The sequence below is a fragment of the Bos javanicus genome, chromosome 16 (assembly GCF_032452875.1).
Source record: "Bos javanicus breed banteng chromosome 16, ARS-OSU_banteng_1.0, whole genome shotgun sequence".
NCBI classification, from domain to species: Eukaryota; Metazoa; Chordata; class Mammalia; order Artiodactyla; family Bovidae; genus Bos; species Bos javanicus.
The window spans coordinates 25,932,017-26,004,105 of NC_083883.1; the positions used below are offsets into that span (position 1 = coordinate 25,932,017).

The following is a 72,089-nucleotide window of genomic DNA, read 5'->3' on the forward strand; positions in this document are numbered from 1 at the left end:
ACTCAGACTGAATTACTGGTTGTCCTGGTTTTTCAGTTTGCAGACTGGGGCGGTGGTGGTGGTGGGGATGGCTTTGGCACCTCCATAACTAAATGAGCCAACTCAAGTAACAAATCTCCTCTTATATGTTTCTATACACATCTTATTGGTTCTGTTTTTCTGTAGAACCCTAACACTGTCTCATTCCACTAAGTGTTTGCAGTAGCTGGTTGGGTCATTGTCACATTACAGATGGTAGAGTAACTTTGGCTCCTGATGTCATTCAAACTTATTGAGTACATTTCCCAAAACCATTCTTTGCACATAAGAACTAGTCAATAAATAGCCATTGAAATCAAACTACTCCTGAAACAGACAGTGCAAGTGTCCTCATAAAAAGCTCCTCATTTGCAGAAAACAATAGTAGCCAGTGGAAGCAACTTACCCAGTAATACACTTTCAATAGTAGTTCTAGAAAAGAATATGTTGGCCCTTGATGTATGGCAGAAACCCATAAATATTACAAAGCAATTATCCTCTAATTAAAAATAAATAACTTTTTAAAAAAGAATACACTGATCCTATTTGCTAGGCACTTGTGGGAAAAGAAAGAATTTGTGGAAAAGCAGTCAGAGAAATGAGGGAAGATCAGGAGAAAGAGGAGCTTAGAAAGGAATTTCAAAAAAAGAGGATAACGATGTGTCTGACGCTGTAGGGAATTTTAGTAGGTTGAGGTCAGAGAAGACACTTGGGCATGGGAACTAGGAGCGAGTGGCAGAGACATCGGGAAGAAGAAGCCTGGTGACAGTGGAGGTGACAGTGTCAAAGACTTCCTCTTCAAGAAGTGCTGTGATTAAGGAAAGGGATGAGATAAAAAGCTAGATGGAGGAAGCAGAAGCATCAGGGAACTCTGTTTCAGAAAGCAGGGGTTGGGTGTTTTGGTGGCTGAGCTTAGTTGCTGCTTGAAATGAGATGCAGAAGGTACAAGAGAGGAAGAGAGCAGTTGTCATAAAGAAGCCCTGGAGGCGGGACGATAGAGGAATGGGTCAGCAGGATGGGGACAATCGTTAGCCAGGGGATCCTTTCCTCCAGAAATGAAAAGGAAATGTGAGTAAACTTTCCATTAAGCATTGAGGGCAGACAGGAATTGTTTAAGAAGTGAAGTAGGAAGCAGGACAAAGAAGGAGGTGAGGAGGGGATGATGTGCTGGCATTTTACCTGTGCATCCAGCCCAGACTCTTCTGACCCAGGCTTTTCAAAGTATGGTCCATGGACCAGTGCAGGACCACAGGCTGCTTGTTGCTGGTCTCAATTCAGAGAAGCAGCTTATGTCAGATGCAAAAAAAAGAAAAGAATTACTAAGCACACTATTCCATGCAGCTGAAATTTTCCCCTCTTTGAAAGTGGCAGAGTATTCATTGACCTTCTGGCTGGGTTCCCTTTCTCATCTTGGTGTACAGAGCAGGGAGTTTTGGGTAACGTCTCCTACTGACAGTTCTGCCTTAATATCCCATAGACCTCTCACCATCACCTACCTCCTAAACCAACTTTTGCTCCTTGACTGTCTCCTGCAGGGAGCTGATGCCTCCATGCACCAGGTCTCCAAGACAGAAACATGGGGGAAGGCAGTTTATTCTAGAACTCCAGCACCCTCCTTGATCAGTCATTCACCAGACTCCTCATTACTCTTGCTACTTAGCTCTCAGATCCACCCTCTTCTCTCCAGTCTCAAGATTGCCAATCTAGTCCAGAGTACCAAGACTGGGCTTGGATATTACCACAAACCTTGGGCAAGCCACCCATCAACACTGCTACCCCAATGAGCTGTCCACACCCAAATCTAAACACCTCACTTCCTGGGCTAATCCGTCAATGGTCCCTCCTCATCTATAGGAACACCCTGGAATGGTCCTAGACCCTGCCTCACAAGCTGGGCATTTTGAACTACTGGCGTCTGCCCTTTATCTGACCTCTGAGTATTCAAGCACACTGCTCCCTTCAAGTGTGATTTTTGGTTTCCTGTGTCTGTCACTGCAATGCCTTACCCCTAGGAATAGAATCTGCCACACCAACACCCAGAACAGTGTCTGGGAAAGTGTAGGCTCCCAGTGCTTGTTTGTTGAATGATTAAATGAAGTCAAGACAGAAAGGGACAACGTTGTTGGCCTCATACTGAGCAAAGGTGATGAAAGTGGGGTCATGAAATGCCACGTGGCTATGGTCAAAGTGGGCATTGAGCCTGGACTCCACAGAAATTTGGTCACAGAGATGGCAGGGTAGGAAAGCGGGAAGTCATGTGAACCAGGGCTTAACATGCTTCCACTGGCTGTGACTTCTCTGTCTGTATCTGATACATTCACTACAGCTCTCCTGCCTCACATCAGAAGCATCCATGGCTGAGATCACCTTGCAAAATGAGAGTCCTACCATCTGCACATTTTGTGTCTTCTCTTCATGTCTGTCTGTCTCTGGTTTCTCTCTCTTCCAACCCAAATACCACTACACTCCCAAGCCCTGCCCCGCCCCCAGCAATTCCACTACTATTTTGGCCTCTGCCCTTGATTTTGACCCTATTTACTTACGATGTCATTTTTCACATTCCTTTAAGATATGACTGGCAGAATCTGGCCCCAGATTCCAACATAAGCAATAGATGCTAAGAGAGATCCAATTCTAATATTCTACCCTGGTCTTTAGGACTCCATTTGTTATTATTGTCACTTTATGCTAAAGAATGTCAGATAGGGCAGGGAAGGGAGTTTGGGGGTGGGGTAGGGGCAGAGGAAAACTAGCACAACCTTTTGGAGCCAAATAATAGATTATGGCTGGAAACTCCCGTCTTGATTTGCCTCGAGGGCCACAGTTATATTTGGCTGGCCCCCGATTGACATAATTATTATTGCCAGAAAGTAATTTTAGAAAGAACTTAAAAGGAGGACATGGGTGATTAAAGTTCTAATAATAACATTTCTAAAAAGTCTGGGTTAATGAATCTATAACTCAGGTAAAAGAAAAGAGGCTTCAGGTGTTCAGGGATTAGTGCCTGGAACTGAGTTTGGAAAGAAATATTCTGTGGGGAAGTCAAGTAGGGCAGAGACAGATCACATGCCCCTAAGAAATCTTGGGGAAATAAAAAGAGAGAGAGAGAGAGATGTAGAGAGATGTAGTTCTTTTTTTTCTTTCTTTCTTTTTTTTTTTTTAACGAGGAATGTTCCTCTAAAATTTTTGCAAGTAGAGTTATACAAAGTAGATAAAAAGCAGCAAAGCAGCTTGGTTCATTCACTGAGCATCTCTTACGTGTAAGGTACTGTACTAGTTCTGGAAGATTCCCATGGGTTAGAGCAGGGCTGATCTAAGGGCAGACTTAGTCACTCTGGCTGTTTATAACCAGCATCTGCTTTGATTAGGCCAGGGTCCAACCTGATTGGCTGACACCCTGCCAGTTGTTAAATATTTTGCATGTTACCCTTGGATATAAGGCAAACGTTCTGTCCTAAAATAAATTACAGTTTAGAGGATGAGATGGGCCCACAAATAATAGTGCAATGCTGTGTCGTAAGAATTGAATTTCACATTGTCCTTTACAAAGTGTTTTCACTTTCTCTATCACATCTGAACTTAACAACAGTTCCCTGGTGGGCGTTCCTAGTCTCATGTTGCAGATAACAGAGCATAAAGTTCAAGAGGCAGTGATGTTTTCACATTTCATAGAGCAAGATCCTCCTCTAATTGGCCTCCATCTGAATTTCCCACAATGCCCATTGCCTCCCTATTTAAAACAGGAGATTCATGAAAGCAAACCATTGTTTATTTCATGAATTGATTCTTGATTTCTAAATACAGATTTTCATACTTGAATAACTGATGGAGAGCAATCAATGATAGCTCTGTCACTCTGGTCAGATCAGATCAGTCACTCAGTCGTGTCCAACTCTTTGCGACCCCATGGATCACAGCATGCCAGACCTCCCTGTCCATCACCAACTCCCGGAGTTCACCGAGACTCACGTCCATCGAGTCAGTGATGCCATCCAGCCATCTCATCCTCTGTCGTCCCCTTCTCCTCTTGCCCCCAATCCCTCCCAGCATCAGAGTCTTTTCCAATGAGTCAACGCTTCACATGAGGTGGCCAAAGTACTGGAGTTTCAGCTTTAGCATCATTCCTTCCAAAGAAATCCCAGGGCTCATCTCCTTCAGAATGGACTGGTTGGATCTCCTTGCAGTCCAAGGGACTCTCAAGAGTCTTCTCCAACACCACAGTTCAAAAGCATCAATTCTTTGGCGCTCAGCCTTCTTCACAGTCCAACTCTCACATCCATACATGACCACAGGAAAACCCATAGCCTTGACTAGACGAACCTTTGTTGGCGAAGTAATGTCTCTGCTTTTGAATATGCTATCTACGTTGGTCATAACTTTCCTTCCAAGGAGTAAGCGTCTTTTAATTTCATGGCTGCAGTCACCATCTGCAGTGGTTTTGGAGCCCAGAAAAATAAAGTCTGACACAGTTTCCACTGTTTCCCCATCTATTTCCCATGAAGTGATGGGACCAGTTGCCATGATCTTTGTTTTCTGAATGTTGAGCTTTAAGCCAACTTTTTCACTCTCCTCTTTCACTTTCATCAAGAGGCTTTTTAGTTCCTCTTCACTTTCTGCCATAAGGGTGGTGTCATCTGCATATCTGAGGTGATTGATATTTCTCCCGGCAATCTTGATGCCAGCTTGTGCTTCTTCCAGTCCAGCATTTCTCATGATGTACTCTGCATATAAGTTAAATAAGCAGGGTGACAATATACAGCCTTGACATACTCCTTTTCCTATTTGGAACCAGTCTGTTGTTCCATGTCCAGTTCTAACTGTTGCTTCCTGACCTGCATGCAAATTTCTCAAGAGGCAGATCAGGTGGTCTGGTATTCCCATCTCTTGAAGAATTTTCCACAGTTTATTGTGATCCACCCAGTCAAAGGCTTTGGCATAGTCAATAAAGCAGAAATAGATTTTTCTGGAACTCTCTTGCTTTTTCCATGATCCAGCAAATGTTGGCAATTTGATCTCTGGTTCCTCTGCATTTTCTAAAACCAGCTTGAACCTATGGAAGTTCACGGTTCACATATTGCTGAAGCCTGGCTTGGAGAATTTTGAGCATTACTTTACTAGCGTGTGAGATGAGTGCAATTGTGTGGTAGTTTGAGCATTCTTTGGCATTGCCTTTCTTTGGGATTGGAATGAAAACTGACTTTTTCCAGTCCCGTGGCCACTGCTGAGTTTTCCAAATGTGCTGGCATATTGAGTGCAGCACTTTCACAGCATCATCTTTCAGGATTTGGAATAGCTCAACTGGAATTCCATCACCTCCACTAGCTTTGTTCCTAGTGATGCTTTCTAAGGCCCACTTGACTTTACATTCCAGGATGTCTGGCTCTAGGTCTGTGATCACACCATCGTGATTATCTGGGTCGTGAAGATCTTTTTTGTACATCCTGATAGAAAGTTATAAAAGCCTCATTCTGAGAAAGGAGCCATCAGGAAGCTCAGATGAACTACACAGGGGAAGCATGGATCTCCTTCACGCCCTCTGCTAGGTAGTTCTGTGTAAAACAGACACATGCAAATCAAAACAAAAAGCAAGGACAAGGACAGAGTGGACTGCAGAGAGAGTGAAAATAAACAAAGACGCAAGGAAACAAACAAAAGCTTTAAAGATGAAGAGCACCCGGTTATCCAGAGTCAGAACTTTATTCCTAAACAAGCCACAGCCTATTAGGTAACACAGAATAACAGTACGTGTTCTTCACACCAGCCCTGAGGAAAATAGGTTAAACCTAGTGAAAGTAGTGTTGATAGCTGCAGAAATATACTTGGGATGTATCTGGGAATTCACTCATGCAAAGCACCTCATTCTCCCAAGAGCTGCCTACACATGCAACTACTCTTAAAGACCCTCCAGTCTTGATCTACATGATCACAACTTGTCCCTTAGGCCACAGAGAGGAAAACAAAATCTCTCCTGAGTGTGTGATACTCGCAGTCTGTATCATCATCTGTGCAATCCTCCTGATACAGGAGGATGCCTAGATCCAGGGTCTCAGAGCTGGGACCCTCGGCTGATGTATGTCTATTCTTCTTCCGCACTTGGTAGGCATCTTAGCCCAGCTCCATTCATGCAAATCCCCTAGTGATTTTCTTCATGGAACCTTGCAGAAATGCTACGTCAGGATGGGAAGGGAACTTAGGAATTGTTTAATGCACTCTCTCTTTTACTAGGAAAGAAGCCCGGGGTTTACAAAGGTGAAATGATTTGTTCAAGGTCACAAGAGAGGTTAGTTGCACAATTAATATTAGAGACTCTAATTTTTGGTCCTTGCCATAGGCATTTGTTCATTTAAATGTTTGGAATAGCTTTACTATCACACACCTTACAAAACTAGTAATTTCAACTGGTGTTATAGCATCAGTCACAGAAATTAGGCCACCTTATTAGGACCTGCTCACTGGGACATCCTGACCTGTCTGAGGCGAATTTCGGAAAAGTTGATCATAAATACACTTTTGATTAGATTCTGTTTTGCATGTACTGAGAGAATTTTCTCTAGTATGTATTTGAAAGGGTTTCAGAGTAAACTCTTTCAAGCAAAGACGTTTGCAACAATAAATATTTGTTGCCTGATTGTTCTTTTATTTTTTAAACAAAAACAAAAATTTCACAGACGCTGCCAGGCTTGAATTCCCCTGGGCCAGGACTAGAGTCCTCCCTCCAGCTCTCAGCTCCAGGACACCCGGGACAGAGTCCCTGGCCCTTTGGCCAGGCTTCTCCACTAGCTGGGAGGCCCAAGGAAAAGGGATCATTGACCCTGACTCGGGGCACAAGCCCAGATAGTCATAAGCTAAAGAAGCTGCACCATCCCAGTCAAAGCTTGTCATGAGCCCAGTTCAACAGAAGAAACACATTTCCTCCATCAGCTGCAAATTCTTTGCAGAACTTCTAGGAGTTTCCAGCACCCCCTGCAGCCTCCCAACTGCTGTCCCTGTCCTCCTCCACACCCCCTGCCAGACCCCCATCCAGGATGATTCATTCTTCTGACAGCTCTAACTGTATGTCTTCAGGCCTGGCACACTCTTCTCACTGTCGTCCTCCAGCGAATTTTGGTCACTTTGCTACAAGAGTGGCACCAATTAAATCTCCGTTGAGCAGAGGCATTGATCAATTCTGTTCAATCATGAACACCCAGTCCTGAGTCTCAGGCCAGGGACACAGGAGGTGCACAAGTATTTGATGACTAAATAGATGGATTGATTTTCCAAAAGGGAGTCATTGGCCCTGACTCACCTCTGTCATAGCATAGCACCTTCATAGATGCCCCTCCTGCCTGAGGCTGCTTTCCTGTTGCCCTGACACCTAAGATGGCCTGGCTTTGCCACATCTTTTTCCTGGATCTACTTCCTGTGTTCCATACCAGCTCCTGAGACCATCTGCCAGGTTTCTTTGGAGGGTTTTCTTTTTCCTGTTGAGAGCCATCCACTCAGGCCCATCCTAACAGATGAGGGCACTCTCTTCATCCTCCATCTCGGGGAGAACACCTCCATCTAATGCTGAGTCCAAATGCCACTTCCACAGTGGATGGCAGGTCCCCTGACCCCATTCTGCCCTCCAGGAAACAGAGCTGCCCTCTCTATGAGCAGGTACAACTTGGTTTCCCATGACCCCTGTTACCTTGAACACGCCTCCATCCTTGTGGGAAGGTCATCCAGAGGTTACAGGTTTTATCATCGTCACTTGGAGGCAGGATGGTATAATAGTTAAGAATGTGGCATTGGGGATTGAGCAACACGAGGTCAAGTCTGGCAACTTCTACTTCCTATAGGCAATTTGCTTCATTTCACTACCCCTCAGTTTTCTTATTTGTAAAATCTGGAAAATACCAGGACCTAGCTCATAGGGTAGAAGTGAAACTTAAATGAGAAAAAGTTACTCAATTCATAGTACATATTATACATGCTCACTAAGTGTTTATGTGTCTGAGAGTGGAAAAAAAAATGATGAGTTATTTTCAGAGGAGGGCCATGCAAATTGGAGAAGTTGAGAAAGTGTCAGATATGTCATGGGGGAAGCAAAGAGGCTCTGGGTAAAGATGAGGAGGTTGTTGGAGATTAGGCAAGTTTGGAGTGGAGACAATGAAGAATTAGAGAAAGAGGAGGAGATGACAGAAGAGTAAGAGGGAGTTACATGCTAAGCTTCTCAGGTAAGAGGATCTAGGGGAAGAGTCTGGATGTTTTAAGCAAATTTCCTGACCAGCTCTATTCATCCCCCAGACAAAGGTATGGTCTGCAGACTATGCGAACTCACGGCCTTTCTCTTATTTTATAGCTTTATCATTTCCACCACAGTGACAGATACTACTCTGACACTGGGTGGATCCCAGGTGTCTGGCAGATCCCCTCAGCCGTCCTCAGGCCAACTGCTGCCTGCCCACATACAAAGCTGGAGCCCCTCCTAGCCTGTCATGAAGCTTGAACTTCAAATGACTGACTAAAATACGATTATTGAAGAGGTTCAAGGAGTTAGTTCCTTCTTGCTATGAACACAAGAACAGCAAAGTAAATAAAAGTTCAGTTTATTCTCCTGACCTCACTTTGAGAGATAGCCTCCTGTTCATTTGTTCACTCGATACTGTGTCTGGCTCGCTGATGAAAGTCAGGGCTGAGACAAACCCTGACCTGGAACACCAGAAATTTCCACCATTCTTCTGCCTCCTAGGTGGTCTGTGTCTCAGCAGAGGACTCCATGGGCACACTAAGGGCAGGCTGAGGGGCCAGCTTCTCAACCCACCCCAACTTTGAGCTGAGGCTGCTGCTGCTGCTGCTAAGTCACTTCAGTCGTGTCCGACTCTGTGCGACCCCATAGACGGCAGCCCAACAGGCTCCCTGGTCCCTGGGATTCTCCAGGCAAGAACACTGGAGTGGGTTGCCATTTCCTTCTCCAAAAATGAAAGTGAAAAGTGAAAGTGAAGCCGCTCAGTCGTGTCCAACTCTTAGCGACCCCGTGGACTGCAGCCTACCAGGCTCCTCCATCCATGGGATTTTCCAGGCAAGAGTACTGGAGTGGGGTGCCATTGCCTTCTCTGGAGCTGAGGCTAAGAGAGGTTAAATAGCTTACCCAAGGCTACCTGGTCTGGAAATGGTGAAACCAGCTCTCCACCCAGATAATTGGTCTCCCAGCTTCCTTTATGACCTCCCCTCCCAATCTATTCCCCTTACAGAACTCTCCTTTAAAAGAAGAGTTTCCTCTTCTTTAAAAGAGGAAAGTCTCAAACAGTCACTCTCTTGTTAAAAATATTGGGTTGGCCAAAAATTTCCTTTGGGTTTTTCCATAAGACACAGTGAAAAGATCTGAAAGAACTTTTTGGCCAACCCAATACTTCAGCACTTTCTCTTCCATTTGAATACAACTCATTCTTTCCTTGTGGCTTAGCTGGTAAAGAATCCACCTGCAGTGCAGGAGACCTGGAATCAATCCCTGGGTTGGAAAGATCTCCTGGAGAAGGGAAAGACTACCCACTCCAGTATTCTGGCCTAGAGAATTCCATGGACTGTATAGTCCATGGGGTCCATGGGGTGGCAAAGAATCAGACAGGACTGAGTGACTTTCACTTCCACTTTCATTCTTCTCTAGGCCTGCAGAGAATGCCCTGTAGGGTCTGGCTCCCATTTCACTGCACTGCCTCAATAATGTCCCTTTTCTTTCTCTCACTAAACTCCAGCCCGTCAGATCCGGAAGGAGGCTGATCTCTTTCCAGCCTGAGTGTATGTCTGTGAGCCATTTCCTTCCCAGAAGGCTCGTCCCCAGCTCTTTGCATACTGGACTCCTTTTCTTCCTTCTAGTTTGAGCTTAGATATCACCTCACTTGCAGTTTTTAAAAAAATTAGTTCCTACTCTTATTCTACATCATAGCCCCCTGTTTATTTTCTTCATGGAAAATAAAATTTTGAAATTACTTGTCAATAATCTGTACTGTTTCTTTCTACTGAAACAGGTTTCTGACGGCATGAGGTCAGGGGTTTTGTCTCATTTTTCACTGAACACACTCCCCTTTACTTGTGAGGTGATCATTAAATGCTTGTTGAATAAATGAATGAAAGGTTTGACTCAGAGGTAAATTTACATGAAGCCAATAAATTTAATCCTCAGGGCCCCTCATTTTCTAAGGAATGTAGGCTCATGTCCACATGGTAGTATTTTTGAAAAACTTGCAGCAACAAAGATATTTGAGCTGCAATTATTTAAACCTGCAGAAGTGTTTTACATGGGTCTAAACACTTCCAGGTATAGTTACGTCACTACTGGCTATTCCAAAGCAAGCCTGGTGTCCAGGAATACTGCTACTGTCCTCTGGGAGGGCTCACTTGATCTTGGGACACAAGGGTGTGGGCCTGTGGCATCAGAAGTATGTGGATTCGGAGGAGAAACAAAGCCTGGAGTGCACGGCCCCGGCTGGTAGTCTGTGGAAAGTTCTCCCAAATCTTACAGCTTGTTCGTGAAACCTCAGTAGAGTTTTACCAACTTTGGTCACAATCCTAAAAATGTATGTGACATCCCTAAGACTAAGTTACACATCTGAAAGGAACTTTTCCAAATTATTATTTGCTGTTCTTGTTGTTCAGTCTTTAAGTCATAGCTGATTCTTTTGTGACCCCATAGACTGTAGCCTGCCAGGCTCCTGTCCATAGGATTTCCCATGCAGGAATACTGGAGTGGGTTGCCGTTTCCTCCTCTGGGGGATCTCTCCAGGGGCCAAACCCACGTCTCCTGTACTGAAGGTGGATTCTTTACCACTGAGCCACCTGGGAAGCCTGGTAAACACTTATGCAGTTCAGTTCAGTTCAGTCGCTCAGTCGTGTCCGACTCCTTGCGACCCCATGAATTGCAGCACACCAGGCCTCCCTGTCCATCACCAACTCCCAGAGTTCACTCAAACTCATGTCCATCAAGTCGGTGATGCCATCCAGCCATCTCATCCTCTGTTGTCCCCTTCTCTTCCTGCTCCCAATCCCTCCCAGCATCAGAGCCTTTTCCAGTGAGTCAACTCTTCTCATGAGGTGGCCAAAGTATTGGAGTTTCAGCTTTAGTATCAGTCCTTCCAAAGAACACCCAGGACTGATCTCCTTTGGAATGGACTGGTTGGATCTTCTTGCAGACCAAGGGACTCTCAAGAGTCTTCTCCAACACCACAGTTCAAATGCATCTTATAAGGAAAAAACAAATTTCCTACAATTATGGATCCCAGATACTAGTCATTTTGCATCACAAAAGGTGAACTATTTCTTAAAACCTTTTATTGGAAAATTAGTTGATTTAAAATGTTGTGTTAGTTTCAGGTATACAGCAAAGTGGATCAGTTATTCATATACATATATTCACTCTTTTCTTTCTTTTAGATTCTTGTCCTATATAGGCCAAAAGAGAGCACTGAATAGAGTTTCCTGTGCTATACAGCAGGTTCTTATTAGTTAACTAGCTTATATATAGTAGCGTATACATGTCAATCCCAATCTCCCAATTTATCCTTCTCCCGACCCTGCCTTATCCCCCATTAACTACAAGTTTGTTACAGGCCTGGCACATAATAAGTACTATATAAGGGTAGGCAATTGGTAGTTGATTGAAGATGTGGAGTATTCACTGAGGGTGAACTTCACACAAATTAAAAAATATAGTTTAAGAGGTCAGGAGATCTTAGGATGGAATGCAGAATGTGACAAAATAGCCTAACTGGTAGTGTTGGAGAAGACTCTTGAGAGTCCCTTGGACTACAAGGAGATCCAACCAGTCCATTCTGAAGGAGATCAGTCCTGGGATTTTTTGGAAGGAATGATGCTAAAGCTGAAACTCCAGTACTCTGACCACCTCATGCGAAGAGTTGACTCATTGGAAAAGACTCTGATGCTGGGAGGGATTGGGGGCAGGAGGAGAAGGGGACGACAGAGGATGAGATGGCTAGATGGCATCACTGACTCAATGGACGTGAGTCTGGGTGAACTCCAGGAGTTGGTGATAGACAGGGAGGCCTGGCGTGCTGCGATTCATGGGGTCGCAAAGAGTCAGACATGACTGAACGACTGATCTGATCTGATTACTAATGTGTGAAACAACCTTACTGAAAGGGATGGGGGTGGGGAAGGAGTGCTGACCTAAGTCACTTTGCAAATTAGTAGAATCTGTAAGACTTAAGGCTAAAGAAACTGTGTGTAAGTACTGTACTCTAGCTGATAAAGCTGAGTCTCACAGGAGGAAGAGTTAACAATTCTGATATTGCTGCACAACTGTACTGGAATTGAACAATTAAAAGAGGGTGGATGGTGGAAGCAGGCTTCTCACTGTTGAAGTGGGAGGTTAGCAATATTAAGGAAAAGGGTCTGGAATGATACATGAAGTAATAGTTGAGAGAGGCAGACCTTTGTACTAACTGATGTTTAGCTTAATATAGATAAGGATGGTTACATATAGAAATATACATAGATATGTATATTTACACAGGTTAGTATATACATTCAGATCAGATTAGTCGCTCAGTCGTGTCTGACTGTTTGCGACCCCGTGAATCGCAGCACACCAGGCCTCCCTGTCCATCACCAACTCCTGGAGTTCACCCAGACTCACGTCCATCGAGTCAGTGATGCCATCTAGCCATCTCATCCTCTGTCGTCCCCTTCTCCTCCTGCCCCCAATCCCTCCCAGCATCAGAGTCTTTTCCAATGAGTCAACTCTTCGCATGAGGTGGCCAAAGTACTGGAGTTTCAGCTTTAGCATCATTCCTTCCAAAGAAATCCCAGGGCTCATCTCCTTCAGAACGGACTGGTTGGATCTCCTTGCAGTCCAAGGGACTCTCAAGAGTCTTCTCCAACATCACAGTTCAAAAGCATCAATTTTTCAGCGCTAAGCCTTCTTCACAGTCCAACTCTTACATCCATACATGGCCACGGGAAAAACCATAGCCTTGACTAGACAAACCTTTGTTGGCAAAGTAATGTCTCTGCTTTTGAACATGCTATCTAGGTTGGTCATAACTTTCCTTCCAAGGAGTAAGCGTCTTTTAATTTCATGGCTGCAGTCACCATCTGCAGTGATTTTGGAGCCCAGAAAAATAAAGTCTGACACTGTTTCCATATTTTGTCAGCTGTAAGGTCCTTGAAGCAACTAAATTTTAGTATTAATGAATGTACTTAATATTTAGATCTTGTTTTGTAATACCAGTCTCCATTAGAAGGAACCAGAGTTCCTTGGAGGAATGGTTGATTTTATGACTGAGGAAGGAAATATACAAGATGATCCTGGAATATCTCCAGTGTCAGAAAGTAAAGTGTTAAAAAAAAAATAGCAACATAAGGACAGGGTATTTCAAAGGTGGCATTGGAGCCAAGTAAAACAGCCCCCAATGGTTAAAGTTGGGAATAATTTGAGCAATAGAGCAAGTAAAATAGTATTGGATTATAACCCAAAGTATGAAATAAACATCCATGTACCTATAATAATTAAATAAATGATTGAATACATAAATAAGTGAGAAGAGATAAATCTCCCATGCTGAAAATTTCAAATTAATTTATGTAAATACTCTGTCTCAAGGAGGTGGAGCATGACTCCCTACTCCTTAAATGTGGCCCAGACTTAGAGCTGTCCTTTCAAAGGGGACAGATTGAAAGGAGGGAGGGAGCATGAGGAGTGATATGTGCCTTTGATAAGGTGTAATGAAAGTGACAGTTTATCTCTGTGGTTTTCCTCCCTGAAACCTGCAACCTCAGTCTAATCATGAGAATAACATCAGATAAATCCCAACTGAAGGGCATAGTACAAAATCCCTGGTTGGTAGCCTTCCAAAGTCACAGTGAGGTGAAGGTATTAGTCGCTCAGTCCTATCCAACCTTTGCGACCCCATGGATTGTAGCCCACCAGGTTCCTCTGTCCTTGGAATTCTCCAGGCAAGAATATTGATAGCTTTCCAAACCAGGTCTCAAGACCAAGGGAAGGAAGAAAATGCCACAGTTAAGAGGAGCCTAAAGAGACCTGACAATCAAGTGTCGTGTGGAGTCTGGATGGGGTGCTGAAACAGAAAAGGGACATTTACTTAAAAATGAAGAAAACCTGAACAATGCATTTGTTGCAGGAAGGAGGACCCCTTCCAGGGCCCGAAACTGGGCTCTTGTCTAACACTCAGAAATGACTTGTCCGAGGAGACACGTGTGCTGACAAAGCAAGAGATTTTATTGGGAAAGGGCGCCCGGGCTTAGAGCAGGAGGGTAAGGGAACCCAGGAGAACTGCTCTGCTGCGTGGCTCACAGTCTCAGGTTTTATGGTGATAGGATTAGTTTCCAGGTTGTCTTTGGCCAATCATTCTAATTCAGAGTCTTTCCTGGTGGTGCACGCCTTGTTCAGCCAAGATGGATGCCAGAGAGAAGGATTCTGGGAGGTGGTTGGACAGGTAGTGTTGCCTTTTGACCTTTCCCGAACTCTTCTGGTTGGTGGAGGCTTATTAGTTCCCTGTTCCTCACCAGGACCTCCTGTCATAGAACAACTCATGCAAATGGTAACTATGGTGCCTGGCCAGGGTGGGCGTTTTCAATCAGTGTGCTTCCCCTAACACATTGACTAGTTAAAGGTAATGTATTACTAGCCCTTCATTAATGGCAGCTAATGTACCATGCAAATGGAAAAGACCAGTAATGGGGGAAACCAGTGTGAGGTGTATGGGAACTCTGTTCTATCTTCACAATTTTTCTGTAAATCAAAAGTTATTTCAAAAATGTGTTTATTTTTAAAAATTCAATCAGACATGTCAGAGGAGGGACTGAATCATCTTTCTAGGGTAGAAAATAATTATAATATCATTGTAATAGGAAAAGGACGTTAAAGAATATTCAATCAAAACACAAGGAGAAAGTATTTTAAAGATGTGTCACACACATAGAGGTCAGAGCATTGAGTCAGGAATATCAGTTGTGAAATTACATTGTATTTCTGTGTTCTGTAAAATTTGTGAACTACCAGCTTTTCCAAATATGTAATGTGCTGTGGTTTCTCATTCTAAATGAAGTCACTTTTGTATCTTTCTTTGTATATGTTGCTTTGTACTGTTTTTCTTAAATTGAACCACCAAACTGTATAAACTTCGAGTCCCACAAAACTTGAAGGAAACACTTTCTGACTCCAGGGCCATTATAGTTCCTGACATTCTTCGAGGTCAAGGTCTGGGTCTGTCTGCGGCCCCACCCATGGGTTTGGGGACTTTCCCAAACTCCTTATTTGAAGCAGCCTCCCCGCCTTCCAGAACCTCTGCAACCTCAACTGCTGGCATCTTTAACTCACTGTCATTGAGCAGTTGTCTATTCCTGTTCCCACATTTTGCATACTGCTTGGGCACTCTTCCTTTATATCAGAGAGTCTCATTCCTTATTCTTTTAATCTTTTTTTTTCTTTCTTCCCTTACGTTTCTTTCCTTCCTTCCTTCTTTCTTTCTTTCTTCCCTTCCCCCTCTCCTTCTCCCCTGTCTCTCCCTCCTTTCTCCCCCCTCCTCTCTCAGGCTCCATCTTTCTTTCCACTGTATTAAGGTACATGTAAAAAGCTGTACATATTTAATATATAAAATATGTAAATGTGGGCACATGTATACATCCATCAAACAATCACCACCATCAAAATCATGGATGATGATGATGATATGATCTGTGTGTGTGTTAAGAACATAAGACTTACCTTTTAGAGAATTTTAAGGATACAATATAGTATCATTAGCTGTAAGCACTATGCTGTATGGTAAACCTTTTATTTAATCTTGCTTAAAATCCTGCAGCAATGTTAGTTCCCTTGTTCCTACATGGCTCCCATGGGCTTCTCTCCAGGCAGACCCATCTGATCGCTCCACATGATTACGATCCCTTTACAGGTAACTGGTCATCCCATGTCATCAGTGTGCAGGTTGTGTCTCTAAACAATATCTTGCACATATTGTGTCCTGTGACATCTGGATTCTACTGTGATGTCAGAAGTCAAGTTCCCACCCTGGTGATTTTCCTCTTAGATTCTCTGATAATAAAAATCATAACTGTCTTTTCTTTGAACGTCCAAACTGACTTCCAAAGTTCTAGAATTGGTACATGGTTAGCTTTTCTCAGAGTTTTCTTCATACTTCCTTATAATTTGTTCGGTGCATTTACATTGAAAGAAGTTATTGATACCATTGACTTTATCCTACCATCCTGCTATTTGTTTCCCTTTTATTCCCTTCCATTTTTTTGTTCCTCTGTTTCTCTGATTTTTTTTTGTTTTATGTTTTTTTAACATTCTATTTTATTTCTTTTATTAACTGCTTAGTATTTGTCTCAGCTTTTGCTTATTTAAAAGGTATTCATTTTATCTTCAATTTTGAAAGGTATTTTTCTTTAGGATCTGGAAACCTTGGTTGACAGACTTTAAAAGCATTGTTGCAGTGCCTCTGGCCACCACTGTTTGTGACAAGAAGTAGTCTTAATTGCTCATCATTTCCTCCTGTTTATAATTTTTATAAATTATTTAATTGATTATAACTTTTAATTTTTAGTAGTTTTAGTTCCCATATACCCTCTTTCCCCGGCTCACAGTTTTTGCTATTATTAACATCTTGTATTAGCATAACACATTTATTAAAATTGATGAACCAATATTGATGCATTATTTTGACCAAAGTCCATAGTTAACATTAGGAGCATTAATGCTCATTAGGGGTCACTCTTTGTGTTGTACATTCTATGGGTTTTGACAGATACACAATGTCAAGTACCCACCATTATAGTATTTTATAGAGTCATTCCACTGCCTTAAAAATCCCCTGGGTTCCAAAGATTTATCCTTCTCCTCTCTCCCCAAACTCTTGGCAATTGCTAATCTTTTTAACTATCTCTATAACTTTGCCTTTTCAGAATGTTATACAGTTGGAATCACATAGTATGTAGCATTTTCAGACAAGTTTTTCTAAATTATATGCATTTATGTTTCTGCTGTGTGTTTTTATGGCTTGATACCACTGATCGTTTCTTCTGTTTTCCTTTCTCTTCTTCCTCTTTTTTTAGTTTTGGCTTGTAAGTGTGACTATGATGTATCTGGGTGTGGTTTTCTATATATTAATTTTGCCTAAGGTTTCTCAAACTTCTTAACTTTGTAAGTGATCTTTTTCTTCAAATTTGGGACTTTTACAGTGACTATTTCTTGAAATAACTTATTTCCTGCTCTGTACTTTCTCTTTTCTTCTGCAACTGCAATTACATGACTGCTGTATTACTATTTAATATTGCTCTGCAGTTTTCTAGGATAATTTATATCTATATTTATCCAAGTTGGTCCACTGTCCCTTTATTCTGCTGTCTCTAATTTCCTGTTAAGGCCTTCAGGTAAAATTTTAATCTCAATTATTTAAATTTTCAGTCCTTAAATACACATTTGGTTCTGTCTTATAGTTTTTTCTCTGCTTTTAATATGTTTTACATTTACTCATTAAGAACATATTTTCTTCTAATTCACGGCCATGTATTAAGTAAATTCTTTAAAGTAATTGTCTGCAAAACTGAATATCTGGGCCACCCCGAGGTCAGTTTCTATTGACTTCTTTTGCTGATGAGAGATCACATTTTCCTGTTTCCTTCCATGTTTAATAATTTTGATTGCATACTAGGTATTGTTAATTATATCTTGTAGAGACTGTGGATTCTGTTATCATTCTCTGAAACATTGAGCTTTATTCTAGCAGGCATTTCCACCACTGGTTAATCACTTTGAATTTGTTTAGGTTTTAGTTTAAGCTTTATTAGGGAAGATAATGGAGTGGGATAATGGAGTGGGTAGCCTATCCCTTCTCCAGTGGATCTTCCTGTCCCAGGAATCGAACTGGAGTCTCCTGCATTGCAGGTGGATTCTTTACCAGCTGAGCTACCAGGGAAGCCCTTTATTAGGGAAAATCTATAAAAAGATCAAGATGTTTTCCAGGCTTTTATCTTGGTGGGTCTCAAACTACTAACCTTGTCCTCCATGCAGACCTACTCAAGGCTTGGTTTTAAGATTTTTTTATAGAATAGGTTTTATTGTAGGGCATTTTCTTTACATCTTATATGTATTTTTCCTAGGATTTCAGCTGGTTAAGCTGATAGTTAGGAAAGCCTAGGATGTTGGTATCCAACATCTGTCAGTAGGACTGGACTACAAGTGCCTCTGTTCTGCTTACAACCCTATAGTAGCTATTATTTAAGTCTCTGTGTGTCTCCTTCTGTGCAAGTTCAGCCCATTCCTCACCTGAGAACTCATAGGGAACCTCCAAATAGAGTTATAATCTTCTCTTCACACCTTCCTTCTCTCCTGTGTCCTGCCCCACTGATTTCAGGCCCTTGAAAAGCTTCAAGTGCTGACCTTTAGCCAAGAGACTCCTCTGTAATCTGCTTTTACTCTGTCTCTCTGTGCTGTACCGCAAGGAGAGAGCTGGGGCCAGAGTGACTTTCACCTTGTGAGTTTGTCTTTTCTCAGGGATCAGACTCTGGTACTTCCATTGTATTGATCGATGACTGAAAAAAGCCCTCATATATTTTGTCCTGTTTTATATATTTTACGGAAGTAAGTCTAATTCAGTAATAGTTACTTCATCATGACCGAGCTTGATGTCTTAATTAAGCCAGAATTTAAATCCTTGCCATCTGAATCCAGAATTAGTCATCTCAACCACTATGCTATCTTGTTTTGGTCTTAAAAAAAAAAAAAAAGAAGTTGAAACCTCTAAAGAAATTGTGGGGCAAGGCAAAGTGAATGATTAAAATCTTGATCAGGGAAGCTGACCAAGGAATTTTCACTTTCAAACAGGATGCGATGGAAAAAGCTGTTTATTTGAATAACAGTAATAACACCACCTTATGGACTTTCAGTATCTTCAAAACGTTTTTCTGCCCATTATTTTATTCCCACAAGAAATCTTGTTATATTCTGATATATTAGATGCTATCACTCTTGTGAGACAAAAAACTCAGAGACCAGGAACAGTGGAGTAACCTGACTGAGATCACACAGCTAGTTAATGAGGTGGTAGGGCCAAGATCTTGGTCTCCAAATCCAAACATTTACTATTCGGACTCCCCACTCTCCCCCAAAATTAAGGGCATTCTCACAGAAAAGAAGGAGTCTAGGAAGTGGTTGTAGCCTTACGTCCAGAGAGAACACTTTGGTCCAAGCTATGGCTAATTGATAAGGAAACTGGCTGTAATGCAGGAGACTCGAGTTTGATCCTTGGGTTGAGAAAATCCCCTGGAAAAGGAAACGTCAACCCACTCCAGTATTCTTGCCTGGAAAATCCTATGGACAGAGGAGCCTGGCAGGCCACAGTCCATGGGGCTGCAAAAGGGTCAGACTTGGCTTAATGAATAAATGATAATAGCAACATGCAGTTAAAACTTAGAAGACAGCAAAGTCATCTTTCTAAGCTTTCTAAACAGCCCTGACTTCATTCTCTGCTCTCACTTATCAAGGAGAATACTGTTCTATGTAGAGTAAGAACCGTGTAATAAATAACTGCAAGTCCCTTTGCAAATATCTAATACTAGAGAAGTAATTATTAGTTTATCTCTTCATCCTGAGTGTAGATTTATAGCCTATGAGACCTGGGAATAATTTACATAGCACATATATTTGCAGGTATATTATGCCTACTTGTCTCACCTTCTGGAGAAGAGAATTTATATAGTAAGTTTGGGGTGGGATTAATTAAGGTTGAGTTTTTTAAAAAATATCTTCTCAACAGCAGCCTTGCTGGAAATGCTCACTAACTTTTATCAGTTGAGGTTCATACTGGCTCAGTCAATATTTTATCAATCGTATTTAAAAGTGGTATTTTTACTGTCAAGAGTTTGTCCAGTTTCTGGTTTGTTATTTGGTTGGAGATAACAGGAATTAGAATATCTGCATTGATTAGCTTTAAAAGCTCAAAAATTGGGGCTGATTAGTGGTCCCTGCTCTCAGGTGGCTCAGTGATAAAGAATCCAACCTGCCAACACAGGAGACAAAAGATGTGGGTTTGATCTCTGGGTCGGGAAGATGCCCTGGAGAAGGAAATTGCAACCCATGGCAGTATTCTTGCCTGGAGAATCCCATGGACAGAGGACCCTGGAGGGATGCAGTCCATGGAGTCACAAAGAGTCAGACATGACTGAATGACTAAGCACAGACACACGTGTACTGCTTAGGAAGGTGGTGGTGGAGGACCTGCAGTAGATTCAGACTCCCAGGCAATAAGGATGATGAAAAAGAGCTGACGGTTAACCAAACAGAGTTATCATGGTGTTTTCAAACTTTTATTTTCCCAGCTGGTGGGAAATAAGGACTCAGACTCAAAAATCCAGGGAAGAAAAAAATGAGCTGCAGACAATTTTCTCATATGGAAGATAAGCTATAGGGCCCCAAATAGAAATTCTGCCTGCTATTGGGTGGGAATTTTATCTAGCAGAGAGAATTTCAAAATGCAATACCTTTATTTTAGAGCTGCAGAAACAGAGTCCCAGAAAATTAAGTCCCCTTATCAGACTTAAGTCCCCTGATCACAGTCACATTGTGCAGTCATTAGGAAAACCCCACATTCACTTGGCTCATCAAGAATCACCCCGAAACAGCTCTGAGACAGTGTCTGGATGATAGGTGAGCCTTGCTAGATCTGAGGGGAGGAGAGGGACAGGTGAGCCTGGTGTATGTGGGGGAAGAAAAAGCCTGGCATGCTTTCCAGCACATGAAGCTCTTCTCTATATTTTAGCCCATTTCTTCCTTGCTTCATACCTGTGAAGAAGTTAATATAATCATCTTGATATTAGAGCTGAAATCAAAGCCCAGCAGGTATACAGAGCCAGGCTGTCGGCCATCTAAAGCCTTGGCAGAAATGGAATTTCAACCTGAAATTTTTTTTCGTACCACATCCACAGCACTTCTAAGGTTTGGAACCCAGTCAGTTTTCCTTTATTAAAATCTGCAGAGCCTGGAGCCTAGGATTCCAGCCGGCCTGAGGACAATGAAGGGCTGCTTTTAAGCAGGGTTCCATGAGCTTAATGCTACCACTGCCTTTTCCCTTGTTCATCTTTAGCAAAGCCTATGTAAATGCAAGTGTTATTTGGGTTAAGAGGATGTCCAGGATTCTTGAGCAACATCAGCAAAATCTGGAGAGAAGACGAAGTAAACCAGTCACACAGTGACAGCAGTCACAAAGCATGCTCCCTGCCTCAAATGTGGCTTTCCTCCCTGTTCCTTTCTTGCTTTTCTTGGTAAGCTTGTCTTTCTCCCCACCAGGAACCAGGCCCCTCTAGAAGCACAGAGAGTGTCTTCTGATCTTAAATACCTGCCATTCTGCTGGATAGCCATAGCAGGTAGCATATTGCAGCCATGTTAGCAGTGCGTGGGCGCAGGCTAAGTTGCATCAGTCCTGTCCGACTCTTGGCAACTCTTTGAGTAAGTAAAACATCTGAAAGAAACTTTTCTAAACTATTATTTGATGTTCTTGCTGTTCAGTCTTTAAGTCATGTCTGATGCTTTTGTGACCCTATAGACTGTAGCCCACCAGGCTCCTCTGTCCATAAAATTCTCCAGGCAAGAATGCTGGAGTGGGTTTCCATTTCCTCCTCTAGGGGATCTTCCAGACCAAGGGATCAAATCCATGTCTTCTGTATCTCCTGAATTGCAGGATTCTCTATTGCTGAGCCACCGGGGAAGCCGCCATGTTAACAGAGACTTATTAAATAAAAATGAATCTGCGTACATAATTCTACCACAACCCATTGAAAAGTTCATAATCCTTTTTTTTTTTTCTTTTCCTTCTAAGGAGCTTTTCTAAGCCTTTTTTGGTGTTTTAAAGATAGAAATGGGTCTTGTAATTTTAAAATGTAGACTCATAATTAAAGAGGCATAACTTAGGACAATGTGGGGTTTTCCCTACCACATAGAAACAGATAGCTAATTTGATTAGTTCAAAGAGAAAATATTCAAATGTTTTGGTAGGTGTTTTCCACAAAGATGAATGTGTTCTGAATGGTTAGTAGTCTTTTGTATAAGGTCGTCACAACTGGATGGAGAGTAGAAAAAGATTCTGATATTTGATTCAATTGCACAGGTTGATGTTTTGGAATCAAAGGCTGCATCTTTATGTGGCAAAGTTAGCAGTTGAAAAGTAAACATTTCCACTACCTGGTTATGTGGTTGACACCCTTGCTTCCGAAAGCATGATCTCCAGCATCAGCCTCAGCATCACTTGGAAGCTTGCTAGAAGTGCAGCATGTCAGCTGCGTCCTGGAACTGCTGGATCAGAATCTGCATTTTATCAAGATCGCCAGGTAAGCTGAATGTACATTCCTGTGTGAGACACAGAGAAGTTATTTCTAGCTGTTTGTATTTGGGACTATGGAGGTGCCTGATTTCACCCCCGCAACTTGAAGCAGGTAAAGAGTTGGGGGAATTTCTCACCATGAGAGAAGACCAGAATAGCCAGGAGCTTTGGAGCCCTGAAAGGACCCATGGGAAGAGGAAGTTACAATTGCTTTTAATAACAATCTATTGAGATATAGTTTGCACACTGTGCGATTCACCCTTTTAAAGTATCCAATTCAATAAATTTTGTATATTCAAATCACCACCACGACCAATTTTAAGACACTTTCATCATTCTTAAAAGAAGTCCATACCAACTAGAGGACACCTGCCAATGGCCCTTCCAGTCCCCAGTCCTAGAACAAACACTGATCTACTTCTCCTCTTTATGAATTTGCCTACTCTGAACTTTCATATAAGGGCATCACACAATATGTGGCCTTTTGTGACGGGTTTCTTGCACTTGGTATAATTTTTTCAGGGTTTATCCATTTTGAGCATGAATTGAAGTATTTCATACCTTTTGATGGCCAAATAGTATTTGACCCTATGGATGTATCTCATATCTATTCATCTGTTGGTGGACATTTGGGTTGTTTTCTGATTTTGGTTTTAAAGATGCTGCCGTTGTGCTGTTCAGTTGTTCAGTCATGTCTGACCGAACTCTTTGTGACCCCATGGGCTGAAGCCCACCAGTCTCCTCTGTTTGTGGAATTTTCCAGGCAACAATACTGGATCGGGTTGCTATTTCCTACTATGAACACTCATTTACAGGTTTTCCTGTGAACATATACTTTCACTTAGAGCCATTTTTGACCCCTAAATTAAGTGACTGATGTAGCTTCCAATAAGAAAGGCAAGTAGGCAGGGCTCCTTGGAAGAACATCAACTTACTGAGGAATAAATCCTGGTGCCTGATCCAATTCTGTCATTCACTATATGTGCACCTTTAGCAAACCATGTAACATCTGAGAAACGCCTCTGCAAAATGATAAAATACCACATCAACTCTAGGGACTTTTTGTGAGCGCCACATGAAATGATGAACACAACCCATATTTAAATGCAAAATAATCACAAACATAAAACGGTCTCAACAGTCTGACAGTCCTTATATCATTCTCAACACGCATTTGGCAATCCTTGACATTGTCAGGCTTCCCTGGTAGCTCAGTTGGTAAAGAATCCACCTGCAATGCAGAGCTCTCAGTTCGATTCCTGGGTGGGGAAGATCCACTGAAGAATGGACAGGCTACCCACTCCAGTCTCCTTGGACTTCCGTGGTGGCTCAGCTGGTAAAGATGCAATGTGGGTGACCTGGGTTCGATTCCTGGGTTGGGAAGATCCCCTGCAGAAGGGAAAGGCTACTGACTCCAGTATTCTGGCCTGGAGAATTCCATGCAATGTATAGTCCATGGGGTTGCAAAGAGTGGACACGACTGAGCTACTTTCACTTTCACTGATATTGTCAGGAGCTGGTGAGCTAAAGACCTCTTTTTTCTGAGCCTGGAAAGGAGGACCACATTGCAGACTTCCCTGTCTGGTGCCTAAAAAGATTACTTGTTCAGCAGACATGCTAGTGCACTGTGACTCTCTGAAGATGTGCTTAAGCATTCAAGTCAACAGGCAACCTCATGTAGGGCAAAGAAGCATCTTATTCACAATGGCTTGCTACAGAAAAAAACAATAGACTTTAAAAACTAATTAGTGACTTTTCAATGTTTATAATGTGCTCACGCGCTTCTGGAGGGTGGTAGAATGGAAGTGAACAGAGAAGTACAAGAGAAGATCTTGAAACATTACATTGTTTTCAGGGAAACCAGTGGGGCCTCCTCACCTTTCTTATCAATAATCAGAAACATATTGTATTTCTGGTAAGGAATACACCCTAGAATTGGCATACAGGGGCCTTTTTGGAAAGTGTGGTCCAGGAAGACCACAATTCTCTAAAGAAGAAGGAGAAACAACAGAGAAAGAGAAGGGAAAATCAAGCAGTTACGGCTTCTGCTGCCATTAAGGAAACAGCAGAGCCCACATATAGTCCAGGAGCGTTTCAAGCTGAGTATGAGCCCTGTGGGCTCCCCCATGCCCTGTTTGACCCCCAGAAGCAGAGAGGAGTGCACAGCCTGAAACTCTAACTTCATAAAAGGGTGGAGAGCACTGGGTGTGTGGGCAGAAGGGGATTTATCTGCTTCCGGCGCCAGACCCTTTTGCTAAATCAAAATGCTGTGGTTTTACTGGTTATACTTGTTAATACAATCCCTGCCCTTTCAGGATATGTGTGTGGTAACAGCACCATCTGGGTTAGTGAAATAGATACTCTCAGGTACAACAGACTAAACACAGCAGGATGTTCATAAAACTCTTGATCCAGGAGCCCTTTGGGCCACCAAGGGGAGGCACAGAGGTTATATAAGCAAATTACTAAGTCAGGTTGAAACCAGACCTACAGACATTTTTATAATTTAAAAAAATTTGCCCACACCACAAGAGGCTGACTCTCAGACTCCTCCCCGAGACGTGCTAGACCACCCTGAGGTGCCAGCAGCGCCTTAAGCAAACACGGGCCCTTCTTGCTGCCTGGCCACCACCTCTAGGAAACCCACCCCTCTCCTAGCCCTGGGTATCAGGGCGACTTGGCAGGACAAAATCATCTTTCTAGAACATTCTATTGCTACATTGTTGTATTAACTTCTACAAGGGGAAAACCATTTCATTGGAAGACTTCATATCTCCTTCCCAGGGTGATAACGTGGACGGAGAAACTATGAACAAAGGAGCCATGAAGCTTACATTCAAACCCCAGCTCTAGAAACTGGTGAGTGGTGGGATCCTGAGGAAATGATTTTGCCTCCAGGAGACTATGTCTCTTCATCTGTTCATGTTACTAGGAGAGCCTGCCCCACAGAAGTGTTCTGCAAGGCACACAAGCTTGACATCTGGATGGAGTAGGCATTCCAAGAAGGCTAGGAAGGACTGATGTTGAAGCTGAAACTCCAATACTTTGGCCACCTGATGCGAAGAGCTGACTCATTGGAAAAGACCCTGATGCTGGGAAAGATTGAAGGCGGGAGAAGGGGATGACAGCAGATGAGATGGTTGGATGGCATCTGAGTGACTGAACTGAACTGAGATGTTTCCTATCACCCCAGTACATGATTTCCCCTACAACCAAGAAGCCAGGGAGCCTAAGATTACCACATGGAGAGGAAGCACCAGAGAATTATCACTCTCCATCCCCCATGCAGGAGTGGGGAGGGGGGCAGTCCAACCCGACAGCACTCACCTCTTCTGTTTACTTACAAACCTTACTTTCACAAAGAAGGCAGACATTGCTTGCTTGGCAAGGTTCCCTTGAAATGGATGCACTCCTACAAACATGTCTGCCTTCACTGAACACTAACCAGAGTACTTGCTGCGCTGATGACCTGGTTCATTCATCATCTAAGGCTGGAAAATACCTTGGCTCATAAGACACCTACCATGCGTGAGTGCTCAGTTGCTCAGTCATGTCTGACTGTTTGCAATTCTTTGGACTGTAGCCTGAAAGACTCTCTGTCCATGGGATTTTCCAGGCAAGAATACTGCAGTGGGTTACCATTTCCTCCTCCAGGGGATCTTCCTGACCCAGGGATTGAAACTGAATCTCCTGCATCTCCTGCATTTCAGGTAAATTCTTTACCACCGAGGGAAGGCCTCAAGACACCTAAGGCCCAGTGAATTTCCCACTCTGCCTTTGTGACTGCTGGAAAGGTCAAGTGCAGATGATAGGCAAGTAAGTTGATCGTATGGAATCATCAACTTAGGAAACTTAAAGGAAACCTACTAGAGAGATTTGTCGTGTTCAAAACCAGGAGCAGAGTGAGCTTGTATCTAGGATTCATACCAAGAGGATGCTGATGTACATCTTTAAAAGAAAATTATAAAAATGTGTACCAGCAGGGTTGGGAGTCCCATGGCTTGTTGCAGGTGTTGGGGTCATTCCTCATTGTTTGGGGGTCCCAGATTCATCCTTTTACCCAGGAATCTGTGGTATACATTTCATCTGTGGGGTTGCTCTGCTGATGCCATGTTCAGGGGTGCATGGACCAAGGTCAGAGCATTAACCTCAGCCAGGTGAGTTTGGTCACAGCTTCTTGTCTCTGGTTTCCTCTGTTTTCTCATATCTTTAGTGATGTCAGTGATGGCAACTCCCCTTGAGCTTTGACTTGTGCTTTGAGTACCCTGACTATTCCATTGGAAGTACTTATGCTGAAGCTGAAGCTCCAGTACTGTGGTCACCCAATGTGAAGAGGTGACTCACTAGAAAAGACCCTGATGCTGGGAAAGGTTGAGGGGAAGAGGAGAAGGGGGTATCAGAGGATGAGATGGTTGGATGGCATCACCGACTCAATGGACATGACTTTGAGCAAACTCTGAGAGATGATGAAGGACAGGGAAGCCTGGCATGCTTCAGCCCAAGGGATAGCAAAGATTCAGACATGACTGAGTGACTGAAAAACCACAGCTTAGGACCAAAGGAGGTAATGTTGAAAGGACTTTGGAAAGTTGAGATTTGGGTAGAAATGCTGTTGTTGTTCATTTGCTAAGTCATGTCTGACTGACTCTTTGCAACCCCATGGACTGTAGCACACCAGGCCTTCCTGTCCATCACCAACTCTCAGAGCTTGCTCAAACTCATGTTCATTGAGTTGGTGATGCCATCCAACCATGTCATCCTCTGTCATCCCCTTCTCCTCCTGCCTTCAATCTTTCCCAGAATCAGGATTTTTTTCCAATAAGTCAGCTTTTCACATCAGGTGGCCAAAGTTGGGACTTTCAACTTCAGCATCAGTCCTTCCAATAAATATTCATGATTGATTTACTTTAGGATTGACTGGTTTGATCTTCTTGCAGTCCAAGGGACTCTCAAGAGTCTTCTCCAACACCATGGTTCAAAGGCATCAGTTCTTTGGTACTCAGCCTTCTTTGTGATCCAACTCCCACATCCATACATGACTACTGGAAAAACCATAGCTTTGACTAGACAGACCTTTGTCAGTAAAGTAATGTCTCTGCTTTTTAATATGCTAAGTTGGTCATAGCTTTTCTTCCAAGGAGCAAGCATCTTCTAATTTTATGATTTCAGTCACCATCTGCAATGCTTTGGGAGCCCAAGAAAATAAAGTCTGTCACTGTTTCCATTGTTTCCCCATATATTTGCCATGAAGTGATGTGATGTTGAGTTTTAAGCCAGCTTTTTCGCTCTCCTCTTTCAACTTAATCAAGAGGCTCTTTAGTTCCTCTTGGCTTTCTGCCATTAGGGTGGTGTCATCTGCATGGTTAGAAATGTAAGGGGGACTATTTTGTGACTAATCGCATGTGCTGAGGGGGAGAAGCACATAAAAAGGTCCATTGGGTTGCTGGGTCCATGTTTGCTTTCAAACCTTCTGAGCTCTCTCTCTCTCACAGGGTCTGTTCACACAGTTGAAAACTAAAGCTAGTCACAGGAAATCCTGTCCTTCCTCGGGTCACAAGGCATAGCTCAGTGCCCAGCCACTGGACAGATAGCACCAGTATCTCTGCCACCTCCCAGCCTCTGTGTTCACCATTCTCCCGGCACAGTTGTCCATTCTGCTTCCAAGACCCATCCTGACTTGAGGAGGGAGGCTCTTGGGCAGTTTCCGCCTCCCCCAGGGGGCTCTGCCTCCAGTCCTCCTAGACAAGCCAGGTCCAGAGATGAACGAAGGACTCTGTCTGGTTCACATATCCCCTCACAGGTAGCCTAACCTGGGTCCAGCCAGTCCTGCGACCTGAGTTAGCCCCTCGTTTACAGCCTCCCTATGGAAATGTGTCTGCTCTGCATGGAGTCATACTAAGCATTCCAGTCTGAACTGGCTGGCCTGAGGCTTGGGCTCTGGTCCCCAAGTTCCTGTTCTGATATCTGTCTGCTCCTCTCTGTCCTTCCCCCTCCACACCCGTTTTCAAGTCCAGTTTAGTTGACTTTCCAAATAGCACTTCCCCCAACTGGGGTAGCCAGCTTCCAAGATGGTCCCCATGGATGCTCCCTCCCTCCCTGCCCTTCACACCCTCATGAGTTTTCCCCCTGTGAGTCAGGAATGACCACAGACTAAAGCTGAAGTAAGAGTGGGTGTGACTTCTGAGACTCTTGTCGTTTATTCTGAGATCTAGCACTAAGCTGGGAAGCTAACTGCTTTGCCCAGAATGCACTCAAGAGTACCCTTTGCAAGGGGCCACATGGAGGGAAACCAGAGCTTTCCACCAAGAGCCAGCACCAGTTTGTGGCCAGTGAGCAGAGTATCTTGGAAGCAGGGCTCAGAGGTCTGGACAAGCATTTATATGACAGCTTTGGTAATGACCTTGCCCTCATGACAGACCTTTAGCCAGAACTACCAGCCAAGCTGCTCTTGAATCTCCTGATCAACAGGAACCATGAAAGAGAATAGGTGATAATTTTGTTTTAAACCTAAGTCTGGGGGTTACTTGCTACTCAGCAGTCAAAAACAAATACACCAGCTCGTCTAATTTCCCTGAAGCGGTGCCCCATCCACCCACTGAACCCCCGTCACTTCATGAAAGATCCACACCCCACCCCTCTCCCCCTCCCTGTCATGTGCTGGTGATCAATTCATTGCAAATTCTACCCATCTCTGTCACTTTGTCTTGCTGTGAGTAAACGAGCCAGGCTTTTTGTGTGAGTTCTGAAAAAGACTATAACTAGGCAGGCTCCCCACTGCCGAATCCAAACCGGCCCAAAGATGATACTCATGAGGGTGGAATTTCCAAGACTCATGCAATCCGATAGCCTGAGTTTGTTCTAAACTTTAGCCACTTTGCAGATTCACTCTCTAGGTAGAAAGACTAATGCTGTTTCCAGATGTTCCTGTGTCCATTTTACAGATGAGGGAACAGAGTCTGGCATGGGAGCTCCTGCTGGCCTTGGTTTATAGGAGGGCTCAGACTTTTGGCTGATGGCCTGTGATGGGGTCTCAGTCCTGCCCATGGGTCATCCTTTCCATTTCAAGGGCCTCAGCCTAGGACTGAGCCACCCATGGCCTTTCTGCTTCGATACTCTTGACCCACTTCCTTCTGGGGAAACAGTGGATGAAACTGGGTGATGTCATCTAACCGCTGCCCAGCTGCAGACTGCTCGTCATCCATCATCATGGTTGCTGAGTCTCAGAGGGGTGGTCACCTGACACAGGCGGGAGCCCCTGGGACAGAGGAGGAGCTGGGGGTATAGGTCAGTGAGGCAGAGGCCTCAAAACCAGAGCCAAGTACTGACTGGAGCAGAGTGTGAGCCCCAACACAGGCCCCGCCGTCAGCTGTCACATGGCAATAGATAAATATGATAAATGGTCTCCTCAGCCGTCTTGTGAAAGGGCTTCAGCAATGCACTATCATCCTGTTTCCTCGCTGGTGTTCTCATAGATACAGTTGAGAATGTCAACCTGAAATTGAAGCTCCAAACCCCTAAAGATGCAGAGAAATAGATTTTGTCTCAAGACATTTTCTCATTCGGGTTCCTTTTCTTCCCTCTGCCTTGAGATGATTCTCATCTCTAGTTAAAGAAATGCAGAGCAAGAGGTGAGTCAAAGCAGTGAAAGATCTGGATTCAGATATACGTTGTAAAAAGAGGGCAAGTCACAGACAAGGATGAAGGTGGCCGTTTTCAGCGGACATGAGTGAGCCATAGAGAGACAGGAGGGGTGCAGACGTGCGTGTGCGTGTGTGTGTGTGTGTGGCCTGCCTGCCCTCACCTCTGTCTCTAACCTCTTCTCCAGAACCAGTTTACCTCTCTCCACTGGATTTACAGGAGAACCATGAGGTGTGTGTCAAGCGCACCTGTAACTGTAAGACCTCAAGAAGAATATATGGCCATCACTTTAGAGTTCAAAGTCAGAAGTTCCTGTAGGCACATCTAGGCCCCAAAAATGGTGTTGGGCCTAAAGACCGTCTTGCTCACCAGATAAGAGTTTTGGGGATACTTTCTTTCTCAAGGTTGCTATTACTTCAGGTTTGCAGCAAGGTCCAGGGGTCAAGCATGCCTTGGCCATATCAGTCACTGTTGAGTCATTGGCTTTTTTGAAGGAACTCCATTGTGTCCACAACGGCGGGCATCTGTGCTCTCTGGCCACCTGAGAACGTAAGAAAAAATAATGATAAGAATAGCAGCAACCCTTAAATAGCATCACTGTGCAGGCACTAAGTGTTTTACAAATATTCCCTCCTTTAATGCTCACAACAAATCTATAATGGAAGAATTTCTGGTAGCCTCATTTACAGACATGGCACTAAGGCTTAGATTTAAGCAGCTGACTTAACTTTACATGGCTGGTGTGTGGCAAGTCTGTGTCCTCCACTATCACACTGGCTTTCCAGCAGCATCAGCTCTTTAGTAATGTGAAGCCCTCTTCCAGGAAAGTTTTGAGATGGGACATAGGCCTTTCCTTTCTCCCACTGCTCCCCTACACAAGACCTGAACTCATAATTGTCCCCATAAAAAAAGAAGCAGCTGAGTCAGGTGCCCCAAAGCTACTGAGGGCCTCATGTACCCATCCTGCTGCTAATAGGTTTTTTTTCCAGCACTGATTTTCCCTTCCCTCATCCTTTTTGGCTCTGACACCATGAAAGTCACTTAGCTTGCCTTCCAGCCCCGCTGTGGGTACATGACCTAGAAACCCAGGATATGCACATGAAAATTCAAACTTTACTGAAAAGTAGCCTGGGGAAGAGCCATGGGAAGGCTCTGAGCTAGAAAGTGGGCGTGGGCATGGCTCCCAACTCTGCCACTTTGGAGTTTCATGTTCTGGATCAGATTATAGAAATATACTTGAGTTTAGACTCTTCATCTGTAAAATCGGAATTAACAAATGCTTGTCTGTAGAGTTGTGGGGACATAATCAGACCACATGTGTGGAGCCCCTGGTATGGCACCATCTTCATTGTGGGGGCAACTATGAGGTCATCAATGAAGAGGATTCTTGTTCTATGGGCAAGTGTTAGTCACTCAGTCATGTCTGACTCTTTGTGACCCCATAGACTGTAACCTACCAGGCTCCTCTGTCCATAGAATTCTCCAGGCAAGAATACTGGAGTGGGTAGCCATTCCTTTCTCCAAGGGATCTTCCTGACCCAAGGATCAAACCCAGGTCTCCTGCATTGCAGGCAGATTCTTTTCCACTTGAACTTCCAGGGAAGCCAGCATGCATTTTTCCCCCCTGTTTCATTTTCAGAAACAGGGATTTGTGAAAATCTTCTTGTTGTGCACCACCATTGACTCGTCACCCGCCCATTCTATGCTGAGGCGCTGAGAGGTCAAGGCTGATGGACTTAAGGGGTTATGTCTGAGTTGATAACAGAGTGGAAACATTTTGGCAGCAGACAAAATATGGAATGCTATTTTTCCCCATCTTGTGCTGGAGTGCATGTTTTTAACAACCCTCCAGACCTCTAAACAGAGCTATTGACCCCTTATAGTCAATTGCCTGGGGGCATTGGGGCAGAGAGGTCCAGCTGGTGATCGCCACACTCTGCTTCTGCAGATCTCATGTCTCGACACAGCTGGTGTGGGGGGTTTTTACATTAAGCTCAAAGGATGCTTCTGTGCTTTTCATAGCCCACATCCTGCTTCACCCTAATTGGATCTCTAGCAATGTTTTCTGCAGGCAGAAGCGTTCTATAAAATGTGATGGATGGATGGATGGATGATGAATTACTCCATCTAGGAGGAAGAATGGACTCACAGTAGATAGATGCCAGGCCTTTCTATTTCCAGGTGGCTGACTTTATTGTATTGATGGTGGGCTGGACCACAGCCACCATCCAGACTTACCTGTATCTTCTGTGCAAAGCTCCTCTTAGAGGAGAAAGGTGAAGAGCATTCGGTAGATATTGAGTCTAGGTAGCTTACTTTCTGGGTTCCTGTATTAGCCAGGGTCCAATCAAGAAAACAGAATCCACTGTAAAATTCTTTTTTTTTTTTTTTAAAGAGGGAATTTGAGAAACTGGTGACACAGATTTGACAGAGGAGAGGCAGAGGGAAGAGTGTGAGAGGGAAGTGGTTTGATTCAGCACCAAAAACTCAAAATTGCACAGGACTGCCTGTGAAATCCTGTTTGGGTCACATAGAAAGGCCTGGAAAGTGATGAGCTTGACCTCCGTTATTCAAAGTGACTAAGGAAAGTTGGGCTGGCTTTCCCTTGGACAGTGATGATCTGAGCTGAATAAAGGCTTCCTTGTGATTGTGAGGGGCTGGCAGTGATCATGAACCAGGAGTGCAGCCACATCATTGAAGTGCAGGAACAAAGACCCAGGGTGGAGCCACTGCACCCTAATCATCCCTCATGCTCCCCACAACTCCCCATAGGTAGTATTGGCCAGGTATTCTAAAAGCCAGATATACATGGATCATCCAAATGAAACCATATGTAGACTTTGGCAGCTCTCAACCATGATGATAAGGGTTGAGGTGCAAAACCCATTCAGACTTTACAACTGGTATCCTAGAAGCCAAATCTTCAAGCAGAAACAAGAAGAGCTATTTGGATTAAAGTGGTCAGGAGAGGTAGAAATATTTAAGAGAAAAAAATTGGAAAATAATAAAAAGAATGGGGCCAGCTGTTTCCTGGGGAAACCATTTTCCTCAAATGTGTCACCTTCCTAACTCAAAGCATCACAGTGTAATAAAGAGCATCTCCTGAGAGTGGTGGTGATGGGAATCACCGAGATCCCAGTGTCCAGATACACTGACATGTACTCCATGAAGCCAGGTTTGTCATCTGAGAGCTTGAGGGGATGATAGAAAGAGGCAGGTGAGACCTGTGGTCAATACAAATAATCTTTGGTCTCCAGCCATTAACCAGGATGGTTACTGAGACTATTTTGAAGACCTAGGAATATAACTGATCTGACCGAGTCTGAATAGTTCTAAAATCCATTCTTTTAAATATTTATTTATCTGGCTGTGTCAGGTCTAGCTGTGGCTCACAGAATCTTCATTGTATCGGGGGAAACTTTCGTTCAGCATGGGTCTCAGTAGTGATGCATGGGTTTAGTTGTTCATGTGGGATCTTATTTCCCCGATCAGGTATCAAACCTGAGTCCCCTGCCTTGCAAGGTGGATTCTTAACCACTGGACAACCAGAGAAACTCTTAACAGTCTATTTTTTAGAGAAAAGTGGCCAAAATAAAAGTCCAGCCTTTAGGAAAGGACCCACAGCCCAATGCCAAGTGGCAGGGGGAAATGTTATTCTATAAACATCACGTCTTAAAGTTCCAGCTCATGGAACACTAATCCTGCAAACGGCTTCATCCTTAAGAAGAGCCTAGTTTGGGAAAGGCTCTCTAATGCATTCTCTTGCCTTCTTGCAGAATTACAGTGCTCATCAGCATATCATAGTTCTGAGCTGGCCTAGAGTAAAGCATTCTCAGCTTCTTCCTTCCACCTAGGGTTTCCCAGACTTCTTTTACAGTGGAAATTACTTTCCCATTACCTGCCATCCCATCTCAAATGGGAAGTGGGGAAAATCTCTTATTGGGGGATTGAAATGTTATTTTCAGAACCTCAGTCCTTTGAAAAGGATCAGTCTTGGATGATGGTCCTCACGTGTGCCTTTCTGCAAGATGACCATTTTGATCAGTTACAGATCCACCTACATAAGTTGTCCAGGTAAAAGCAGAGAACTACTAAAGAAACTGGTGTGCGCATGACACCCAGGTCCACACAGAGCTCCCATTGTGACTATTAAGGCCCCACATCAAGATAAATAAATGTCACACTGGGATTATTTCCTCTGTTCTGCTGAATAGTCTTGAAGATAAGGAAACATTCTTCCCAACATAATGAGCCATCAAAATACACTTATATGAAATCCCAGGTACATCCAAGTGATCTGTGCTGCTGACAGTGGGCTTTCTTCTCTCCCATTTCTTTCATTATGTCCCCAACAAAGGAGCTATGCTATTACTCTTGCCCTGGCAAGAGATAATGTTTCAGCCCTTGGAGATCTGACAATCGCATTTAATTACTTCCAGCACAAGCACCCACTTTATTAGCACAGTCAGGATCAGCAGGGGCTTCCTGTAGGTCTCAGGAGTGGGGGTTAGTTGAGACGTAGGTATAAGGCTCTGTGTTCATACAGAGAGGACAGCATGCTTGTGTGTTGCTCTGTCGTGTCCGACTCTGTGACCCCATGGACTGTGGTCCACCAGGCTCTTCTGTTCATGGGGTTTTTCAGGCAAGTATACTGGAGGGAGTTGCCATTTCCTTCTCCAGGGGATCTTTCTGACCCAGGGATCGAACCCATGTCTCCTGCATTGGCAAACATAGTCTTTACCACTGAGCCACCTGGGAAGCCCTATTTTCTTTCCTATACAAGGTCTAGAAATCAGAACCCAGTCCACACACGTGCCCGCAAAAGTTGACAAATCAACAAACAAACAGCAAAGTGCAAACTGTGGTGAAATGGGCTTTCTGTGCATTGTTTAACACGTTGAGAAAATTAAAACTTCCCCCAGACCTAGATGGATTGCCTACTTTTGCGCTTGACTCCATCCAGTACCCTTTCCAGTTGCTGTCCTCCAACCCAACCCAAGCCTCAACATCGCTTTAAAAAACAAAATAAACCCCCAAACCTGACCTTCCCCTTGTTAAAATGGTAGCTGTCCTGAGAGCTTTCCCAGTGGTCTGTGTTGATGCAGAAGTGAAGCTTTGAACTCCATCACTGACTGTTGACTCTTAACCAGCTTACCGTGGGCCCTGTCAGGAACTCGACACCTTACCACCCCTATGGCACCTCTAGGTGGCTTTGTGCTTGCCCCACCTGTGTAGACACACCTGTATACAGGGCAAACCCCAGAGCACCCTGCAGTTTTAAATACTAACTAAAAGAAGCCCTAGTTACAAACTCAGAGTTGAAGGCACTGCCTTTAAAGTCTCTGGAAATACCCAGTATATCTCCTTCACTGTGAAGGGGCCATCACCACAGCCTCAGGTAAGCTTCCAGGGGAATTTTTTAAAGTCCATTCATCCTTGAGCCTTCAAGTTCTGTCCCAGCCATTTGGGAGCTATAGGTAAACCTATGGGACCAGTCGAAGGATGAGGAGGGGAGAGTGGGTTAAATGAAGGCATGATTTTCTTGTCATCCAACCAAAGGCAGTTTGTTTTACAAAAGAAGCCTTTGCCTAGGGAAATCATTACCATTTAATTCCAATTTATTCTTTAAAATACCTTCTGTCTACACTCATCTATTTCTTTCCTTGTGGTAAGTTGCAGTGAGAGAAGAGCTAAGAGTTCAGAGGTCTGGGTAAACGTGCAAAAAAGTTCAGAGAGCATCTAAATGCTGTCTGATGACCTGGTCAAGAAATTTCACCAGGGAACCTCAGGAGAACTGTGCATCAGACACTCCTGGCTACAAATTCTACTTTTCCTTAATGATAACCATTCACCCATTTCATGTCAGGCAGGAAATTAGAGCAAAAGGATTTCTGGCAACTCCAGAAAGCCTTTTTCCCAGTAAATAGAGTGGTGGGAGGGCAAAGGATGATGGGTAGTTGGACTCTACCCATGGGGAGACACAGAGACAGAGGTCCAGACCTGGGTTCCAATCTTCACTACCTGGGGTTCCAGTCATGCAGGGTCCCCCACACCCTACCTCTAGACTCACAAAAGCTGGAATTCCATGCCTCAGCTTATCATTGTCCACTTAGGGGACCCACAGCTAGGAAAAGATCTTGTGTCTAAGAAGGAATGGGTAGGAAATAGATTCAATTACTCAAAAAATATAAGAATCCCTACCATTTACAAGACACTGTGTTGGATATTATGAGAGATGTTTACAAGATCTAAAACTCTATAGTGTATACTGCTGCTGCTGCTAAGTCACTTTAGTCGTGTCCGACTCTGTGCGATCCCAGAGATGGCAGCCCACCAGGCTCCCCCGTCCCTGGGATTCTCCAGGCAAGAACACTGGAGTGGGTTGCCATTTCCTTCTCCAATGCAGGAAAGTGAAAAGTGAAAGTGAAGTCGCTCAGTCGTGTCCGACTCTTAGCGACCCCATGGACTGCAGCCTACCAGGCTCCTCCGTCCATGGGAGTTTCTAGGCAAGAGTACTGGAGTGGGGTGCCATTGTCTTCTCTGCTATAGTGTATAGGGAGGGCTTAATACCAATAAGAAGCTGTGGTACTAAGCCATATCCATGGGTTTCCCATATGGTACTAGTGGTAATGAATCCACCTGCCAATGCAGGAGACAGGGGTTTGATCCCTGTGTTGGGAAGATCCCCTGGAGAAGGAAATGGCAACCCACTCGAGTATCCTTGCCTGGGAAATCCCATGGACAAAGGATCGGACACAACTAAGCAACTAAGCACTGAGCAACTAAGCACACATAAGCCATATACATAAGTAATTACAGTTGCTCAATGAGGTAGGGGAAAAAATTAACTTATTCTGTGAACACCTGGGTTTGGGTCCAAGGTAGTGATGATGAGTTATGTCACTGCAGCATGCCCCACAACATATCTCAGCCTTGGTTTCCCATAAGTAGAAATGGAGATAAAAGGGCCTTTCCCTTAGGATTTTGATGAGTATTAAATGAGGAAAGGCATGGAGACCACCTGGCCACAGATTGATACCATTAGGTGTTTTCCTGACATTGCTATTTCACCCAATGAGCTAAGCAATGTCTCTTTAGAGTCATTCATAATCTCTGAAGAGGGAAAACCTCATTTACTTTCCTGACCCAGGCATGTCCCAAAGTAGCCTGCCCGACTCCTCTGTCCATGTAATTTCCCAGGAAAGAATACTGGAGTGGGCTGCCATTTCCTTCTCCAGGGGATCTTCCTGGATCAGGGATCGAACCCACGTCTCTTGCATTGGCAGACGGATTCTTTACCACTGAGCCACCAGGGAAGCTCAATGTATTTTACTCATGTTTATTGAGCATTTAATGTATGCTGTGTTAAGTTCTCTTCAGATATCACCTCATTTAATCTTTATATCACAGGAAGAAGGTACTTTGTAAATTCTCAATTTACAGGTGAAGCACCTAAAGAACAGAGGGGTTAAGGAACACCCCTAAATGTATACACATTTGATCCAAACCGGGGCCTTTCTGAGTCAGGAGCCTGTGCTGTTAGCCACCACCTATTTGCTTCTCCAAGGCTTCACACTCGGGACAGCAATAAGTCTCAGAAGTTTTCTCCCATCAATGGTGGGGTTGGCCTCACTCAGTGCTGAAAATGCCAGAAACACCGAACTACCCCAGGACCAGGACTGGGGTTAGCAAAGGTATGATTTAATGCCTGGGATTAATGATACAGTGGAAAACTGGGACTAGTTAGCAAGGAGGTACACACGAGATACCTTCCTGCGAAATGTGTGAGAATTTAGGAGAGTCAGTCTGAGATGTAGTTTTCAGAAACCATGATTCAGTGGACATTTCATTCCAAATGCTTTGAAGAAGCCCAGTCACTAAGTGGCTGCTTTAACTTTCTACTCCTTAAACTCAGACTTTTTCATTTGAGTTTAGTCTTTTCTGCAGGCAGACCTTGTGGCTGTTTCCATTGTTTTGTTAATCACTCGATTCTTTTTTTTTTTTTTTTTTTATTTTACTTTTAAACTTTACATAATTGTATTAGTTTTGCCAAATATCAAAATGAATCCGCCACAGGTATACATGTGTTCCCCATCCTGAACCCTCCTCCCTCCTCCCTCCCCATACCATCCCTCTGGGTCGTCCCAGTGCACTAGCCCCAAGCATCCAGTATCCTGCATTGAACCTGGACTGGCAACTCGTTTCTTACATGATATTTTACATGTTTCAATGTCATTCTCCCAAATCTTCCCACCCTCTCCCTCTCCCACAGAGTCCATAAGACTGTTCTGTACATCAGTGTCTCTTTTGCTGTCTCGTACACCAGGTTAAAAAGAATACATTTGAATTAGTTCTAATGAGGTGGATGAAACTGGAGCCTATTATACAGAGTGAAGTAAGCCAGAAGGAAAAACATAAATACAGTATACTAACGCTCGATTCTTTATAAGTCAATTCTCAGTCCACTTTTTTTACTCTGTTTCGAAGACCTGTGATAATGACATTGGGAGTGTTTCTTTAGCCCAGAAGTGGGAAGTTGCAGGTGAGAAAATAGCATGATCTCTCATTCTAGTTGGGAAAAGAATTCTAAGAACTGCACCACCATTTTCTGATACACAGGGCAGAACCTGTAAATTTTTACAATTTTAGTTCTGAAGGGGGTCAGCAAACAATGGCCCTAGGCCAAATACAATCTGCAGGCTACATTTATAAATAAAGTTTTATTGGGACACAGCCATGCCCATTTGTTTATGTGTTGTCTCTGGCTGCCTCCAAGCTACAGTGGCAGAGATGAATCACTATTATAGACATCAAATGGTCCACAAAGCCTAAAATTTTTACTACTTGGCCTTTTGCAGAAAAAAGTTGCCAACTCCTACTCTAATTTACTCTTTCCATTTCCATTGCTTGGACTTTTCCCGAGATGTAATAAGATATGTATATTTAGTCTTCATCCTAGTTCCTGACACAGAACTTCTAAAACCCTTGTCATTTCCTGAGTGAGCATGTGACTACATCTTTTGTCCTAATATTTGGTTCTTGACTCTCATTCCTAATGTAGAGCTCCAAAAACCTTTGTGATTTCCTGAGTGATGGTGGTGTTAGGAACATGTGACACAGAGCTCCTAAACCCCTTGGAATTTCTGAGTGATAGGAGCATCATTTGTTCTAATAAAGCAACTCTTTGTGGGATCCTGGGTGGGTACTCATTGCTAGAAAGATCAAGTCATGATTAGAAGCTTGGAATTTTCTATTCTACCTACCACCCCCACCACAGCCTCTAGAGAGAAGAGGGAATGGGAAATGAATTAATAGACCATACATACCTCGTGAAGCCTCCATAAAAACCTCTAAAGTACGGGATTCAGAGAGCTTCTGGGTTGGTGAACACAACTGTGTGTTGGGAAGGTGGTGCACCCCAACTCCATGGGAACAGAAGTTCCTGTGCTTGGGCCCCCAAGGGCTCACCCTATGTGTCTCTTCATGGAGCTGCTCATCTGAATCCTTTGTCATGTTGCTGCTATTTAATCACTAAGTCATGTCTGACTGTTTTGCGACCCCATGGACTGTAGCTCACCAGGCTCCTCAGTCCATAGGATTTTCCAGGTAAGAATACTGGGGTGGGTTGCCATCTCTTTCTCCAGGGGATCTTCCTGACCCAGGGATTGAACCCACGTCTCCTGCATTGCAGGCAGATTCTTTACCACTGAGCCACCAGGAAAGTCCATCCTTTATCATAACCCTTGTAATAAACCAGGAAACATGTGTAAATGTTTCCCTGAGTTTTTTGAGTCATTCCAGGAAATTATCAGACCCAAGGTGGAGGGTTATGGGAAATCATGACCTTGCAGCCAAGTCAGACAGAAGTGCAAGTAGCCTAGGGACCCATTACTCGTGATTGCCATCTGAAATGAGGGCACTATTGTGGGACTGAGCCTTGAAACCTGTGGAATCGGGTGCAAACTCTGGTAATTAGTGTCAAAATTGTATTAAATTAAGGGACACCTAGTTAGGGTCCATAGGGTAGGAAAATGTATTGGTGTGGAGTAGGTGTGGGTGTTGGACTGTGAAGAAGGCTGAGTGCCGAAGAATTGATGCTTTTGAACTGTGGTGTTGGAGAAGACTCTTGAGAGTCCCTTGGACTGCAAGGAGATCCAACCAGTCCATTCTGAAGGAGATCAGCCCTGGGGTTTCTTTGGAAGGAATGATGCTGAAGCTGAAACTCCAGTACTTTGGCCACCTCATGCGAAGAGTTGACTCATTGGAAAAGACTCTGATGCTGGGAGGGATTGGGGGCAGGAGGAGAAGGGGATAACAGAGGATGAGATGGCTGAATGGCATCACTGACTCGATGGACGTGAGTCTGAGTGAACTCCGGGAGTTGGTGATGGACAGGGAGGCCTGGCGTGCTGCGACTCATTGGGTCGCAAAGAGTCAGACACGACTGAGTGACTGAACTGAACTGAGATGTGGGTGTTGATATCTGTGCTCTCTGATCACATTCATTGGCTCAATGTCCCCAAATCTGGGTAAAGAGGAAGAGCAGAGAAGGGCAAGGGTAAAAGAGGGAAGAATAAGAAAGGAACAGAGCAATCATGGAGGAGAAATAATAATAAAAACCAAGGAATGAGATCAAGTGAGCAGAGGTGGTAGAAAAGGGTCCCCTGCATTCATCTTAGTTGTTCTATCCCTCAACAGGTTCTTTCAGCTCCAAAGTTAGGGTCAGCTCTCCTATTGGTCAAGCAGGCATTTTCTGCCCTTTCCCTTCTCTGCTGTATCTCTTTTCTTCCTCACCCCTACTTCCATCCTTCCTGCTCAACTCCCCTTAACTTCCTTTTTTTCTTAATTGGAGCAAAACTGCTTTACAGTGTTGTGTTGGTTTATGCCTTTGAACAACAAAGTGAATCTGTCATAATTTTATGTATATGTATATACATATCCCCTCCCTCTCAAGCCTCCCTCGCTCCCCCTAGGTCATCACAGAGCACCAGGCTGGGCTCCCTGTGCTATACAGCAGCTTCCTACTAGCCATCTATTTCACACATGGTAGTGTATATATGTCAATGCTACTTTCTCAATTCTATCCTCTTCCTTTTTTCTCTTTGTTGCCCCATTTTCTATGCCTCCTTCCCGGTATTAACCCACAAAGGATCTTGCGCCTCAAGGAAGGAACTCGGTGAGAAGGGGCTGCTTTCTACTGCAGGTCACCATGGAACCAGTGCCTGAGAGCCCCAGACTAGATATAGACTCTGTGCTGCATCTCGGAAAAGCAACTGAGCTTTCTTTGAGGAAGATTGTGTACACATGCACACATACATACACACGCCCAGCAGCATGAAATGAAATGTGGAAATGAAATAAAGCATGCCCATCAGCTCAAACCCTTTCTTTTGACTGCACACATCAGGCTCTGGGCTACTGGCTCAAGGGAACAATGTCAGGGTACAGGGCATTTAACATGATTCCTCTGCGGGGAGTTCCAAACTATCATAATCAAATTCAGAGAAGCCTGATGTCATGCTAGTGGCAGTGGAATAACCCATACGCTGTGGGCTAACCATGTTACATCAATTTTCATTGCATGTAATTACATTTGTGGAGACAGAAGGGGATGACTTGATGAGGCCCCATCAGTAATAACAGCCTAGAGAAGGGACTTTTGCTGGAGTTAATGGGTGCCCTTGAATGGATGATGCAAACACACACTCTACAAAATGAATCAGTTGCCAGCCATTGGTTCATTCTCACTGATGTTTGAAATTATCCATCCGTTTACCTCCTTTCCATTTTCCTGCTAGTGTCTCGGTTCAGTTCCAGTTGCCTCAATCCTAGACTGTTTTCATAGTCTTCCAAATAATTTCCAGTCCTCTTGGGACTTTCCTTTCCTACCCTGTCTGTTATATATATATATATATATATATATAAAATTATATATAAGTATTGAGTTGAGTTATATATATAATATATTATATATATATATATAATTATATATTATATATACTCAGTTGCTCAGTCATGTCTGACTCTTTTGTGACCCCATGTACTGTAGCCCGCCAGGTTCCTCTGTCCATGGTATTTTCCAGGCAAAAATACTGGAGTGGGTTATCGTTTCCTCTTCTAGGGGATATTCCCGACCCTGGGACGGGACCCTCATTTCTTTCATTGGCAAGCAGATTCTTTACCACTGAGCTACCTGGGAAGCCCCCAGATCGAATCTTGTCCTTTAAAGGCAGATTGTCATAAAGAAAAATCTCATCCTATCATTATATAATCCCTTTACTCAACTACAGAAAATGACTCATTCTCCTCCTGCTGGCACTCAAAGCTCTCAGCACCTTGCCCTGAGACCATCCTTCCCGATGCATTTCCCACTGCTTTCACAGGTGGACCCTGCATTCTGCCCATAAAGGCCCCCTAATTATTCCCTGAACATGTCTCATGTTGAATTATGATCGTGACTTAAAAAAAAAAAATCTAACTACAGTTCTGATATGCCTGCCTACTTAATCTTCTGTATCCAGGCTTCTATTAGCTTATCTCTGAAGTCTCTTTCTTATTATTCCCTCAAAAAATGATGTCACCCTCTTCTGAATACCTAGGACACTCTGCTGGGACTGATCCTTGTAAGTAAGGCCAACAACTGTGTACATGTTGATCTATACTTCCAAACTATCAGCTCCTTGAAGGCAGGGTTAGTTTATATTTTAGTCACCTTTTGTCTCCCACAGTATTTTACATGGAGTAAAAACTGAATAAATAAACCATTTTTATATGCTGAACAAGTAAATACAAGTGTCTACGGAGTTTATATAATAAACTGGATGACAAAGAAATAGAACTCCACAAAGAAAACATAAATTACACATATGACCCAAATCTAACTGTTTGGAGAATAAAATAACAGCAGGAAGTTGTTAGAAGCTTATGAATGGAACCAGAGGTAAAAAGACAATGTTGGTTCCATATATATGTGTTAATATACAATATTTGTTTATCTCTTTCTGACTTACTTCACTCTGTATGATATTCTTTAAATCTATCCAGTTCAGTTCAGTCGCTCAGTCGTGTCCGACTCTTTGTGACCCCATGGACTGCAGCACGCCAGCCTTCCTGTCCATCACCAACTCCCAGAGTTCACTCAGACTCACATCCATCGAGTCAGTGATGCCATCCAGCAATCTCATCCTCTGTCGTCCCCTTCTCCTCCTGCCTTCAATCTTTCCTAGCATCAGAATCTTTTCAAATGAGTCAGCTCTTCACATCAGGTAGCCAAAGTATTGGAGTTTCAGCTTCAGCATCAGTCCTTCCAAAGAATATTCAGGACAGATTTCCTTTAGGATGGACTGGTTGGATCTTCTTGTAGTCCAACAGACTCTCAGGAGGCTTCTCCAGCACCACAGTTCAAAAGCATCAATTCTTCAGCACTCAGTTTTCTTTATAGTCCAACTCTCACATCCATACACGACTACTGGGAAAACCACAGCCTTAACTACATGGACCTTTGTTGGCTAAGTAATGTCTCTGCTTTTTAATATGCTGCCTAGACTAGTCATAACTTTTCTTCCAAGGAGTAAGCGCCTTTTAATTTCATGGCTGAAATCACCATTTGCAGTGATTTTGGAGCCCCCAAAATAAAGTCTCTCACTGTTTCCACTGTTCCCCATCTATTTGCCATGAAGTGATGGGACTAGATCCCATGATCTTAGTTTTCTGAATGTTGAGCTTTGAGCCAACTTTTGCACTCTCCTCTTTCACTTTTATCAGGAGGGTCTTTAGTTCTTCTTCACTTTCTGCCATAAGGGTGGTGTCATCTGCATATCTGAGGTGATTGATATTTTTCCTGGCAATCTTGATTCCAGCCTGTGCTTCTTCCAGCCCAGCATTTCTCATGATGTACTCTGCATATAAGTTAAATAAGCAGGGTGACAATATACAGCCTTGACATACTTCTTTTCCTATTTGGAGCCAATCTGTTGCTCAATGCCCAGTTCTAACTGTTGCTTCCTGACCTGCATACAGATTTCTCAAGAGGCAGGTCAGGTGGTCTTGTATTCCCATCTCTTTCCGAATTTTCCACAGTTTTTTGTGATCTACACAGTCAAAGGCTTTGGCATAGTCAATAAAGCAGAAATAGATGTTTTTCTGGAACTCTCTTGCTTTACCCACACCTAGATCTACCCATTGGAAACAGTGAAAACGGTGTCAGACTTTATTTTTTGGGCTCCAAAATCACAGCAGATGGTGATTGCAGCCATGAAATTAAAAGGTACTTACTCCTTGGAAGAAAAGTTATGACTAATCTAGATAGCATATTCAAAAGCAGAGACATTACTTTGCTAACAAAGGTCCGTCTAGTCAAGACTATGGTTTTTCCTGTGGTCATGTATGGATGTGAGAGTTGGACTGTGAAGAAGGCTGAGGGCTGAAGAATTCATGCTTTTGAACTGTGGTGTTGGAGAAGACTCTTGAGAGTCCCTTGGACTGCAAGGAGATTCAACTACTCCATTTTAAAGGAGATCAGTCCTGGGTGTTCTTTGGAAGGACTGATGCTAAAGCTGAAACTCCAATACTTTGGCCATCTCATGCGAAGAGTTGACTCATTGGAAAAGACTGATGCTGGGAGGGATCTGGGGAAGGAGGAGAAGGGAACAACAGAGGATGAGATGGCTGGATGGCATCACCGACTCCATAGACATGAGTTTGGGTGAACTCTGGGAGTTGGTGTGACAGGGAGACCTGGCGTGCTGCAATTCATGGGGTCGCAAAGTGTCAGACATGACTGAGTGACTGAACTGAACTGAGATCTACTCACATCTTTACAAATGAGCCAATTTCATTGCTTTTTATGGATGAGTAATATTCCATTGTGTATAACTACCATGTCTTCTTTATCCATTCCTCTGTTGATGGACATTTAAGACTCTAGATATTGCAAAGCAGAAATAGAGACACAGATGTAGAGAACAAATACATGGATAACAAGGTGGAAGAGGGAGTGAGAGAAATTGGTAGATTGGGGTTGACACATATACAGTATTGAAACTAGGTGTAAAATAGATAATTAATCCATCCTAAACGAGATCAGTCCTGGGTGTTCATTGGAAGGACTGATGTTGAAGCTGAAACTCCAATACTTGGGCCACCAGGATGCGAAGAGCTGAGCCATTTGAAAAGCCCTGATGCAGGGAAAGATTGAGGGAAGGAGGAGAAGGGGATAACAGAGGATAAGATGGTTGGATGGTATCACCAACTCAATGGACGTGGGTTTGGGTGAACTCCGGGAGTTGATGATGGACAGGGAGGCCTGGCATGCTGTGATTAATGGGATTGAAAAGAATTGGGCTCGACTAAGTGACTGAACTAAACTGAATGAGAATAATTCATACAGCACAGGGAACTCTACTTAATGCACTGAAGTCCAAAAGGGAGGGGATATATGTATATCTATGGCTGATTCATTTTGTTGTACAGTAGAAACTAATACAACATTGTAAAGCTTCTATAATCCAATAAAAATTACTTTTTAAAAAGACAATGTTTGAGAATGCTTTGAGACCAAATGGAGATTTGGACTATGTCGGAATGGAAAGGAAATGAACCTATTCTGTGCTGAATGCTGTGCCCTCACTTTCCTGGGAAACACTTCATTCACTTCTTATACCCACCTAATACTACACACAAAACATGTGCCTAAGGTGACTCAGCTTTAAAGGGGCAGAGTTAGGGCTCAATTCAGGCCTCCCAGTCTCCCTAGCCCACACTGTTTCCACGCCATTCTGCTCCCTGTGCAGGTGCATGGGTGGGGCAGGGCAGGACTGCAGCTGGGTAGAAGCTGATGGGGTGACACAGTAGTGTAGGAGAGTTGTGAGGCAGAGGGAATAAGCAAGAGGAGCAGAGGAAGCAGTGAGGGGGTGGTGGATTAGTCGGAAGGTCCTGGGGTGAAGGGGAAGGGCTACGGATTGCAGTCCAGGAAGGCTGAGGGGGACTTGGGGCAGCAGTGTCTCACTCAGAGTGGAGGGTACTCTCTTTAGAGCTCAAGGCTATGAAAGAAACAGGATTGGAATGGAAGGACTGTGGTGAACCCAGAAAAGTCTTGGATTGTGGGATGCTGTGCTCTGCAAAAGAGGAGGGATGTAGGTGGAGGCCCTAGACAAGAAAGTCATCCTGCTAAGAGGCTTGCCCATCCAGTGGGCAGAGTTGGCTGTGCATGTCACGTGTGTTTGGAGGGGAGGTGGTGATGGGAGAGTGTGTTCCAAAAGAAAGCCTTTGATTTACTGCTGCCCCAGTGGGAGTTATTTACGGTTATCAATCCCACAGCTGGTAGGAAGGAAGCCAAGAATCATTGTGCAATTGGGGAATTCTCTTTTGTTCAAAGTGCCCATTTGACTGAGCTAGATATTGAATTAATCTAGTCAAGAAACCACTTGAAACAACTTAAGTTGTTTTAAACAAATAGATTTATGGCCTATGTATTACATTTTTTGTCTTTATTTCATTTTTTGGTCTTTTTTTTTTAAATTTAAGTATAGTTGATTTACAGTGCTGTCTTACTGTCAGGTGTACAGCAGAGATTTTTAGTTATATACAAATCTATTCTTTTTTTAAAGTTTTATTTTATTTTTTAACTTTACAATCAAATCTATTCTTTTTCAGATTCTTTTCCCTTATAGTTTATTACAAGATGTTAAATATGGAGGGGGAGGAGCTAAGATGGCAGAGGAATAGGATGGGGAGACCACTTTCTCCCCCACAAATTCATTAAAAAAACATTTAAACGCCAAGTAAATTCCACAAAACAACTTCTGAGTGCTGGCAGAGGACATCAGGCACCCAGAAAAGCAACCCATTGTCTTCGAAAGGAGAGAGAAGAAATGCAGCTCCACCCACCAGAACACCAACACAAGCTTCCCTAACCAAGAAACCTTGACAATCCACCTGTACAAACCCACACAGAGCGAGGAAACTCCACAGTAAAGAGAACTCCACAAACTGCCAGAATACAGAAAGGACACCCCAAACTCAGCAATATAAACAAGATGAAGAGACAGAGGAATACCCAGCAGGTAAAGGAACAGTATAAATGCCCACCAAACCAAACAAAAGAGGAAGAGATAGGGAATCTACCTGATAAAGAATTCCAAATAATGATAGTGAAATTGATCCAAAATCTTGAAATCAAAATGGAATCACAGATAAATAGCCTGGAGACAAGGATTGAGAAGATGCAAGAAAGGTTTAACAAGGACCTAGAAGAAATAAAAAAAGAGTCAATATATAATGAATAATGCAATAAATGAGATCAAAAACACTCTGGAGGCAACAAATAGTAGAATAACAGAGGCAGAAGATAGGATTAGTGAATTAGAAGATAGAATGGTAGAAATAAATCAATCAGAGAGGAAAAAAGAAAAACGAATTAAAAGAAATGAGGACAATCTCAGAGACCTCCAGGACAATATTAAACGTTACAACATTCGAATCATAGGAGTCCCAGAAGAAGAAGACAAAAAGAAAGACCATGAGAAAATACTTGAGGAGATAATAGTTGAAAACTTCCCTAACATGGGGAAGAAAATAATCACTCAAGTCCAAGAAACCCAGAGAGTCCCAAACAGGATAAACGCAAGGCAAAACACCCCAAGACACATATTGATCAAATTAACAAAGATCAAACACAAAGAACAAATATTAAAAGCAGCAAGGGAAAAATAACAAATAACACACAAGGGAATTCCCATAAGGATAACAGCTGATCTTTCAATAGAAACTCTTCAAGCCAGGAGGGAATGGCAAGACATACTTAAAGTGATGAAAGAAAATAACCTACAGCCCAGATTATTGTACCCAGCAAGGATCTCATTCAAATATGAAGGAGAAATCAATAGCTTTACAGACAAGCAAAAGCTGAGAGAATTCAGCACCACCAAACCAGCTCTCCAACAAATACTAAAGGATATTCTCTAGATAGGAAACACAAAAGGGTGTATAAACTCGAACCCAAAGCAATAAAGTAAATGGCAATGGGATCATACTTATCAATAACTACCTTAAATGTAAATGGGTTGAATGCCCCAACCAAAAGACAAAGACTGGCTGAATGGATACAAAAACAAGACCCCTACATAAGTTGTCTACAAGAAACCCACCTCAAAACAGGTGACACATACAGACTGAAAGTGAAGGGCTGGAAAAAGATTTTCCATGCAAATAGGGACCAAAAGAAAGCAGGAGTACAATACTCATATCAGATAAAATACACTTTAAAACAAAGGCTGTGAAAAGAGACAAAGAAGGTCACTACATAATGATCAAAGGATCAATCCAAGAAGAAGATATAACAATTATAAATATATATGCACCCAACATAGGAGCACTGCAATATGTAAGACAAATGCTAATGAGTATGAAAGGAGAAATTAACAATAACACAATAATAGTGGGAGACTTTAATACCCCACTCACACCTATGGATAGATCAACTAAACAGAAAATAAACAAGGAAACAAACTTTAAATGATACAATGGACCAGTTAGACCTAATTGATATCTATAGGACATTTCATCCCAAAACAATGAATTTCACCTTTTTCTCAAGCGCACATGGAACCTTCTCCAGGATAGATCACATCCTGGGCCATAAATCTAGCCTTGGTAAATTCAAAAAAATTGAAGTCTTCCAAGCATCTTTTCTTTTTTTTTAAATTTTATTTTATTTTTGAACTTTACATAATTGTATTAGTTTTGCCAAATATCAAAATGAATCCACCACAGGTATACATGTGTTCCCCCTCCTGAACCCTCCTCCCTCCTCCCTCCCCATACCATCCCTCTGGGTCGTCCCAGTGCACTAGCCCCAAGCATCCAGTATCGTGCATTGAACCTGGACTGGCATCTCATTTCATACATGATATTTTACATGTTTCAATGTCATTCTTTTCTGACCACAATTCAGTAAGATTAGATCTCAATTACAGGAGAAAAACTATTAAAAATTCCAACATATGGAGGCTGAACAACACGCTGCTGAATAACCAACAAATCACAGAAGAAATCAAAAAATAAATCAAAATTTGCATAGAAACGAATGAAAATGGAAACACAACAACCCAAAACCTGTGGGATACTGTAAAAGCAGTCCTAAGGGGAAAATTCATAGCAATACAGGCATACCTCAAGAAACAGGAAAAAAGTCAAATAAATAACCTAACTCTACACCTAAAGCAACTAGAAAAGGAAGAAATGAAGAACCCCAGGGTTAGTAGAAGGAAAGAAATCTTAAAAATTAGGGCAGAAATAAATGCAAAAGAAACAAAAGAGACCATAGCAAAAATCAACAAAGCCAAAAGCTGGTTCTTTGAAAGGATAAATAAAATTGACAAACCGTTAGCCAGACTCATCAAGAAACAAAGGGAGAAAAATCACATCAATAAAATTAGAAATGAAAATGGAGAGATCAAAACAGACAACACAGAAATGCAAAGGATCATAAGAGACTACTATCAACAATTATATGCCAATAAAATGGACAACGTGGAAGAAATGGACAAATTCTTAGAAAAGTACAACTTTCCAAAACTCGACCAGGAAGAAATAGAAAATCTTAACAGACCCATCACAAGCACAGAAATTGAAACTGTAATCAGAAATCTTCCAGCAAACAAAAGCCAGGTCCATATGGCTTCACAGCTGAATTCTACCAAAAATTTAGAGAAGAGCGAACACCTATCCTACTCAAACTCTTCCAGAAAATTGCAGAGGAAGGTAAACTTCCAAACTCATTCTATGAGGCCACCATCACCCTAATATCAAAACCTGACAAAGATCCCACAAAAAAAGAAAACTACAGGCCAATATCACTGATGAACATAGATGCAAAAATACTTGACAAAATTCTAGCAATCAGAATCCAACAACACATTAAAAAGAACATACACCATGACCAAGTGGGCTTTATCCCAGGGATGCAAGGATTCTTCAATATCCGCAACTCAATCAGTGTAATACACCACATTAACAAATTGAAAAATAAAAACCATATGATTATCTCAATAGATGCAGAGAAAGCCTTTGACAAAATTCAACATCCATTTATGATTAAAAAAAAAAACTCTCCAGAGAGCAGGAATAGAAGGAACATACCTCAACATAATAAAAGCTATATATGACAAACCCACAGCAAACAGTATCCTCAATGGTGAAAAATTGAAAGCATTTCCTCTAAAGTCAGGAATAAGACAAGGGTGCCCACTTTCACCATTACTATTCAACATAGTTTTGGAAGTTTTGGCCACAGCAATCAGAGCAGAAAAAGAAATAAAGGGAATCCAAATTGGAAAAGAAGAAGTAAAACTCTCAGTATTTGCAGATGACATGATCCTCTACATAGAAAACCCTAAAGACTCCACCAGAAAATTACTAGAACTAATCAATGAATATAGTAAAGTTGCAGGATATAAAATCAACACACAGAAATCCCTTGCATTCCTATACACTAATAATGAGACAATAGAAAGAGTAATTAAGGAAACAATTCCATTCACCATTGCAACAAAAAGAATAAAATACTTAGGAATATATCTACCTAAAGAAACTAAAGACCTATATATAGAAAACTATAAAACGCTGGTGAAAGAAATCAAAGAGGACACTAATAGATGGAGAAATATACCATGTTCACAGATTGGAAGAATCAATATAGTGAAAATGAGTATACTACCCAAAGCAATTTATAGATTCAATGCAATCCCTATCAAGCTACCAACGGTATTCTTCACAGAGCTAGAACAAATAATTTCAAAATTTGTATGGAAATACAAAAAACCTCGAATAGCCAAAGCAATCTTAAGAAGAATGGAACTGGAGGAATCAACCTGCCTGACTTCAGGCTCTACTACAAAGCCACAGTCATCAAGACAGTATGGTACTGGCACAAAGACAGAAATATAGATCAATGGAACAAAATAGAAAGCCCAGAGATAAATCCACGCACATATGGACACCTTTTCTTTGACAAAGGAGGCAAGAATACACAATGGATTAAAGACAATCTCTTTAACAAGTGGTGCTGGGAAAACTGGTCAACCACTTGTAAAAGAATGAAACTAGAATACTGTCTAACACCATACACAAAAATAAACTCAAAACGGATTAAAGATCTAAACATAAGACCAGAAACTATAAAACTCCTAGAGGAAAACATAGGCAAAACACTCTCCGACATACATCACAGCAGGATCCTCTATGACCCACCTCCCAGAATATTGGAAATAAAAGCAAAAATAAACAAATGGGACCTAATTAACCTTAAAAGCTTCTGCACAACAAAGGAAACTATAAGCAAGGTGAAAAGATAGCCTTGAGAATGGGAGAGAATAATAGCAAATGAAGCAACTGACAAACAACTAATCTCAAAAATATACAAGCAACTCCTACAGCTCAACTCCAGAAAAATAAATGACCCAATCAAAAAATGGGCCAAAGAACTAAATAGACATTTCTCTAAAGAAGACATACAGATGGCTAACAAACACATGAAAAGATGCTCAACATCACTCATTATCAGAGAAATGCAAATCAAAACCACTATGAGGTACCATTTCACACCAGTCAGAATGGCTGCGATCCAAAAGTCTACAAGCAGTAAATGCTGGAGAGGGTGTGGAGAAAAGGGAACCCTCTTACACTGTTGGTGGGAATGTAAACTAGTACACCCACTATGGAGAACAGTGTGGAGATTCCTTAAAAAACTGGAAATAGAACTGCCTTATGATCCAGCAATCCCACTGCTGGGCATACACACTGAGGAAACCAGAAGGGAAAGAGACACTTGTACCCCAATGTTCATCGCAGCACTGTTTATAATAGCTAGGACATGAAAGCAACCTAGATGTCCATCAGCAGATGAATGGATAGGAAAGCAGTGGTACATATACACAATGGAGTATTACTCAGCCATTAAAAAGAATACATTTGAATCAGTTCTAATGAGGTGGATGAAACTGGAGCCTATTATACAGAGTGAAGTAAGCCAGAAAGAAAAACACCAATACAGTATACTAATGCATATATATGGAATTTAGAAAGATGCTAACAATAACCCTGTATACGAGACAGCAGAAGAGACACTGATGTACAGAACAGTCTTTTGGACTCTGTGGGAGAGGGAGAGGGTGGGAAGATTTGGGAGATTGGCATTGAAACACGTATAATATCATATATGAAACGAGTTGCCAGTCCAGGTTCGATGCACAATACTGGATGCTTGGGGCTGGTGCACTGGGACGACCCAGAGCGATGGTACAGGGAGGGAGGAGGGAGGAGGGTTCAGGATGGGGAACATGTGTATACCTGTGGTGGATTCATGTTGATATATGGTAAAACCAATACAATATTGTAAAGTTTAAAAAAAAAACTAAAAAAAAAAGATGTTAAATATGGTTCTCTATTCTGTATAGTAGATCCTTGTTTGGGTTATCAATTTTATATATAGTAGTGTATATCTGTTAATCTCAAGCTCCTAATTTATCCCATAGCACTATCAATTTAGCAAGTAAGTAAATAATATATCTGGCATACAAAATGCAGGTTCTATCACTTCAACTACTACTATGACTGCTACTAACTACTAGTACATATTATTATTATCACCATGATTGCTATATTTCATTGTATGACTCTCAATTCAGTTCAGTTCAGTCGCTCAATCGTGTCCAACTCTTTGCGACCCCATGAACCACAGCACGCCAGGCCTCCCTGTCCATCACCAAGTCGTGGAGTCCACCCAAACCCATGTCCATTGAGTCGGTGATGCCATCCAACCATCTTATCCTCTGTCGTCCCCTTCTCCTCCTGCCTTCAATCTTTCCCAGCATCAGGGTCTCTTCAAATGAGTCAGCTCTTAGCATCAGGTGGCCAAAGTATTGGAGTTTCAGCTTCAACATCAGTCCTTCCAATGAACACTTAGGACTGATCTCCTTTAGGATGGACTGGTTGGATCTCCTTGCAGTCCAAGGGACTTTCAAGAGTCTTCTCCAACACCACAGTTCAAAAGCATCAGTTCTCCAGTGCTCAGCTTTCTTTATAGTCCAACTCTCACATCCATACATGACCACTGGAAAAACCATAGCCTTGACTATATGGACATTTGTTGGCAAAGTGATGTCTCTGCTTTTGAATATGCTGTCTAGGTTGGTCATAACTTTTCTTCCAAGGAGTAAGTGTCTTTTAATTTCATGGCTGCAATCACTATCTGCAGTGATTTTGGAGCCCAGAAAAATAAAGTCAGCCACTGTTTCCACTGTTTCCCAATCTATTTCCCATGAAGTCATGGGACTGGATGCCATGATCTTCGTTTTCTGAATGTTGAGCTTTAAGCCAACTTTTTCACTCTCCTCTTTCACTTGCATCCAGGTAACATTTGTTGGAGATCTTCTATTTGGAAGGCATCCATCTGGGGGCTTTACATCCTTACCTGCTAATACTCATTAAAACTTTGCCAGTACATAGTATCATTAGCCTTGTTATGACTGGTCTCCAAAGATTCTTATTAATGACAGATTATTTTGTAGATTGTGCCTGGGAAAGGAGCCTTGTCAGCCCAAAGGGGCCTCCAGGGACAGTGCATGCCCTTCCTGAATCATGTCTTATTTTAGTATCTGAAATTCCAGCGCCTGGCCTTGTGTGTGGAAGGCCTTCATCTTAAGCGGGATGCTAAAGTTGACATTTGTTAGGGACCAGAGTATCCCAGGTGGTGCTAGTGGTAAAGAACCCACCTGAGGATGCAGGAGATGTAAGAGATGCAGAGATCAATCTCTGGGAAGATCCCCTGGAGGAGGGCATGGCAACCCACCCCAGTGTTCTTGCCTGGAGTATTCTCCCATGGAGTATTCTCCCATGGACAGGGGAGACTGGCGGGCTACGGTCCATAGGGTCGCACAGAGTCAGACACAACTGAAGTGACTTAACATGCAGGCCATAGGGGATCCTCTTCTCATCCATTCAATCAATACCACTCCTCCTCCCTCACCAACTCTGCCAGAGGGAAGAAATTAATCCTCACCAGACTAAAGAGTCAGCACAAATGAGATTATATATTTTGATTAAATCACCAATGACTTTTGATTCATACCAGAAACACGTGCTTAGATTACACATGAAAACTACTTGGGTCCAGACTGTGTCCTCCTAGAAAGATGTTAACATAGTTACACTGACCTTGGGGCTATATTCCAGGAAACACTTACATTATTCAATAGAAAATAAAAATACATAAGAGTTTTTAGACAGAGGTCGTGTCATGAACTATTTGTGGGCTCAGAAGCAGCTCAGAAACCAGCCTTCCTTTTCCCCACTATGTCTCATGTCAGAGGCTAGTTTTACTTTAAAGATCAAAATGTCTTTCATTAGCCTTTACTATCTTTTATGTAAGATGCTGTCTTATCAGGACTATTCTCATTGCTATAGAAATTAAGAAAATAGGAGAATGGTGCTTTAGAATAAAATAACACTAATTATATTTTGAAAAGTGAAGTCGCTCAGTCGTGTATGACTCTTTGCAACCCCAAGGACTGTAGCCCACCAGGCTCCTCCATCCATGGAATTTTCCAGGCAAGACTACTGGAGTAGGTTGCTATTTCCTTCTGCAGGGTATCTTTCCAACCCAGGGATGAAACCTGGGTCTCCCACATTGCAGGCAGACGCTTTACCGTCTGAGCCACCAGCTGCTGCTAAGTTGCTTCAGTGTCCGATTCTGCGTGACCCCAGAGACAGCAGCCCACCAGCCTCCCTCCATCAGGGAAGCCCGGACAGTACTTTGCATTTCATGAAAAAAATCTCATCAAGTCATTTTTTGCCTTGTCAAAATTTTATTAGCGCATCCAATCTCTTCTCCAGTTGCCATTGCTCCCATGGCCAGCCCCACCTTCTCTGGTCACAGACTATATCAATTGCATACTCTCTTCTCCTAATGGTTGGGCCCTATTTTTACATGTATAGCTTTACTGCTATGTTCTGATAGAATCAGATAAGTCAGTTATATACATGTATACAAATGTATATACATACGTATGAACAAATAAATACATACATACATATGCATATTCAGGGACTCATTCCCACTGTCTGCCATTGTTGGGACCTATTGGAATAGGGTCCTTGAATGAACTATAAAGAAATGTAAGTACCCTAATGAGGAAATTGTATTCCTGTATATATGGTACATATGCCTTGTTGTTGCCAGAATCTATCATCTTGTCACATTACCAGCATTAAATAAATGGCTGTTTATAGTGAATGAAAGGGACTATGAAAGGGAGGAGGGAGGAAACGCAATGTGATCCGTAATGAACATTTTCAGTAGTCAGTGCATTTTACTTTCAGCATTGATGGTGCTCTGCTCACATTAAAGAACCCCTACCACTTTCAAAGAGTTCAAATCTGTGGTTCAAATCTGGCTCACTAAGACTAAACTGATGGATAAAAAGCTAGAAGGTGCACTAATTTAGCTCTTTGTTCGTGAATTCTCTCAACCATTGGTTGTACCAAATATCATTTCAACAGTGAGATATTTTACTATTTTCCCCCAATTCAATCCTGTTTTACAAAGCTAAAAATGTGATTGGGTTCCACCACAAAAATAAGTTACATGGAAAGCATCTAAGTAGAAACTTTAGTTAAATTCAATTATTTGGACAGAATAAGACAAAGTCAAATTACAATTTGATTTTTTAAAGCAAAGTGAGATATACATATATAGAGATAATGTTGACCCACTGCATACGCTGAAAAACCTCCTGCTTCCTGAAGTTGGCAGTGGAATACATTACATAATGATAAAGGATATAATTCAGCAAGAGGAAACAACAATCTTAAATATATATGCATCAAACATAAGAGCATCTTAATACATAAACTCAATATTTACAAACATCAAGAGAGAAATTAGTAGTAATACAATTAGTTCCATATACCCTCATATCAATGAACAGATCATGCAGACAGAAAATCAATAAGAAAACACGGGCCTTAATGGGCACATTAGACTAGATAAAATTAACAGGTATACAAAGAGCCTTTCAACTCAAAACAGCAGAATACACATTCTCTTTATTAAAAAAAAAAATTCTCCAGAATAGATTATATACTAGGCCACAAAAGAAGTCTCAGTAAATTTAAGAACATAGAAATTATATCATTTCTTTTACCTCCACAATGGTGGAAGACTAGAAAGGAACTACAATAAAAAACTGAAAAACACAAACATTTGGATCTAAGCAACATGCTACTGTACAACCAATGTGCCACTGGAGGGGAAAAAAGACAGAGAGAATAACTTGACACTTGTAGATAAATGAAAATAAAAACAAAATGATCCAAAATCTGTGTCATGTTGTAAAAGCAGTTCTGAGAGGGAGTTTAAAGTGATACAAGTCTATCTCAGAAAACAAAACAAAACAAAATCTCAAACAATCTAATCTCATACCTAAAGAAACTAGAAAAAAGAACAACAACAACAACAAAAAAAAAAAAACACCAAAGTTAGTAGAAGAAAATAAATAATAAAGATACAAAAATTAATGAAACAGAGACTTAAAAATAATAGGCTAATAAAATGAAGGGCTGGTTCTTTGAAAAAATAAAGAAAACATAAATCTCTTAGCCAGATTTAACAAGAAAAAGAAAAAGACGATCCAAATAACTAAAATCTGAAATAAAAGAGGAGGAATTACAACTGACACCAGAGAAATATAGAAGACATGAAAGACCACTACAAAAATTATACACCAATAAAATAGACAGCCTAGAATAAATGGATGAATTCCTAGATATGTACAATCTTGCAAGACTGGGTCAGGATCAAATAGAAAATATAAGCCAGTTACTACCAGTAATGCAGTTGAATTGATAAATTTAAAAACTCCCAACAAAATTCCAGGACCAAATGGCTTCACAGGTGAATTCTATCAGACATTTCAAAGAACTTAACAGCTATTCTTCAACTATTGTAAAAAAATAAAGAAGAAAGAGTGCTTCCAAACTCATTCTCCAAGGGCAGCATCACCTGTTAACAAAATCAAAGACACCACAAAAAAAAAAAAGAAAGAAAATCACAGGTGATATTACTGATGAACATAAATGCATAATTTCTCAATAAGATACTAAAATTCAAATTCACTAATATATTAAAAATGAGTTTTAAATTGAACTTAATACATGGTTGAGTCTATAATTCTACTATTTTCCTTTTTTTTGAAAAATTATAGTTGATTTACAACATTATATTAATTTCACGTGTACAACATAGAGATTCAGTATTTTTGCAGATTATATTCCACTATAAGTCATCACAAGATAATGGCTATAATTTCTCTGTGCTATAAATTGTATCATGTTGTTTATCTGCTTTATGCACTGTAGTTTGTATCTGTTAGTCCCATAACCCTGATTTTTCATTCCCCTTTCCTTTTCCTCTGAGGTAACCACATTTTTTTCTATAGCTGTGAATCTGCTTTGTACATACGTTCATTTGTATTATGTTTTAGAATAAACAAATAAGTAATATAAAAAAATACACCATGACTTCAAAACAAAGAGAGGGTGTATATACAACTGATTCACTTTGCCATGCAATAGAAACCAATGCAACATTGTAAACCAACTGTACTCCAATAAAAATTAATTTTAAAAAATGCCATGATCAAAAGAGACATATCCAGGTATGCAAAGATGGTTCAGTACCTGCAAATCAATCGGTATGATACATCATATTAGCAAACTGAAGAATAGAAATCCTATTATCATTTCAATAGGTATATTTCTGAGTATTTACCCAAAGAAAATGAAAACACTAATTCTAAAAGATATATGTATATCAATGTTCATTGCAACATTATTTACATAGACAAGATATTGAAGCAGCCTAAGTGTCCATCAGTAGATGAGTGGATAGGGAAAATGTGGTATACACAAACATATACATATAATAGGATGCTGCTGCTAAGTCACTTCAGTCGTGTCCGACTCTGAGCGACCTCAGAGACAGCAGCCCACCAGGCTCCCCTGTCCCTGGGATTCTCCAGGCAAGAACACTGGAGTGGGTTGCCATTTCCTTCTCCAATGCATGAAAGTGAAAAGTGAAAGTGAAGTCGCTCAGCCGTGTCCAACTCTTAGTGACCCCATGGACTGCAGCCCACCAGGCTCCTCCGTCCATGGGATTTTCCAGGCAAGAGTACTGGAGTGGGGTGCCATTGACTTCTCCGATAATAGGATGCTACTCAGCCATAAAAAAGGGATTCTTGCCATTTTTGACAACATGGATGAATCTAGAGGGTATTATGCTAAGTGAAATGTCAGTCAGAGAAAGACATATACCATATGATCTCACATATGAAATGTAAAAGATAAAATAAACTATATGAAAACAGTCTCATAGATATAAGAACAAACAGATGGCTGCCAGAGGGGAAGAGGAGACAAAATAAATGAAGAGAATTAAGAGGTACAAATCTCCAGTTTTGTAATAAATAAGCCACAGGAATATAATATACAGTGTAAGGACCATTGGTCAGTATTATTGAAACAACTTTGTATGGGGATGGATGATGACTAGACTTACCATGGTGATCATTTCATAATGTATGCAAATGTCAAATCACGGCATTATACACTTAAAACTGACACAATATTGTACATCAACTATATTTCAATTTTTTAAAAGTATTCACTTTTCTTAATGATGCTTAAAAGTTGTTTTTAAAATATTAACATTTAAAGTAATATTTTATCATAAATAGTCATGTTCTTTGATGCATTTGTTATACAGCCTTTAAGCTAACTTGTTACTCCATGAATCAAATTCATTGGCCCTCCTACAGTTCAGTGAAAAAGCAAAAAAGAAAACCCAAAGATGAGAAAAGCAGAAAAAAGACAAGTACTCTGGTTTACCTGAAGCTCTGACTTATCTTCAAGGAATTGTACTGTGCCTTGAGGGGTATCTTTCTTCACTCTGTTAAGAAGGCGGCTTGCCACAATTTTATTTCTTCTTGGTTGGGGACTACTGATTCTAAATAGTTTGCTATTCTACGATTGGCGCAGTCTCACCCCCAGCAAAGAGGTAATAAATATAACTATGACAATGATAATAACATTTATATAGTTCCATAACCCTTTGAAATGCATTACCTCATTTGCTGTGCATGATGCATAATAACAACCATGCAATTTATCCTCATGGCTCCCATCAACCGCATATTTGTTAATGCTCAGAGTCTGGCATTATGCGGACCAACTTTCCGATCAAGCAGACCTGAATTAACAGATTGCTCTTTGGTCACCAACTAGCTCTGTGATTTGGGGTCACAGAGCCTTAGTCTCAGTTTCCTGGGTTAGCACCGCATGGTATAGAGCAGTTGCTTTGAATAAAAAACACTATTAAAAGTAAAGCTTCCAGCACAAGAAGCACATATTTTAAGCATTCAGTAACTTAGAACTCTGTTTTCCCTCTTTCCCAATCCAAATATCTGGGGGTAAAAATAGACATATTCCTTTTTCCCTAGTTGTTTTAGGGATTGGCTTCCATAAAAGAATGCTAACGATGCCTGAGAGACCTATGCTCATTTTACTAGGCCAGATGGGAGTCAGGAGCAGAAGACAGGAGTCCTCAGGAGGTGAGAGGCCAGTGGGGTGGGGAGATGGTGTCGGCATGGTGCAAAGTGAATGGGGCCCCTTTGAATGCAGAATAAACCATGTTCAGGCAATAAGGCTGCTGGCTATCAAAACTGATCCGGCAATTAGCAAACACAGATTCTTAAGATCTCCCAGGTTGGTAAGCTCCAAGCTTTAACCACAGACACCTGTAATTAAAGGTTTGGGTGACATGGTTCCAACATAACCTGGTCCAGTAGTTGTCTGGCTATAAACACTCTTTGGATGCAGGGACTAGGTACTCACAGAGCCTCATCCCAGCAGGGAGGAATGATTCAGAAGAGATGACTCACTTAGGTAATTTGTAACAACAGCTATAAACTGCTCAGACTTTTTCCCCCTCCAGCCTCCAACCCCAGTTCTGCTGACACTTTTCTTTTTTGTGTTCTCTGCCCTTCTTTTGGAGAAGGCAATGGCACCGCACTCCAGTACTCTTGCCTGGAACATCCCATGGACGGAGGAGCCTGGTGGGCTGCAGTCCATGGGGTCGCTAAGAGTCAGACACGACTGAGCGACTTCACTTTCGCTTTTCACTTTCATGCATTGGAGAAGGAAATGGCAACCCACTCAGTGTTCTTGCCTGGAGAATTCCAGGGACGGGGAGCCTGATGGGCTGCCGTCTCTGGGGTCGCACAGAGTCAGACATGACTGAAGTGACTTAGCAGCAGCAGCAGCATTCTGGGGAGAAGGCAGTGGAAACCCACTCCAGTACTCTTGGCCTGGAAACTCCCATGGACGGAGGAGCCTGGTAGGCTGCAATCCATGGGGTCGCGAAGAGTCGGTTGGACACGACTGAGCGACTTCACTTTCGCTTTTCACTTTCATGCATTGGAGAAGGAAATGGCAACCCACTCCAGTGTTCTTGCCTGAGAATTCCAGGGACGGGGGAGCCTGATGGGCTGCTGTCTATGAGGTCGCACAGAGTCGGACATGACTGAAGCGACTTAGCAGCAGCAGCCCTTCTTTCAAGGTATTGTAAGGTTGACTCCATGAAGAAAAGAGCAAAAAATAACTGAGATAACATCTCTGAAATAACCAACCCTCAAATGTACCCTGAATAGAGTGATGATTGGCAAGGTCTGGTCATCTTGAGAATCATTTTCTTTTTTGTTGTGAACTATTCTTTAACATTTTTGATGATGCTGATTTATGATCATTTCTACTGGGAGAGTCAAGTGACAAGTCCAATTATGCACTAGCTAAAAAGACCATGAGGTTTTTTTTTTTTTTTTTTTAAAGACTGGCTTTATTGATAAATAAGGGCCAGTCTTCAGTGATAAAGATCAAATGTTCACACTGGTGGTTTTTAATGATCTATTGATATGTTCAAAAGATACAGTAATGATTTCATTTAGCACTTTAAGGAAACAGATCTGGCATATTAGCCAAGTTTTACTGATAAACATACATGTAAGGTGGCAGGAAGTGCTCAATTACCTACTTTTTCCTCTAGAAAAACTGTCATAATTGAATTAACTTTCAAATAAAGAGTTTTCCTATCATTAGGTAATACAAAATGATTAAATGAATTAATAAGCTTCAGTGATTATAAGTTTGGACTTTTCTAGAGAAAATAATATGGTTGATAAGATTCATTAAATAAATCCATTATCAATCTGCCATTCCATGGACTTTAAAAATATCTCTATAGGCAAATGCCTATAAAACTGCTCAAGGCAGTTCTGATTGTTGCTTGCTATTTTTATATTCAAATAATGTTTACTTAATCTTATAAATTATACTATAAAAATTCAATTTACAATTGTTTCTAGATGCTATTTAGTTCTCCAGGAGTTCATTTATCTTGAAAAAAGTGTTAACAAACCTTCTCACCTTTGCTTGTCACTCACCTCCCTCATTTTTTATTCTTTCTTATCTCATTAGGATAAAGAACGAGTACACTTTGTTTCTTTGCTTTTAACATTAAAATATAATCACTTTCTATATTATGAGAGATCTTTGAAACCAAAAGAGAAAGGAAGGGATTCTTCCAATCCCGTGTATTGTCTTTGCTTTAAATATGTATGCCTTTCTATTTTGTCATAACAGGTAAGAAATAAAATTCTTCAGATGCAATGGGACTAGTTAGGGTTAGAGTGGGGCTCAGAATATGAGGCAGGGTGAGAGAGAGAGAGCAAGAGGAGGGAATTTCTGATACAGGTGAGACAGATGAATGGAGAGCCAGGAACTTTCCCCTTGCCCCCTAGTTCCACTGCTTTTAGACAGATTTCCTTAATCTAGGTAAGAGAAATCAAGAGAGTTTTTTTTTTTTTTCAATCACAAATGAACCATTTATATACTGAGTAGTGACAAAGATGAAATATGTAGTTAATCCAAAAGTATGTGTGCTTCCTATGTCTGAGTTCTTGGCAGAGCTTTTCAATCTCATGTAATCTGCATATTTTTTGGTCTTTCTTTTTTTTTTAGGTAATTTATTACCTTCTGTCTTCTCTGTTCTTCCCACCCCCCTGGAAATCCTATTAATTAAATTTTACATTTTTAATCTCCTATTTTCCTTTCCCATTTTGTGATATTCTTTATCAACATCTTCTTTCAACTACTCTGTTAAATATATATATATATTCTTTACATATATACATATATATATTCTCATCCTCTACCTTGTTCTTTTTTTAATAGAATCTTTTTTATGAATGCACTATATTCTCTTTTCTCTCTGAGACTATTTTAATAACTTGTTGGAATTTTGTTCCTCTCCCTCATTTTCTTTGTTTTCTCCAAATTTCTTTCTGTCTCTTTTTCTGCTTCTTTGTTTTGGTGTCCGTTTTAACGCTACTTCTCAACATGTCCGGTGAGTCCTAGTTCTCTGTTCCTATTTAAGAAAAGAGCACTAAAAATCAGAATAGAACCATAAACAAAGTTAAAAGGGAAATTGCAAACTAGAGATTATGTATGTATGTATGACCCAATAATGGTCAGTGTTTTTATATCTAAAATGCATGAACAAATCAACAAGAAAAGATAACTATTTTAATAAAATGGATAAATGTCATGGACAACCAATATGCAAAATATAATTAGTTAACTTTTTAAATGCTTAACTAATAATCAAATATACATTAAAACAAGATGTCCTTTTTAGTACCAAATCATCTTTTATTTTTTGTTGTAATTCCAAATGTTGGCAAGCATAGGGAAAAGATACTTTCTTACATTGCTGATAGGATTATAAATTGGTAATTTTTTTCAGATAACAATTAAGCTATATGTATTAAAGTTTTGAAAGAGTGAACCATTTAAACTAGAAATTCTACTTCTTATAATCTTAAGAAAACAATCAGTCAAGTTTGCAAAGACTTACATTCATTCTGCTGTAGTTTATTATGTTGAAAATTGGACACAATACAAGTGTCAAATGTTATGTGATTAACAGGATAAATTATAGTAACATCCATCTGAGAAATACAATTCAACTATAAGAAATAATATTATTGAAATTTATTTATTGACAAGCAAATATGTTACTGATATATTAAGTCAAAAAGGTGTGACAGAAAAGAAGTTTGTATAAAAATGGGACTCCATTGAAGATGATACTGCTTATGATATATACATACACAGAAAAGCCTAGATGACATACATAAATCACACTTATTTATAGATGATGGCAATATGTGTGTTTTATTTCATTCTTTATGCTCTTATATATTTTCCAGGTAATCTACAATAAACATAATGCTCCATGCATACTAAAAATATTTCTCCATGCATAAAAAATAATTAAAATGCAGAATGAGAGAGACAGTGGGTTTAGAGGCTCTGAGAACATTTGTGTGCAGGGGTGATGGTTAAGCATTGCTTCTGACCAGGAAGCTTTATCATAGTCATTTTGTAGGGTCCCTACTGCCTCCAGTTCCTAAATTTTTCCAGGGTCCTGCAAGTCAAATTCATTTATTTCTTGTACTTCTCTTCTCAACATCCTTTCAAGGCTCAAATAAATTCTACTACTCATCTATCTGTCTTCAGATTTCAAAATATTGTTGATACTTCTCATTTGCTGAGATAATCTTTCCTGTTCTCTTTCTTCTTTCTTCTTGCTGACTTGTATCTTGTTTGTTTCTATTTTCATTTTAATAAAATTTCAGGAGAAGAGAGAAATAGTTGATTCAATCTAAAAACCTTTAACAGGAAATCCCATGGGTATTTACACATTGGCTCCTATTCATAACTAACATTGTGCACAGATGTCTCGAATAAGAAGCTGCAGGGGCTTGGCTAACTGAGTTAGTACTAATCTGGTGAACAGCTGACACATGACATTACCTGGATTCACCTGACCTAACTAAGAGTTGGGACATGAAGATTCTTTTCCTTCCCTGATTATTCTAGCCATGGCCAGGGACATGCAAAAAGCAAGTGGCAAGCACAATATGCCAAATTCTCTATAATAAAATGTGCTTGAATAGGAAGGAAACTGCAGCTGTTCAGTACAGATGGCAAATAGCTGACTGCTTTTTAACAGGATACAATGAAATATCTAAACTGAAGAGACATATTGAGAAATAGATGTGTGAGCAAAGCAGCTACTTCCCATTAAAAAAAAATAAAATCTCTGAATAGTTAACATTTATTTTTTTGATGAAAATTTCCCCATAACCACTGGCCCAAGTAGAAAATTTCCAAGGCAATTCGCTAAATATTATGTCTCCAAACGTACTTGGAATTGCCCCAAATTTATTGATCTCTCAGGAATCATCTTTGTACCACCTGTTTTATTTCTTAATTATTTATTTTAATGGAGGATAATCACTTTACAATATTGTGATGTTTTTTGCCGTACATCAACATGAATCGGTCACAGGTATGCATGTGTCCCCCATCCTGAACGGCCCTCCCACCTCCCTTTCCACCCTATCCCTCTAGGTTGCCCCAGAGCACTGACTCTGGGTGCCCCGCTTCACGCGTTGAATGTGCCCTGGTCGTCTATTTTACATATGGTAACGTACATGTTTCAGTGCTATTCGCTCAAATCATCCCACCCTCCCCTTCTCCCTCTGAATCCCAAAGTCTTTTCTTTATATCTTTGTCTCCTTTGCCTCCCTGCATGTAGGATCATCAGGTACCACCTGTTTTAAATGGCAATGCACTACAGTATTCTTGCCTGGAGAATCCCATGGACAGAGGAGCCTGGCATGCTACAGTACATGGGGTTGCAAGAGTCAGACACTACTTAGCGACTAAACCACTACCATGGTTTAGTATGATGAGGCAATGAAGGCAGATGTCTACTTGTGTATCAGTGTGTGTTTGCATACTTGTGTGCACACTCTACTATTATTTTATGTGTTCACTTAGCCTCCAGATCTACAAAATTAGAGGTTTAAAAAAATTTTTTTCCATTTTTATTAGTGTATTTGCTTTACAATGTTGTGTTAGTTTCTACGGTACAGCATCGTGAATCAGCTGCTGTTGTTATTCAGTAACCCAGTCATGTCCAACTCTATGTAACTGCATGGATGGCAGCATGCAAGGCTTCCCTGTCCCTCATCATCTTCCAGAGTTTGCCCAAGTTCATGTTTATTGCATCGGTGATGCCATCCAGCCATCTCATCCTCTGACACCCTCTTCTCTTTCTGCCCTAGATCTTTCCCAGGATCAGGGACTTTACCAATGAGTCATCTGTTCACATCACATGAACAAAATACTGGAGCTTCAGCTTCAGCATCAGTACTTCCAGTGAATATTCAGGGTTGATCACCCTCAAGATTGAGTGGTTTGATCTCCTTGCTATCCAAGGGACTTTCAGGAGTCTTCTCCAGCACCACAGTTTGAAGGCATCAGTTCTTTGGCCTTCTGCCTTCTTTATGGTCCAGCTCTCACAACCATACATGACCACTGGGAAGACCATAGCCTTGACTATACAGACCTTTGTCAGTTGAGTAATGTCTCTGTTTTTCAACACACTGTCCAGGTTTGTCATCGCTTTCCTGCCGAGAAGCAACTGTCTTCTGATTTCATGGCTGCAGTTACCATCTGCAGTGATTTTGGAACCCAGGAAGAGGAAATCTGTCACTGCTTCCACCTTTTATATCCCCCTTTTTAAAAATTTCCCTCCTATTTTGGTCACCACAGAGCACTGTGTAGAGTTCCTTGTGATATACAGTAGGTTCTCATTAGTTGTCTACTTTATACATAATATCAATGTTGTGAATATGTCAGTCCCAATCTCCTAATTCACCCCATCACCCCCCACTTCCACCTTGGCATCCATACATCTGTTCTCTGTGTCTGTCATGGGCAGGAATAGTGATGTATTTTTCAAAATTATTCTGTTTCTCATAGCACTCAACCCCTGCTAAACACGTGGTAGGAATTCAATCAACACTCACTAGTTTACTGATGGACTATGTGGTTGAAAAGTTATATCTGGACTTCCAGTAGCACCAAGAGAACATCTAGATCTGTATAATACAAACATATTGACAGAGGAAAATGTTAGCTAAGAATTATCAGTTAAATAAGTCAGGCACAAATGGACAAATACTGTTTAATTCCACTTACACAAGTTACCTGGAGTAATCAAATTTATAGAAGCACAAAGGAGAATAGTGGTTGCCAGAACTGGGGAAAAGGAAGAATGAGAATTAATCTTTAAGGACAGGGATTCAGTTAGGGCAGATGAAAAGTTTCTGGACGGAGACAGTGATAATGGTCGTGGAACAATGTGAATTTTACTTATTCATTCACTTATTTATTTGGCTGTTCCAGGTCTTAGTTGCAGCATGTGGGATCTAGTTCCCCGACCAGGGATCAAACCTGGACACCTTGTATTGGGAGTCCAGAGTCTTAGCCACTGGACCACCAGGCAAGTCCCCAGTGTGAATTTTACTTAAGGCTACAAAACTGAAAATTCAAAAATAGTTAAAGTGGCAAATTTTATGCTTGTATGTTTTACCACAGAAAACAAAAGAATTGTCAGTCACATCATTCATGGCTTGGGAGGGACTTCTTTTACCAGGAATGTCTGGAATTTTAGAAATATCTCCTTGTTTACCAGGGTGATTGCAGTTTCACCAATCTCTTGTTCAGATGCACTGCTGCTGCTGCTGCTGCTAAGTCGCTTCAGTGTCTGACTCTGTGCGACCCCATAGACTGCAGCCCACCAGGCTCCCCGTCCCTGGGATTCTCCAGGCAAGAACACTGGAGTGGGTTGCCATTTCCTTCTCCAATGCATGAAAGTGAAAAGTTAAAGTGAAGTTGCTCAGTCGTGTCTGACTCTTAGCGACCCCATGGACTGCCGCCCACCAGGCTCCTCCATCCATGGGATTTTCCAGGCAAGAGTACTAGAGTGGGTTGCCATTGCCTTCTCCGTCAGATACACTGGAGTCTGGTAAAAGGAAAATACACATCTGAGTAAAATACAATGGAAACTTACTTTTTGTACATTTCATAGAGACTGCTGTCTGTCAGAGTCAGTCTATTATTTCATGTCTTTCAAGAAGATAAAATTTCCAACAGACTTTGTCTTTTGAGAAGTTGCTCACCCACTTGCATTTTCTAGTAAGCTCCGTCTGGGTCACAGTGGTACAAATGTGTCCTTGCTGCCTTGGTAACCAAGGATAAGATACTGGGTGGGTAGTTTAAGGAAGTAGACTTCAGCTATGAAGCCCCTTGTTCCCATAAAAATTTTGTTCCTGAAGTCTCCATACCTTTCCTTCTTTCTGTTATGATTTTGCATCCTTTGGAACATCCCAGATAAATGTGATCCATTCAAAGGCACAACTCTGAAGTCACTCCGATATTTGCTAAATAAGTTGTAGCAGTTTAGAAGAGCTAGTGGTTAGGGGGGCCTGCCTAATGTCCTGAGGTCCCACAAGTTTTCCCAACTTGGCATTTGACAGTCATCCATGGAATGGTTGACCTTGTTCAAGCATCAACTGGGAAGCCACTTGAAACTCTGCTCATCAGAACCTACATTGAGGTGAAAGGTTCAAGGGACTGGGTAGCACCAAGTGTTACCTGAAGAAACATCCGAATTGTCAACAAAGATGGAAGCAGGAGTTTAAAGTCAAGATGATCAGTGAAAGGCTGGCTGGGGTGAGGGGCTGAGTCCAAAGCTCTGAAATACATGATGGTGTCAGAGGCTCAAGATTGGTTGACGGTGGGCCAGGGGTGGCTGGCGAGGTAGTCATGATGTTGTTAAGTTTTTAGGCAAGATGAGACATCAGAGAGTACAGCAAATTACAGAGATGGCAACCAGCAAGTACCACATGGACTCTGAGAGTCACAACATTGATGAAAGGAGAAAGTTCACTTCGTTCATCAGATGTGTTATATACATGATATGAAAACTCTGCCTCCATGAAAGTGTTCAAGTCATTAATTAAATGTTTCCTTTTTCCCCAGCTATGACCTAAAGAACTAGCTTGAGAGAGAGCACATGATGAGGAGAAAAAGGAACCAGAATTTTCCTTTTCAGGATGGATCTTTGTCACTCATTCTTTTTCTGGGTCTCATATCCGTTCTCTTATCTTCGGGCTTGATTAAAGGTCACTTTCTGGTTTCATGTTATCAAAACTCTCACTGAACTTCCTCCAGGGAGCAATGCCTCTGTAGATCCCCTGGAGAAGGAAGTGGCAACCCACTCCAGTATTCTTGCCTGGAAAATCCCATGGACAGAGTAGCCTGGTGGACTAGAGTCAATGGGGCGCACAACAGAGTTGTGCCTTTGAGTTGTTTAGCAACTAAACAACAACAACCTTCTTGCCTAACTGAATCTCCTTCAACACAGCCTCTTTGTGCCATTACTTGGTTGATTTCTTTGCCCTCAGAACATCCTCTAAAACTTCCTTGCCCCTCTTTACCTTTCTGAGAGCCCAGGCATAAGACTCACCCAAGCAGGCTCTTCCTTCCATGGGGCAGGACTCCAAGAAAGGAATTTACATTTGCAAATAACAAAGGAACATGGAGTCATTTCTGAAATGTTTTCTTGATGACTGAAAATTTAGCTCTCATAACTGAAGGTTAAAAGACTCCAAGACCTCATCTTTCTTAACCTTTTGTTTGAAGTCAGTTTGGGAATGGAGAAAGAAAACAAAAAAGTCTGAAGAATGTCTAATTTTGTGAATCTCATTTTCAAATTCAAATCTCAAATGTTCCCTGAGGCAGTGGATTGTGAAGGCAGCACAGTGATGAAAACTTAATAAAAGTCCCAGAAAGATCATAGATTATGCTGGCCTGTCAACTGTCATAGGTAAGGGAACAATAATGACATTATTCTAATATTTAGGGATGTTCTTGGCTGTGTTCTATCCTCTGCAATGACAGCTACTCTGGCTTCAAACTTCATCACTGTCTACCATGAGCTCATCCACAGTTTTCTGGTCATTTCTGTCCTATACTTTCTTTGTTTGGCCTCTGTTTAAAATAAATATTTAACCACAAAACTTATATATGGTGATATCTTTATGTCATCACTTTATATCATGATTTTAGTCACTTCTGATCCCAGGCTCTCGTATTTTTCAGTCCATTAACTCTGCCCCCAGTTATCTTTTTATAACAGAAGTATGGGTCATATAAATGCCATTCTCTGGTTTCTCCATTCCTATATGATAAGTTAAAGCCCTTTGAACAAACTGCAGGGACTTTATAATAGAAACTCTGATTCATTTTACAGCCTCATTTCTCGCCCTCCTCTGTCCCCAAGTCTCCAGCACCACCATGATTTATACCACTGCAATCCCAAACATATGAGACTCATTCACTTCTCTGTGTTTTCCCTGGGATGTCCTTTCTCTTTTTCTCTGCCTGGACAAAGAGGACTTGGCCTCCAGAGCTTACAAGTGTCCTCGTCTGTGAAGTCTTTCCTAAGCTCATGCCAAGATAATTGCTCTGCTCTCCAGTGATAGGATGTCATATTGGAACTGTTTACAAGTCTGGGATCTGTGCCTATTCCCACATGGTTACTCAGACACACTAGACAGAATCCTCCCTTTTGTACTACCCCCTACCCCTCTTTGCTAAAATGCCTGGCCTTATGGCTCAATTAGTGCTGAATGAAGGAAAGAATGAATGAAGACAAGGAAGGTGACAGTCTATCCAAGGAGAGTGGATAAGCCGTGTGCCATCTTCAGTAGAGCTAAAATTGGCATGGCACCAACTGCTGTACCCAGGTTCTGGGGACATCCCCCGTTCTTTTCCAGAGCTGTCAGCTAAGGGATGAGTCCACCTTTGCTTTCTTTCCTAGCAGGTTTCCTTGTTGAAGTTAATCTCACTGTCTCAAAGGAGGAAAGTTGACATATAAATGGAAGAAGTACCTCCTATGTTGGGCTTCCCTAGTGGCTCAGTAGTAGGCTTGACCTGCCAATGCAGGAGACACAGGTACAATCCCTGGGTAGGGAAGATCCTCTGGAGAAGGAAGTGGTAACCCAGTCCAGTATTCTTGCCTGGGGAGTCTGACAGGCTACAGCAAAGAGTCGGACATGACTTACAAATAAACAACAGCAATAACTTCATATGTAACATCTAGTATGACCTCAAATCCCCTTTTTCAGTTTGGGGTAATGACACTCCTAAAGGAGTCTGGTGGCCAAGGCTTCCCTGGTGACTCAGGCAGTAAAGAACCTGCCTGCAATGTGGGAGACCCGGGTTCATTTCCTGGGTCGGGAAGATCCCCTGGAGAAGGACATGGCAACCCACTCCAGTATTTTTGCCTGGAGAATAACATGGACAGAAGAACCTTTCAGGCTACAGTCCTTAGGGTTGAAAAGAGTCAGATATGACTGAAGCAACTTAGTGCAAAGGAAACTGGAAAACTTTCCTCTCAATCCCCCACACACCTTTTCTGGAAATCCAGGATTTGTGATTGTGACAAAGTCACAAGTTCATCTTCTTCTGCTTGCTGCTGCTGTGTGTGATGTGCCAAGTCACTTCAGTTGCATCTGACTTTTTGCGACCCTATGGATGGTAGCCCACCAGGCTCCTCTGTCCATGGGATTATCTGGGCAAGAATACTGGAGTGGATTGCCATGCCCTCCTCCAGGGATCTTCCTGACCCAAGTATTGAACCCACATCTTTTACATTTCCTGTATTGGCAGGTGGGTTCTTTACCACTAGTACTACCTGGAAAGCCTGTTGCTAGGAGTGTTAATTAGCACATTTCTCTAGAAAGCAATTAGGAAAATGCATCAGAAGTCTTCAAAATCTTTCACCCCTTGGATCTGGCAATCTCATTTTGGTGACAAGGGGAAAATATATAGATATTCATCCCAGAATTATTTATATTAGAGAAAAAATTTTAAGCAATAGGTTAATTACAGAACACACATTAGTCAGTAATGATCATATCTTAGAAAAATGTTTAATGACATTCCCCAAATAACTATGCCAATTTGTTCATGAAAAACAAATACCTACCAATTTTTCCATATTCAACAGCTGCTAATGTAGAGGAATTAGATAATTTTTTTTTCTTTTTGGCCCCTGGAACATTCCCATCCTGAAACCAGAAAGAAAAGTGACTGCTCAGTCAGCTGATTGAAGCCTGATCTCAGAGATGCTCAAAGCATCTTCAGCACCTCTTTCTCTCTGTCTGCCTCCACCCAGAGAGACTCCCTGTGTCATAGTGTCTCCCTGTGACATTTTCTGGGGTGCACAACCCTCTGCTGGTTCTTCACAGCATCCTGCCTCTGGCTCTGAGGTTCCAGAGCGATGGGACACGGGTTGTTCCTAGCCTGCATCCCTCATCCCCAACTGCATTCCTGTTCCCAGGAGGCAGGAGAGATACTGCTCACCCCTGGATTTCCAGCCTAGAACCAGGTCCGCCCAGTCTGGCCTTTCTTTGCCTTCTGGTGTCAGAGACCCCTCACATTTTACCTCATGAGCACGCAGCATTCCTGATACACCGTCACCCACCTCTGAATCTGCTCGCCCAAACGCTTCTCCGGAGAATAACAGAGAGAGAGGATAAGAGAAGAAAACTAAAAAGGGTCTCACTCTTCCCTCAGATTGTGTCCCCTCTGCCCCAGCTGCCGGTCCTTGGTGGCTCTTTCCGTGTCTTTGATGCAACTGGCCCTCCCCAGAGAGAGCGGGTGAGATGGGAAAGTTTGAAGGTAGATTTAGAGGATTCTGAAGTGTCTTTCACCTCTTTCCTGCTCACTTTCCTCCCTCAGGAAAATCATCCCACCTTAATGACGCTTGGTCATCTAAAAAGAAAAGGACGCAATTAAATACAGACACTTTGACCCAACCCTCTCTGAGAAAAGAAGCAGGGATTTTGTTTTGAATTGTTGAAAGAAGTCAGCACAACAGGATAATAGATTGTTCTTTGTACTCTGTTTCCCAAAGCAGACACAGGTTAGACCTTCCAGGGCTTTGGGGCCCAAGGCCAGGAGACAATGGCTCTGCTCCTTATTCACTGGTCCAGAGGCTCACTTCTGGGCATTCCTCTT

The 72,089-nt window shown here is 41.9% G+C and overlaps 1 long non-coding RNA gene across 1 annotated transcript; it reads right to left on the reverse strand.

Annotated features, from left to right (window-relative positions):
* Window positions 1-22,028: 22,028 nt before the first annotated feature.
* LOC133227412 (uncharacterized) lies at window positions 22,029-31,650 on the reverse strand. Its single transcript, XR_009729811.1, has 3 exons — window positions 31,212-31,650; window positions 30,345-30,516; window positions 22,029-22,363 (listed from the first exon to the last, which is right to left on the reverse strand). It is a non-coding gene; the product is annotated as an uncharacterized LOC133227412 (long non-coding RNA).
* Between the last annotated feature and the right edge of the window lie 40,439 nt (window positions 31,651-72,089).